This window comes from Ctenopharyngodon idella, chromosome 20 (assembly GCF_019924925.1).
Source record: "Ctenopharyngodon idella isolate HZGC_01 chromosome 20, HZGC01, whole genome shotgun sequence".
NCBI lineage: Eukaryota > Metazoa > Chordata > Actinopteri > Cypriniformes > Xenocyprididae > Ctenopharyngodon > Ctenopharyngodon idella.
The window spans coordinates 24,334,914-24,407,002 of NC_067239.1; positions in this window are offsets into that span (position 1 = coordinate 24,334,914).

Consider the following 72,089-nt stretch of genomic DNA (forward strand, 5'->3'; position numbering starts at 1 on the left):
AGTTGTTGTAACTCAGGCATACAATGTCCGATCTGCTCCAAACTTCACATGTTTGATAATAGTCCTGGCCTTAAGACATCTACATGGCAATATTCAGTAAGAGTCAAAGCGCCACCTGTTGGGAGCAGGAAGTGTGGCACTTTGAAATGACTTTGCCATAATTTCCTGTATTTACTCGCTTACATGCATGTCGCCCACTACTCACTGTTTTCCTAAGGCCAATGGCTGGTGGTGGCCCCGGGTGCAAGGGCCCTTTCATCGCTGCTTGCAGCTTTAATTTAAAATTAAATGTATTCCTGTGATTCAGAGCTGAATATTCAGCATCATTACTCCAGTATTCAGTGTAACATGATCCTACAGAAATCATTCTAAAATGCTGATTTGGTGCTCAGGTAAAATTTCTTCTTATTATAAACAGGTGTGCTCCTTAATATTTTTGTGGAAACCATGATACATTTTTTCAGGATCCTTTGATGAATAAAAAGATAACAGCATCAATTTAAAATGTAAATCTTTTGTTACATTTTAAATGCTTTCACTCTCAGTTTTGATCAATTGAATGCATCCTTACAGAATAAAAAAATAAATCTTACTGACCTCAAACTTTTGAACAGTAGTCTATATATGCAGAAAAGTTTTTTGCATGTTTTTTATTTGGTTTCAGATGGTTCTACTTTTTTTTTTTTTTTTTTCCCCAAAATTATTTAAAAAAAAAAAAAAAAAATTTAAGTACTAACATTCACACAAAGGTTGTAAAAGCGTGTGTATCACAGTAAATGAAACCCATTGTCCTTTGTATAGAGAAATGCTGGGAACAAATCAATTTCATGTCATGAATCAGGAACTGATGTTGTGTGGTGTGTTTTGGACATGTGTGCCATATGTTGTTTATTAAATCTGTCATGAACAATGTAGGAAAAACACTTGGATACACTGCAATATATGAGCTATTCAGCATTAAATATGCATGTGTGAGACTGGAGAGAGATAATTACTGTCTTCATGCGACAGAAGTGATAGACAGCGGCAGTCTTGCTGTTTTTCCTCTGATGTGCAGATTTGCACCCATTTGTTAGTTTAATCATTACCGTGTGCACAAATGCTTTGCTAAAATGAAAACAGCAATAAGTGACACTTACCAGAACACGTCATCAAATAACATGAACATTCGTTGTCATTACTACATATAGTAGGCTATAACTTTTATCAATTGAAGTGAAAATGATCTCAGAGGACTAATTACTGTAATAGCGTTGCAGTCTTGTTGCTAGTGCGATTGTATTGTATACATTATAATGCACTATTTTGTTTCTTAGCTCTAAGATAATATACCTGTACAGCTAAAATAATAATTTCAACTCAAATCAATATTTCATGTCCACATATTTATTTAATTGGCGAGTAGCCATGAAATAACATAAATATTGTGGTAATGACCTACTGGCTGTACATTATGCTTTACATAATGACTTGCTGACTGTACATTTAGCTCTTGCATATTGTATATCAATTACATTCAGTCCTGAGCTCCATCACATTGAGATGTGTGAAAGGCAGCCTTTCACTTCTCCCTGTAATTTAATGTGACAACACATTATCTGTTCAGTCTTCGGTACTTTACACTGATAAATGACTTTGGTCACCAGACATACGCAGCTGAATGGGAAATGAGACTAGTGGAGAACATTCTTAAGGGCTCTGCTGGAGACATTCATTGATTGCCACTCATAATTTGCATATTTGCGGCTGCATATTTCTGTAGCGTAATTGATCCCTCAAAATTAAGACTCGTGGGATGATGTAATGTGAAGTGTTTAACAAGTGGTCCAGGTCTGCGACTGCATGCTTTAAATGGCAACTTGAATTCTTTATGAATGTGATTCACTTTTTTTATGCATTTGGAAAACCCAAATAATGTTTGTGAGATTTGTAGTTATATAGTTCATTTAAAAATTAAACTTCTGTCATTATTATATTCTAGTTCTCCTGAAGCCATATAGCTATTATGAGGAACAATATTTACTAATAATCTTTACTTACAGTGGGATGTTAACTACTAAAACTGTATCTTGAGAACTAGATCAGTAAAATGTGTGAATTAATCATTCTACTATAATTTAATTATATTAAGTGTGCATTCAATGGACACTACACTATCCCATGAGGTCACAGGAGAGGATTTGTGAATGGACGCAACTGATGCCGTAGGTCACATGACAATGACAACATGGCAGATGTAGTACGTCCGAATTTCATTCATACTACACACATTCATGCTATATAGAACATACTTTATTAACAGTTGAGAAGTAAGTTTCAAATCGAATGTAGTATCTACTGTACTATACAGTATTTTTACTGTTATACGGTAGGGGGCGGTACAGTATCCCTGGCAGGATCCCAAGACAAGCAAAGAAGAAGCAGAAACAAGCGAAAGAAGATTGCTCACACACATGTAGTAGGCTAACGCGTTCATCAAACATTAAACGGCATATAAATCAAATGCCGAATGAAATGTTGAACCCACAAAGAGATAAATGACTTTGCAAGCTCTGGGGGTGCTGTTGAACTCGATCTACTCGATATATGTTTGATTATCATTCTGAATCCAATCCAAATTAAATTCTTTAACAAAAATCTGAGAAAATTGCGTCTTTGTCAAAGGCACAATAATTTTTAGATTAAAATATCCAAAAACCACTAGAATAGTGTTATATATTTTGTTGACTTGTGTACTTACATTATCCCAAATGTTTCCAAGAATGTTTAAATCCAGAGAAATAAGCAGTTTCGACCAGAACACGGACCGTGATATCAATGACATCACACCTGCGTTACCCTCGGTTTCAGGTTTTATTTTTATTATTATGTTATATATTATAGAAACCATGGAAACACCAAAGATGCTTTAATATATTATGTGTTTTATTAGACAAGTGAGCAACTGTTTGGATACATTCATCGACAGAAAACTAATCATTTAGTTATATAGCTCAACAAAGTAAGTCCTATTGTTTAAATCTCGTTTTCTTGATTTACATTGAGTACCATGTTTTACCATGCCTAATATCGATCTAGCTTACTGCAGTGTGCAAGTGTCTCAAATAGCCGCCAAGCGAACACACAGAGTAGCATTATAACAACTTTCAACACACAAATGTATCTAATATGATTAAACAGCACTGCTTTACTCCGCATACTCATGACCGGAAGAAGCGGAAGCGGCGACTGCGGCATAATAAAAGTTCCGCTCGAGACGTGTGTCTCGCTCGTCTCTCATTAGGAATCGCTCCAGCTGCCTCGTTTCTGCTCGCACAGCACACGGTCCTGCTCTGCTTCATACTACAGTAACGTTAATAATCTCATCCATGAGCATGATTTCTGTCCTGTCTCGATTCTTTTCCACTGGCCGTAGACGTGAAGATAACACCTCCCATGATTCTGCGAAACCAAGGCGTCATCAAGCTATGCCTTTGTTTTGAATAAGCGGCTTCTAGTGGCGAAAATGTACTTATTGTGACTTTAAAATGATGCTTTTTATGAAACTTTAATCATACAAAAATATTCTGGGGGTCATGAAATTTTTGTGAAAATCACCAAAAATGCTGGCGCTGGCAGCTCTTTAAAAAAACACTGGACGGGGAAAGAGTTAAATTTTGGTCTGTTTCTCACACGATCACTATCGTATTGTTTTAGAAGTCTTCAAATATAGCGCATGAGTCATATAGTCCACTTTTATGATTTTTTTTTTCTGACTATTTTGGAGCTTGACAGCATCAGGTCTACAGCGAGAGTATGATTTTGAGCACATGTTGTTTCTGTTTTCATAATAGGCTCACTCTCTGGTGTCAAAGAGAAGGCATACTGCTTGCCGAATTATGTAAAAACCAAATTATAGTCGTGCTCTTACCCCCTATTACGGAGGTCATCTTTTAGTTAGAATAAAATCATGGCTTATTAAAATGATAAAGGTAAGCAAATTAGTTTGAAATAGCCAATTTAATAAGACATCAAGAGCTGGAGATTAAAATAAGAGATAAACAACAATGAACACAGAACCAAGTCTTCAGTTGCGTATGTCTAAGAAATCTAATTGAATTACATTTTAAGGCCATACCTAATATCGTTGGCATACATATGCCATAGTATCCATGCATTTTGTACATTCAGTCATTAGTCATTCGTTGCAAGAAAAGAAGCAGAATGCTGTCAATATATGCAGGGCAGTTTTACGGGTTGCTCCCTCCCCCAAACCAGACGTGTAAGAAATACCATAGTGCAGTGTTTATGTCTTAAGTACCTTCACAGCTCCATCAGTGTGATTCAAGTTCCCTTTCATCGCCCAAACCTGAAACGTGTTCTCTTAGTACTTGTTCTTGTATAATCTTTATTCATGTTGTTTAAAGTGGCATTTTTATAATTAATCATGTTTAAACAAACACAATTTCTACTTGGGATAAAGAACAGATTCAGTGATTTCTTTTCCTTTAATGAGTTTGTCAAGTTTTTTGTCAAGAAACATTCTCAGAGACAGATCTAGCAGTGAATTTATGTATAAACCAGATGTGACATTTAAGAAAAATATTCATTTGCAGTCTTGCATTGTGGAATCTATGTGCCATCAAAGCTTAACAATTATATAACATCACCTATAAATGAAATACACTGCCATTTGTTAATGAGGATATATATAGAAACATATCTTTAAAGATATGCGCTGCTGCAAGTGTAATCCATGCAAATTGCCAATACAAACTTAAGGGAATTTCTGCTAAACCTTCCCACCGAAAGTATGTGAAGTGCTACATCTCTTTTACAGTTTCACATGGAAGTAGACAATGACAATTTGGCATACATTATACACTTTCAGCATGGTGTGAATGATTGTAATGGGCTCCTTGACTTTCTCAAGGAGACATTTTCCCGGCCAGTTTTACATTTAAAGCAGTTTCATATGCATTGAAAAGTTTAAAGACTTCGTGCAAGAGAAACAAAGACCTGTAAGATATGGAACCTAAAACCTATAAGACAATTTAAAAACATTTATGGAATAATAATAATTATATATATATATATTTCTTACTGGACTAATCAAGTGAATCATCTTTGCAGTCTCGCGCTGAGAGTGTATTCTGTTTGAAAAATATTTTCATGTCAGCTTTCATAAATTAGTTAAGGAATCATACAAGAATCTGTTGGTTGTTGTGTATCTGTTAAAAGATTGCTTTAGGACATATCACTTTGTCTCTACCACTGTAAAATAAATGGCTTAGATTGAGGATGGCATACTGCAGGGGAGCCCTGTCTTTGTTGCTCAGAGGCATCTATCCCCATTCCCCAAGCTGACACCAAGTCTGAATTACTCCACCAGTAGCTGAATTCTCTAAGAACGACTCCCCTGTGATCAGCCCAGTTTTTTCCCTTTTCCCCAGTTCTCATCCTCTGTGATCAGTGGGTTGTCTGTGTTCAAATGGGTCTGACTCAGACAGAAATGTGCTGCAAATAATTCTGTGCAGCAGTGATATGTGATTTTTATCTTCATCTTGGATCCATGGGGCAATTTACAAACTGTATTTATATGTCAGCTCAGCATTACTTCACTGTTTGACACAAAAAGAGCATCACAAGTCATTCTGTAAGGAAAAAGCAGTAAAAAAAAGGGGGAAATCTTCAAACAGAACTTGTCTCTGTGTTCAAGTTAAGCCCTTTCAACAGCATTTGTGGCATAATGTTGATTACCATAGAAAATATGTTTGACTCAGTTTTTCACTCAATTTGATCATTTTCTGCAGTAAATAAATTTTTTTTTATTTTATTTACCACTACAAAGTTGTCAGTTGCAAGAAATGCATGAGTTGAGTAAAACCAAGGGACAAGTCAATATTATTACAGTGCCCTCCACTAATATTGGCAACCTTGGTAAATATGAGCAAAGGTGGCTGTGAAAATAAATCTGCATTGTTTATCATTTTGATCTTTCATTAAAAAAATCACAAAATTCGAACTATTCATTTAAGTAAAACAATTGAAAATGGGGGGAAAAGCTCATTATGAAATAAATGTCTTTCTCCAGTTCACGTTGGCCACAATTATTGGCACCCAATTATTGCAACTTCCTTTTGCCAAGATAACAGCTCTGAGTCTTCACCTATAATGCCTGATGAGTTTGGAGAACACCTGACAAGAGATCAGAGACCATTCCTTCTTGCAGAATCTCTCCAGATCCTTCAGATTCCCAGCTCCATGTTGGTGCTTCTTCTCTTCAGTTCACTCCGCTCATTTTCTTTATGGTTCAGGTCAGGGGACTGGGATGGCCATTGCAGAAGCTTAATTTTGTGCTCAGTGACACATTTTTGTGTTGATTTTGATGTTTGTTTTGGATCATTGTCCTCATGGAAGATCCAACCACGGCCCATTATATGACTTCTAGCAGGGACAGTCAGGTTTAGATTTTTTTTATCTGTTGGTATTTGACAGAATCTATGATACCATGTTTCTGAACAAGATGTCCAGGACCTCCAGCAGAAAAATAGGCCCACAACATTAAAGATCCAGCAGTATATTTAACCAAGGGCATGGGGTACTTTTTATCCCTGTTTGCACCAAACCCATCTAGTGGGTTTGCTGCCAAAAAGCACTTTTTTTAGTTTCATCTGATCATAGAAGCCGGTCCCGTTTGAATTTCCAGTCTTGTCTGACAAGTGAATATGCTGGAGATTTGTTTCTGGATGAGAGCAGAGGATTTTTTTTGAAACCCTCCCAAACGTAGGTGTGGGGATGTAGGTGCTGTTTGATCATTTTTTAGGCTTTCTGAGACTCAAGACTCAACTAATACCTGCAGTTCTCCAGCTGTGATCCTTGAAGAGTCTTTGACCACCAAACTCTCCTCCTCACCGCGCATTAGGATGATTTAGACACACGTCCTCTTCCAGGCAGATTTGTAACATCTTTAGTTGATTACAACTTCTTAATTATTGCCCTGATAGTGGAAATGGAGATTTTCAATGCTTTAGCTGTTTTCTTACAGCCACTTTCTATTTTGTGAAGCTCAACAATCTTTTGCTGCACATCAGAACTATATTCTTTTGTTTTACTCATTGTGATGAATGATTAAGGGAATTTGGCCTTTGTGTTTCCTCATGTTTATACTCCTGTGGAACAGGAAGTCATGGCTGGACAATTTCATGTTCATGATCACCCTGGTGTGCTAAAAAATGGAAATATGAATGGGAATATACTTCAGAGATATTTTACTGATAATAATTTCTAGGGGTGCCAATAATTGTGGCCCCCCACTTTCAATTCTTTTCCTTTAATGAAAGGTTAGATTTTTGTGAATTTTTTGTGAATATTTACTAAGGGTGCCAGTATTTGTGGAGGGCACTGTCTTTTCTGAAGTAAAGATTTTTTATTTTTTTTATTTTAAACCACTATATGGTTGTCAGTTGCAAGAAATGCCAGAATTAAGTAATACCAATACCAGAAGTCAATATTATTATTTTCTGCAGTAAAGATTTTATTTTATTTTATTTTGTTTTGTTTATTTAATTTCATTAACCATTACAAAGTTGTTTGTTGCAAGAAATGCATTACAAGTTAACAAAATGCATACCCTATCCTCCATTTCTGCATTTGTAGCTTTCATCCTATAATCATTCCAGTTTAAAGTCTTGTTCCTTACATCTCTAAAATCATTTCTGCAATGCCACAGACTTTACATAATAAAAAGGTCAGGTATCAAGTTCCTTATCACATCCAAACTGATAAAAATACATCCAAAATAAGAATATTCTTTGAGAAAGAAGCCAACTGAAGTGACATTAACAGAGTTTGTCAGAAACACGTGTTTTTGGTGCTGGCCTTTGCGGTTTCCTGAGCTGGACCATGCTGGCTGAGAATCCTTTCCATGACACCCAGTGTGTCCAGATTAACCAGCTGTCCTAACATATGGTGGTCACCCGTGGAAGAATAGGCTGACATTGGCATTGTGGAGCATCCCTGTTTGGAACTCATAAACAACAGATTTTCACCGGAAAAAGACAGTAAGGACTTTTGATTTCATAGGAGGTTTTAGAGGTTCCAACAGACGTCTAAACACATAAACGCTTATAGAATACCGAACACCTGCTTATGTTGATGTGATCATGACAACGGTTGCTATGGCAGGAGTGGTCAGTAACTTTTTAAGGCGGGGCTTATTAATAACATAAATATTATATTATATACGCTAGTCTATACGAGTTTAGTTTACAGTCAAATAAACATGGCACTGTGAGATCTTTTCTCTGCTCTCATTTTTTTTTTTTTTTATCTCAGTGCTGAATCTTGTCAGCTAATTACAATAGCAGCATTTACATACACTCCATCTGATTCTCACATTGTCTAATGCACCATTCACATGTGAGAGATGACAGAAGAATCTTTTGAGATAGTCGGTGCACATGAGTGATTGCTTAAATTGGAAACTGATATATTTGTTTAGCTTTTCCTGTGCCTGAGCTGCTCATCATCATATGTATTGCTGTAATATCACCAGGCAGAAGGTGCGCGTTTCCCAGAAATGTTTGCCTTTTGTGAATAAGCAGTGCTATTCCCATCTAAACCATCTGTTTCTGAAACATTCAAATGTTATAACTAGTAATCTATGAAACAATGAAAAATATTTGAAATGTTCAGTCATTGCAGCCACTCACAATTATCCAGAATTTCACATGAAGGAAAACAAACAAACATCCATTTGCTCTCATTCATTCAGTTGTATTGACCCTTTCATGCTCAGGGTCACAATTTACATGTTTCGTCCCCAACAATTGATCTTCCATCAAAAATCAAGATATTTCTAATTCTCAACTGTAACATTTTTAATTATGGTAATCTGAATCTGCATGGTCATGATCATATGCACAGCACAACACAACTACAAGCTAAGTATACTCAGAATACTTTATAATTATACTTTTAAGTATATCTCAATCAAAAGATTGAGTACAAGTTTAGGCCAAATATACTTAGACTTTTCTGTCAGTGTAAGTCAAGTATACTTAAGTGTAATTTTAAGTATATTTCTGAGAAGTACATAAAAAGTAAACAAAGTATACTTTCTTATTTTTTAGTTTAAAACATATACCAATAACACACTTGAATAAACTTCTTTTTTGTAAGGGGAAGTATGCTATTTCAGATGCATCTATTGGCGCTGATGTCAATTTAATGATGTTTTGAGACTGTATTCTATCATGTCTCTCATTGGGGGAAGAACACCATGCAGTTTAAAGGGTTCACCCAAAAATTAAAATTCTGTCATTTATTACTAATCCTCATGTCATTGCACACCTGTAAGACCTTCGTTCATCTCTTCAGAACACAAATTAAGATATTTTTGATGAAATCCGATGCTCAGTGAGGCCTCTATTGCCAGCAAGATAATTAACACTTTCAGATGCCCAGAAAGCTACTAAAGTTGTGTTTATAACAGTTCATGTGACTACAGTGGTTCAACCTTAATATTATAAAGCGACGAGAATACTTTTTGTGCGGCAAAATAACGACTTTTCAACAATATCTAGAGATGGCCGATTTCAAAACACTGCTTCAAAGTTTTACGAATCTTTTGTTTGAATCAGTGGTTCGTGTGCGCCAAAGTCACGTGATTTCAGTAAACGAGGCTTTGTTGCGTCATAAGTGTTTAGAAATTTCAATAGTTCACGTGACTTTGGCAGTTTGATACGCCATCCTAACTACTGATTCGAAACAAAAGATTCATAAAGCTTCAAAGCAGTGTTTTAAAAATCGGCCATCACTAGATATTGTTGAAAAGTCGTTATTTTGTTTTTTTGGCGCACAAAAAGTATTCTCATCGCTTTATAATATTAAGGTAAAACATACTGTAGTCACATGAACTGTTTTAAATATGTTTTTAATACCTTTCTGGGCATCTGAAAGTGTTAATTATCTTGCTGGCAATGGCGGCCTCACTGAGCCGTTGGATTTCATCAAAAATATCTTAATTTGTGTTCTGAAGATGAACGAAGGTCTTACGGGTGTGGAACGACATGAGGGTGAATAATAAATGACAGAATTTTCATTTATGGGTGAACAAACCCTTTAAGTTTTGACATGATTATCTCTGTTTCAGAAGCCTCTTCCTAATGAGGATTGAGGATTATTAGGATCAGTAATATTTTCAGTTTCAGAGTCCTCCTGTACTTCATATTTATCAGCACTGTCAGGCAAAAACATCATGCTCATTTTGAAATCTAGTGAAGAGGGTCCTGGGCAAGACCCTAAGTATTACCACCATGTGAGAATACTTTAAAAAGTTGACATTAGGTTGCAGTACATCTATGTTAAAGTCTAAAAACTTTTAAAATGTCCTGCACAGAAGGGTTAATATAGAAATCCATAACTCTGCAGTGTTAACAGCTCTTGTATAATGCCAATTGATGGTTATGCAATATGCAAAAGAGGATAGACTGTTGGAACAGACAGGGTGTGATGATGGCAGGGGTTCTAAGTCAATTTTTCGACATGCCATGTTCCTGGAAAGTAGAATAATAAACACTCTAATAGTCATTTATCATGTTGCGGCTGCAGTGCTCATGGACCTGGGCTCCTGGAGATAGAGGAGTCAGGGAGGGGATTCTGCCATACTGTTCTCTCAGAAAAAAAGCATGAAAAGACAGGAATAAACAGCAAAGTAGGTCAGTCCAGAAAACAGCTCTGTCAGAACACTGTATTATGGAATGAAGTCATTTTTTCTCAAAGTTATTGTTCACAAAGAACAGCAAGTCTGTATAGAGGTACAAATCATTGTATTGCTTTGTGTTCCCATCATGCTGTTGACTTAAAAAGTGGCTGGACAATAGTTTTACCTTGTTATGTCTTCTAACTGTATTGTTCTTGAAATATATTGATTTTCTTAAAATAGTTTACTCAAAAAATGAACAATCCTGTGTCTTTTATCCTAGGAACACAAAAAAGAGAGAGATTTTCAAGTTTCAAAAAAAAATGCTATGACTTCTTGGACCACAGACAGATTTAAGTTATAATTCATTGATAAGTTTCTATTTAAGTGGGCTAATATAAACCAAGTCAGTGAGGTGAACTCAAGAAGAAAAGCTATTGTATCACACAAAAATACAAATCTATGAAATATGAAACACTTTTAATGTTACTTTTATTGTGCTTTAATATCATTTTAGAGTTTTACAGCCCCTTCACTTCATTATGTTATATAAGGTGGCCATAATTCTTAAAAATTCACCATTTGTATCTCATATAATAATGAAATTCATTCTTTCTTCTTTCAGTTTTAAATGACATGAGGTAAATAATAACTTTCAGAATTTTAATATCAAATAAAACTGAACTTAAAGTGGCAAAGTCTAATCCAGGGGTTTTCAAACTGGAATAAGAATCCTATATTTATATAAAATAAATTGATATAAATAAATAATAAATTATTAAATTTAAATAAAATACATTAATTAATTAAAATAAATAAAATTTAATTTAAATAAAAAATAACTACATAAAACATTTAATTAATATAAATACAAAATATTAAAATTAAATTCAATTTAACTAAATAAAATAAATGAAAGTAATTTGATAAAAATAAATGAATAATTTACATCTAACATCAAACAGTACAGTACTACAGTGAGTAGAAAAAAAATGAATTATGAATTATGTCATGTAATAGAAACTAAATATTTTACACATTTATAATACTATTTCTTTTTCACAGTATTACATGAAAATATATAGCTGCTCACCCTCGCATGAGGATAATCATAGTTGTGGAATATTTAGTTTAATATTTAATAATCCATGTTATCTAAAAGATCGAAAAGCCCATAAATAATTTTCTATATTGATGAGTAAAATTATTATTCTTTATTATTATGATGAGATATTTTGACACTACAGCAAGGCAACAATAGTTACATCATCAAATGGGTTTATTTAGCATAAAAATCCTGCTAGTTTATCAACCATTTTTTTGTGTTCACCACAATATACATGATCGCTAAAAGCAGATCATGAATCAAAAGCTTTCTGATATCTTAAAGACAAATAACTGTGCATTATGTAAAGAACAAAAGCACACTAAGTGTGCAGTCAGACATCAAAGCTGACTGTGTGCCAGCACCTTCATTAATAACAGTTAGAGCGGCATCAGGAAGGCTCAGTGATGAGCTCTTGTTTTAGCAGCCCGTCGATGGAGAAACAGCTGTAGAGTAGCGAGGGCAGGCAGGCAGGGGGTGGGTCTCAGCGGCTGGGCCAGATTCAGCCCTGATGGCTAATTAAAGGTTTGTGGCCATCAAAAGCGGTCCTACTTCCCTCTTCCTGGGAGCAGCCATGCATGGCGTGTGTGCCGTGCCAGCGGAGCAGTGAGGCAGGGGTCATCTCTGCCTCACAGCTGTGCGAGGCTGCCTCACAAGCTCGACGGGCACCCTGTCCGTATACCCGCTCTCCCGCTTCCCCCGTCTGCTGCCGGGAAACGGCTGTCTTCAACTGTCTAATCATATATTAATTACTCATGATCAGTCGGCTTTGATTCAATTTCGGGATGTGTGGCAGGCCCGGCTAATGTAATAAAAACTGATATCCGGGCGCTTTGAATGTTTTGCTGGATAGTAGTTGTGTGTTTCTCCATCTTTGCATTTTGGTAATGGTCATTTTTTGGCAGTACAACCACTCAAAAATGCTGAATAAACTAGAAAAGGATGAAGTCTTTATGTGTTGAATAAGCAATGTTGGATGTTGGTATTGGTCCAGAGCTGGAGTCCTGAGTCCTCAAAGTAATTAATTTGGAAAGCTATTCGCTTTTCAACACATTCTGTTTACACAGCATTTTAACAGAACAGTCTGTAAACTGAGTGGACAATACTTTAAGACGGATTCTAAGAGAAGAGGATTGTGAGGAGCGAATGCTGTTTAGAGTTCATTTAAGATACAGTACAGGCACAGTATCTCTGGCTGATTCAGTTTAAACAGAAAATACACTATATTGCCAAAAGTTTTGGGACGCCTGCCTTACGTGCACATGAACTTTAACGACATCCCATTCTTAATCCGTGGGGTTTAATATGGAGTTGGCCCACCCTTTGCAGCTATTACAGCTTCAACTCTTCTGGGAAGGCTTTCCACAAGGTTTAGGAGTGTGTTTATGTGAATTTTTGACCATTCTTCTAGAAGCGCATTTGTGAGGTCAGGCACTGATGTTGGACAAGAAGGCCTGGCTCGCAGTCTCCGCTCTAATTCATCCCAAAGGTGTTCTTTCGGGTTGAGGTCAGGACTCTGTGCAGGCCAGTCAAGTTCCTCCACACCAAACTCACTCCTCCATGTCTTTATGGACCTTGCTTTGTGCACTGGTGCGCAGTCATGTTGGAACAGGAAGGGGCCATCCCCAAACTGTTCCCACAAAGTTGGGAGCATGAAATTGTCCAAAATGTCTTGGTATGCTGAAGCATTAAGAGTTCCTTTCACTGGAACTAAGGGGCCAAGCCCAACCCCTGAAAAACAACCCCACACCATAATCCCCCCTCCACCAAACTTTACACTTGGCACAGTGCAGTCAGGCAAGTACCGCTCTCCTGGCAACTGCCAAACCCAGACTCGTCCATCGGATTGCCAGACAGAGAAGCGTGATTTGTTACTCCAGAGAACACGTCTCCACTGCATCCGACGCTTTGCATTGCTCTTGGTGATGTAAGGCTTGGATGCAGCTGCTCGGCCATGGAAACCCATTCCATGAAGCTCTCTACGCACTGTTCTTGAGCTAATCTGAGGGCCACACGAAGTTTGGAGGTCTGTAGCTATTGACTCTGCAGAAAGTTGGCAACTTCTGTGCACTGTGCGCCTCAGCATGCGCTGACCCCGCTCTGTGGCCACTTCGTGGCTGAGTTGCTGTTGTTCCCAATTGCTTCCACTTTCTTATGATACCACTAACAGTTGACCGTGGAATATTTAGTAGTGAGGAAATTTCACGAATGGACTTATTGCACAGGTGGCAACCTATCACGGTACCACGCTTGAATTCACTGAGCTCCTGAGAGCGACCCATTCTTTCACAAATGTTTGTAGAAGCAGTCTGCATGCCTAGGTGCTTGATTTTACACACTTGTGGCCATGGAAGTGACTGGAACACCTGAATTCAGTGATTTGGAGGGGTGTCCCAATGCCTTTGGCAATATAGTGTATGTAGGGGAGAACAGGATTTTCAGGGAAAATGTTAAGCCTAAATTACCTGTGTCAATTAAATTTATAACTTAATCAAGTTGGATACAGTTAGGCTAGAAGCACACAAAAGCCAATGTTACATTCATTAATACTCATTATTTGTGTTATTGAATGTATAATTGTAATGATAAATGTGTGTGGGTCTCTGTATATGCACACATTTTACTTTAAACTGGTTCGATTTTATGCTTTGTTCCATTTACCTCTGAAAAGCTAAGATGGACGCGTCCAGGCAAACCTTTTGAAATACAAACACATAAAAAGTGGTATTTTGCACACACAATGCCAAAGTATCATGTCCATAAATAGAGTTTGAACCGCAGGGGCGTAAATTTCATCTAACAGTTGGGGGGACAATAAACATAAAATTTCTCAAGAGCAATTTTTGCAGGGGAGACAAATGATACAGCCAAAATTGTACTTGTAAGGATATGTGAAACACAAAGCGATAATTGTTTAAATATGAGTTAGGTCACCACACGGTCATATTATAATTATTAAATTATCTCGCATCCTCCACATAGTATATTAGGTTTCGTCTGAGACAGAGGACGTCTCTTTAATAATGACTCAGCATCATCTGCATTAAAGAGAAAAGAATCACTTCATCCGATGTTTAAAGTGAATAAAATAGCCTTGACAGCCTACTGTACTTACTGGAGTTCCACAACTACTGAAGAACTTTGTTCTTTCCCACCGGACTTGTGTGTGTAGGTGAGGTACACACCTACACATTTGCATTTGTATTGTTTTACTACTTGCACAGTTATGTTAAGTATATATTTTTATATTATTTACAATGCACAGCGTGGTTTTTAATTATATTTTTAGGGAGGGACAACCCTCAGATGGGGTATGTCCTGACTCCTCGCTATTTCCGCCTATGTGTGCACTACTATGTTTATTGATGCACAGACAAACAGAGCAACAATACTGTTTCACTACGGTTGATGTGCTGAGCAGCCATATTGGATTCTGAAGTGGGGGTTGTTGCAGTTCCCCTGATTTTCCCAGTCACAACTCCGACTTGAGGGGGCATTTCAGTTAAAAGTTCCTACCTGGATGTAGGAATTCCCCATTTCCAAAGACAAATGGAACACACCAATATTGAATGTTTAACCATTTGCTTTCCTCTTTTGATTGTTGATTGTTTCTGTTTTGGATCTGTACGACCCCAGAAAGAACTTTAAAAAACAATAAACAATACAAAGTTTTCATATGAAAAATTAATTGCATTCATTCATATTAATATTTTTGTTTTTTGCTGCCTATTTTTACCAGGACTCCCTGGTAGAAGAGATATTGTATCTCAATGGGACCTTCCTGGTTAAAAAAAAAAAAAAAGAAATATTATTTATACTAATTCATATTTGACACCCCAAACATTTACTAATTATCATAAAATTAGTAAATGTCACTAATGTTTTTTGCACTTATAAAAGAGGCTTGGCTCTCTTAATGTAACATGAGGATAAACTTTACTAACAAATTCAGTGTGTTAAATAAACTTAATTCAAGATATATTCTGTGAAAACAAGTCTTATAATCTTGCTTCTCAGGTAAATATATTTTATTTTAAGTAAGATTACATATTTTACCATAAAATAGCATACAAAACCCTGATTTTGCATTGATTTTGCAAATTTGCATTGAAGCTGGTGCAAAGTGCAATTGGGTAATATGGATGTGACGGGTGACTGTGATCTCTGAATGTACATACTATGACCCGACTAATTTCATGTTTGCAGTGGGATTAAAAATGCGAACAGCTGGCATTATTCCAGTTGAAAATGTCTGACACTAACAGAGGGTGCTTGGGGCAGTCAGACGGTGCCAATCAGTTCTCTGAAATGGGCCAGTCTTCGTGTGAGCTGAGTGACAGGTGATGGAACTGTCAGAGAAGGGAAACAACAAACTGAATTCACCCTCTCAATATGTTTGTGAACTAATGTATTATTCATCTGAAAGACTGACAGTCAGAAGTTAGGTGATGGTTGAAAGCTGGGCTTAATTCATTAAAAAATAAATTCTGCCTTATTTACTCATCCTCAATTTTGATTTAAATGATTAGATTTTTTTTTTCTATGGAAATTTTTAAAGAATCATGTTTTTTAAAATATTCTTCTTTGGCATTCCATGGTCTAATAACAGTATACAGGTTTGAAATGACATGAGGGTGAGTAAATAATGACTTTTTATTTTTGTGTGAACTGTCCCTTTAATGCTTGTTGACCTGCTGACCTGGGCCCATCTCTTCTGAGCTCATTATAAAGTCTTTTTCTGCCCAAATGAATGACTAATGCATTGATAACATGCGGGCTAATGCTTGAATGTGGCAGGCGTGCTGTCACTGCAACTCGTCAGAGGACGTAATTGGACTTTCATAAACAGTGAAAGCTTTTGGGAGAGAGATGGCAGCGGGCAGCACTCTCTGATCACTGATCAGTTTGCTCTTTTTGTCCATCTGATGGATGGCTTCTTTACTTCAGCTCAGGCTGTAATGGGGCATTTGTGTCTCTTAAGACCTAATGGACTATTATGGGATTAACTGCTGGTAGATCCTTTTTTTTCTATCAGTATCTCTGTTAGCCTCACTCTTTCTATTGAAGCTTCTGTATGTGGTTTTCGGATGTTAAAGGAATAGTATACTTTTTCACATTTTTTTTAATGCTTTAATAGTTCTCGTGTATTTTTTAGAGCTTCCAAGCTTTATTCTCCATTGAAGGCCATTCAAAATAATCTGATTCACTGTGTAAATATCTAATCATCCAATCACATGGCAGCAACTGCATTTAGACATGTAGACATGGTTAAGATGATCTGCTGAAGTTCAAACTGAGCATCAGAATAAGGAAGAAAGGTGATTTAAAGGATTAGTTCACTTTCAAATAAAAATTTCCTGATAATTTACTCACCCCCATGTCATCCAAGATGTCCATGTCCTTCTTTCTTCAGTTGAAAATAAATAAAGGGTTTTGATGAAAACATTCCAGGATTATTCTCCTTATAGTAGACTTCAATTGGCCCCAAACGGTTGAAGGTCAAAATTACAGTTTCAATGCAGCTTCAAAGGGCTTTAAACGATACCAGACGAGGAATAAGGGTCTTGTCTAGCGAAATGTTCGGTCATTTTCTAAAAAAATAAAAATGTATATGCTTTATAAACACACATGATCGCCTCGCAAGTGCTTCCGCCAGACTGCCTTACGCATTCTTCAAAAAGCTTACGATGTATGTCCTACACCTTCCCTATTTAACTTAAGGAACGAACGCGGCGCCAGTTCCATTTTTTCAGTAAGTTGAATAGGGAAGGTGTAAGACATACAGCGTAAGCTTTTTGAAGAATGCGGAAGGCGGAAGACCACACTGGGTGACACTCCTGTTAGCTAAGAACAGGAAACTGAGGCTACAATTCGCATGGGCTCACCAAAATTAGACAATAGAAGACAATAGTCTGATGAGTCTCGATTTATGACCAGAGAGAACCCATCTTCTGATGGCTACTTCCAGCAGGATAACGCGCCATGTCACAAAGCTCAAATCATCTCAAACTGGTTCACTTCTCAAATGGCCTCCACAGTCACCAGATCTCAATCCAATAGAGCACCTCAAACAAAGTCCAATAGTATAGAGTGCCTCTCTGGGAAAAATATAAAGTCCAGGTGCTCTGTGGTCTAGGGTTTGTAATAGTCCATCAGAGAAAACTTTAGGATGACCATGGCACTCTTTCAGGTTAAAAAACCTTTATTAACAGATGGCTACATACACAAAATCTAAAAACTCTCCAATGCGTTTCGGCACATGCCTTCCTCAGGGAGAGTAATACAATCAACTCTGCCAAAGTGTTACTCTCCCTGAGGAAGGCATGGGCCAAAACACGTTGGAGAGTTTTTAGATTTTGTGTATGTAGCCATCTGTCACTTTTTAACCTGAAAGAGTGCCATGGTCATCCTAAAGTTTTCCCCAATAGAGCACCTCTTGGATTTGGTGGAATGGGAGATTCGCATCATAGATGTGCAGCAGACAAATCTGCAGCAACTGCGTGATTTCATTTTAGGCAGATAACAGTTGTTATTTTTGGCAGCTCCTCTGGTCACCACTAGAGGCACAGAAATGTACAATACACAATACAAGACAACATTCATGATGCTGCTTTTGGAATTTGACCTCCAAAAAGACACATAATAGGCAGTTTTTGTCTTGACTGATATTGACCAATTGTTCTAATGTACTGAAGAAAGCCACACATGAATCCAAGTTTAGCTCCTCTGTTCTTCAGTTCAACTGTACACCAGCGCTTACGGCCTTGTTACTTGTTCATTTGTGAATACAGTGCTTGTGTGATTTGCTGAATAGGGACATTACATTTGTGTCACAGATCAGCAGACTGAACAATGAGATCACTCTTATGTCTGAAAGTTCAATCATGTGCCTTTGAGTACAGATGAAAAAGAGAGCGAATTGAGGGAATGAGCTTTCAATCTGCCCAAAATGAAATTTTGCCATGTTTACAGCCTTTGCGATTGAGTCAATGCGCTCTTATACTAGATTGCGACCGGTGTAGCACTCCTACCTTGAAAGTCTACCCAGAGCAGTGCTACAAATAACTTTCTTTGAGGCCAGGTGTGTAAATTCCTTCCACATGACAGGCTGTAAGGGGGCAGCTTTAAAGAAGAGGTGTTTGGTTACCGTAGAACAATGCAAACTCATGAAGGCTTTCTCCAACACTTCTACTGTGACACCAACTATAGAAAGTGCTAAGAAAGAATGTAAATATGAGTGTGCTGAATGGCTTGTCAGGAAGAAAACCTTGAGATCAGTGTGCTCAGGGTGTCTTCAAAGGAACTGGCTTCAAATACTCCAAAGGTCACACCAAAGAGAAGCGAAGAAGGACCGGCACAGAAACATATGAATGGTTCAAGTACCAGTGTCAGAGGTAAAGAACGCAGAGCACCTCAAGACAGAAGAAAGCCCACAGTGTTTCTTCCTCTACTTGACTCAGATCTCAGCTTTCCATTGGCCCTAAACAGTGATACTCCATCATGGTGTATGTGAGCATGAAGTGAGTCAGTAAGTCTACGTGTGACTGAATAGCTGATCTTATTATCAACACTGCAAATGTGATTTTCTTACTTAATTTTGTCTTGTTTTCCAGTACAAAGATACTTTCTTAAATCAAGATACATTAACTTGAACAAAATGACAAGATATTAAAGGGATAGTTCACCCAAAAATGTTTATCTGCTTACCCACAGGGCATCCAAGATGTAGGTGACTTTGTTTCTTCAGTAGAACACGAATGATGATTTTTAACTCCAACCGTTGCAGTCTGTCACTCGTATAATGCATGTCAATGGGAACACCATCTATAAGAGTCAAAAAAAACATGCACAGACAAATCCAAATTGAACCCTGCGGCTTGTGACGACACATTGAGACACGAAACGATCGGTTTGTGCGCGAAACCAAACAGTATTTCTATAATTTTTTACCTCTAGCATCAGGTTGGTGAGGTCTGAAAACGCGCTCTGATGCCGGAAGTGATCTCTCGTGCGTATACGTCAATGAGTGCGTGAGATCACTTCCGGCGTCAGAGTGCATTCAGACCTCACACACTGGATGCTCAAGGCAGTTGGACATAGTGGTGTATTAGAGGTAAAAAATTGTTTAATTTGGATTTGTCTGTGCATGTTTTTTTGACTCTCATATATGGAGTTCCTATTGACATGCATTATACGAGTGACAGACTGCAACGGTTGGAGTTAAAAATCATCATTTGTGTTCAACTGAAGAAACAAAGTCACCTACATCTTAGATGCCCTGAGGGTAAGCAGATAATCATCAAATTTAAATTTTTGGGTGAACTATCCCTTTAAGTCTGCAAAATGTATCAAAATTTTGTGAGTTCAAGCTTAAAACAAGAAAAAACTTGTTTTTCCTTTACATTAGGTTTATTTTTCATACTCCATTCACAGATATTTTTATTTTTTAAGCTTAAACTCACTTATTTTTGATAAATGTTTCAGAAAACAAGACTTAATATCTTATGCAATTTTGTTTGTTAAATGTTTAGATATTTATAGTGTGTGTATATAAAGTATAGTGTATTTATAAGTGAACATGTACATGATTAATGCTTTAAAAATGTTATTGTTCATGACATCTAACGTTAACAAATTTAGCTTTATTGTCTTGTTTTGTGTTGACTTATTTAGAATTAGAATTAATTTATTTTTGTATGGTTTGTTTTATTTTTTATTTTGTGTTTTTTTATATTTTTATAAATAGTTTCTTGGCTTTGCTTTTTTATTATTTTATTTCTTTTTGTGTTATTTTATCTTTTTTCTATTTTTAAAATGTATTATTGTTTTGTTTTATTGTTTTTATTTTTTATTTTATTTTATCTCATTTATTTTGTTTTATTTTATTTTTAATTTATTTTATTTTGTCTTATTTTGTTTTATTTTTTGTTTTTTTATTTTTTATTTAATTTAATTTTATTTATTTTGTTTTATTTATTTTTTTTTATTTATTTTATTTTGTTTTGTTTTGTTTTTCCAGTTGGCATTACCATATGTTCTGAAATTAAAAATGACTTTAAGACCTACAGTAAACGAATTGCATGCCTCATGGAGGCAATTTGTGACACAAGTCCTCACTGCTCTACTCCATGGTGAACAGAATGTCCAAGTCCACAGTACGGCCAAGTGCCTTTGTTCTCTTCTCACTATGCTGTGCCTGCATTCCAGCTCCTTGAGAGCTTATAGTCTGGAGATTTGCTTGTTGGGTCCTGGTGAGCTGGGGCCATGATCAAAGTTGGGCCTTAATTTCCTCCAACAGCTTAATGAAGAGGCCTCACTGTTACAAGCACACCGCACCGAGCCTGCTGGAAGGTTCACTGCGCTCTCAGTGGTCTGCCATCTGCATTAAAATGCTGACTTGGCTTCAAGCAAAGCATGGCCACACGGGGAGAGCCGTTACTGTATTGTGTCCAGGGCTGCAGAGACGATCCCTCACACAGCTGGGGTCTGTTTGGATCCTGTGGCCAGAGGCACGTGTTAGAAACAGACCTGCTCTGGCTTTCACAGTATTACATCCCATAGAGAGGAGCGGGCAGCCAGCAGAGAGATCTGCCACATTCGCCCCGTGAATCATCTGGACCCTGGTGACTAACTAGCACCAGCAGCCAGAATATATGCAGACATATGTCAGCCATCTCACATTGTTCTGCAAATGAGATTGCTGATGTGAATCATCTCGTCATCTATTTACAGTAGAACTGAAAGCGCGCCGTGAGACTTGAACTTTGTAATGTAAGCAAGATGGAATATTGTTTTTGGAGGTCTCTGCGTTTTGATGGGGTCATTGTGTAATTACTTGCTTGCTTTTGGACAGAAATAGGCTATTGATGTCAGTCTTAATATGATTATTGGGAACATTCACTGGAAACTGTCATGTTACCTGCTGGCTTTGTAGATTGTCTGTACCAAACCCCAATGGAGATGGGCTTTTTTTTTCTGTGCCAATTTTGGGCGAAAACCTACATAATGGATTTAAATGAGGTAAAGTGTGTTAAACAGAAAACCATAATCAAATTAGATAAAATATTTAATAATTCTGTCATCATTTACTTACGGATAGGGTCGGGACATGATATATATACATACATATACGCTGTTTGGGGTCAGTAGTCAGTAGGTCAGTTTTTTTTTTTTTTTTTTTTTTTTTTTTTTTTTTTTTTTTAGAAATTAAATCGATCAAAAGTGATAGTAAAGACATTTATAATGTTAAAAAAGATTTTTATTTCAAATAAATGCTGTTCTTTTGAACTTTCTGTTCATCAAAGAAATCGGAAAAAATGTCAGTTTACTTAAAAATACTGTTTTTAACATTGATGATAATAACAAATGTTTCTTGAGCAGCAAATCAGCATATTAGAATGATTTCTGAAGGATCATGTGACACTGAAGACTGGAGTAATGATGCTGACAATTCAGCTTTGCCATCACAGGAAAAAAAAAAAAAATTAAAATAAATAAATAAATAAATATATATATATATATATATATATATATATATATATATATATAATATTAAAATAGAGAACAGTTATATTAAATTGTAATATGTCAATATCACTGTTTTTTCTGTATTTTGATTACATTAATGCACTGCAGTCTTGGTGAGAATAAAAGACTATATATATAATTTATTTATTTTTCTTTGTTCTACAGTAGTAAGTTATACAGGTTTGAAACAGCATGAGAGTGTATAAATAATGACAGAATTTTCATTTTTGGGTGAACTATCCCTTTAAGGGTATGGAGATTTGTGAAACTCTGTAAATGAGACTGTTCTGATTCTACAGAATTTTCACATATAACAAACACAAACACATATGCACAGAGAGATCGCATTCATAGACAATAATTGAAAAAATGTGTATTGGCTAATGGTGTTTTAAAAAAAAAGCCAATGCAGCACTTGGACTAGATTTCTCTTGCTAAAGCAATTATGAAATGTCATGAAAACATGACAGGAACTGATGGAAGAGTATATCGGTTTTCCGAAATCATTAGCACCTAATCCCATGAGAAATGACTCACTAATGACGCCTGATAGAGGGGCTGGTGGTGAAATTGAATTGAAAGTGCCACAAAGGATGATCTTGTATCGGAGAGCAATGCTTCACGGCTGATACGCGCAGGCTAAATGAATCAGACTCGAAGTGTCCAGGTGTACTATCAAGCAGAAGTGTGTGCTTCAACCTGGCAGGGTGGAAGAAAGCGGCGGGTTCTGATCATAGCTGCATGGATGCTCTTTCTCTCAGAACACACACAGCGCACATCTCATCTCAAACAAGTCTGAAGGGCAAACGCCTTTGGCTTTCCCTTTGAGCTGAGTGTGGCCACAACAACTGTGACAGCTAAATTTGCCAAATCAAACCTGAGTTTTGTACAAGTAATAAACATTTATACATGTTTATTGTCAATCTTAATGGCCATATTGATGCTAGTTTATATTCCCTTGGGTCTGTTTGTCAGTCTCTGTTATGTGATTTCAGAATAAGAAAATAAGATGAAAGATCATGCTTGTAGCCAAGCATAATAATTTGATGTAATAATAAGAAACATTCAAATAGTATAAAATAACATTATATATATATAATAAATAAATAAATTGGTGCTGTCAGACCGATGAATAAATAATTTAGTGTAATAAGAAACATTCAAATAGTATAAACCCAGCTAACAAATTTTGGTTCCCAGAACGTTTTTTTTATGGTTTGTTTTTGGTTTGCCAGGAAAGTTTTCTGAACGTTCTCAGAACGTTAGTTTTTGGTTCCCAGAACTTTATTCTAACATTAATCTAACGTTCCCAGAACATTAGTTTTTGGTTTGTATAACGTTATTCTAACGTTCCCATAACATTGATAATGTTTCCAGAACATTAGTTTTAGGTTTCCAGAATGTTATTTTAACATTAATCTAACGTTTCTAGAACGTTAGTTTTTGGTTCCCAGAATGTTATTCTAACGTTAATCTAAAGTTCCCAGAACGTCAGTTTTTGGTTTGTATAATGTTACTCTAACGTTCCCAAAATGTTGTTATAACATTTCCAGAATTTTAGTTTTAGGTTCCCAGAACGTTAATCTAACGTTCCCAGAACGTTAGTTTTTGGTTCCCAGAACGTTATTCTAAAGTTAATCTAACGTTCCCAGAATGTTAGTTTTTGGTTTGTATAACGTTACTCTAACGTTCCCAAAATGTTATTATAACATTTCCAGAACGTTAGTTTTAGGTTCCCAAATGTTATTCTAATGTTAATCTAACGTTCCCAGAACGTTAGTTTTTGGTTCCCAGAACGTTATTCTAACATTAATCTAACCTTCCCAGAATGTTCATTTTTGGTTATTCTAACGTTAATCTAATGTTCCCAGAACGTTATTCTAACATTAATCTAACGTTCCCAGAACGTTCGTTTTTGGTTCCCAGAACGCTATTCTAACGTTAATCTAACGTTCCCAGAACGTTATTTTAACGTTACCTGAATGTTAGATTTTGGTTCCCAGAACGTTATTGTAATGTTAATCTAACGTTCCCAGAACAATAGTTTTTGGTTTGTATAACGTTATTCTAACGTTCTGATAATGTTATTATAACATTTCCAGAACTTTAGTTTTTGGTTCCCAGAATGTTTTTCTAACGTTATTATAAAGTTAATCTAATGTTCCCAGAATGTTTGTTTTTTTTTTGTTCCCAGAACATTATTCTAACATTTCCAGAACGTTATTCTAACATTAATCTAACCTTCCCAGAATGTTCATTTTTGGTTATTCTAACGTTAATCTAATGTTCCCAGAGCGTTAGTTTTTGGTTCCCAGAACGTTATTCTAACATTAATCTAACGTTCCCAGAACTTTAGTTTTTGGTTCCCAGAATGTTATTCTAACGTTAATCTAACCTTCCCAGAATGTTAGTTTTTGGTTATTTCAACGTTAATCTAATGTTCCCAGAAAGTTAGTTTTAGGTTCCCAGAACGTTATTCTAACATTTAATCTAACGTTCCCAGAACGTTAGTTTTTGGTTCACAGAACGCTATTCTAACGTTAATCTAACGTTCCCAGAACGTTATTCTAACGTTACCCGAATGTTAGTTTTTGGTTCCCAGAACGTTATTGTAATGTTAATCTAACGTTCCCAGAACATTAGTTTTTGGTTTGTATAACGTTATTCTAACGTTCTGATAACGTTATTATAACATTTCCAGAACTTTAGTTTTTGGTTCCCAGAATGTTTTTCTAACGTTATTATAAAGTTAATCTAATGTTCCCAGAATGTTTGTTTTTTTTTTTGTTCCCAGAGCATTATTCTAACATTTCCAGAACGTTAGTTTTTGGTTCCCAGAACGTTACTTTTAATGGTTTGTTTTTGGTTAGCCAGGAAAGTTTTCTTAACATTCCCAGAACATTAGTTTTTGGTTCCCAGAACGTTATTCTAACGTTAATCAGCTCTCTGTAGAAGACAGGTGCTGCGCGTGCACATCAGAGGTATGCCATAAATGAAGATAGAGACAAACCTACAAATTTATGATTTCTCTTATCACTCTACACTTAACTACGCTTAATATTATAATTTAAAATTAAATTATAATTAAATTTTTTGATTTATCGAATTTCTTTATTTTAGTAAATGTCTGCAACGTTTTAATTGGAAAGATAGTTTACATGGTTATAAAAATAAATTTAGGGAACGTTCTCTGTAGGTTATTTTTAGGTTATTTTAAAACATGCTGTATAAGTAATTTTTAGGGTATTTTAAAAATAACCGCCCTGCAACTTTCTGGGAACGTTATTTTATGGTTGCAAAATAATAGCCATTAGGGAACGTTCTGTATAAGTTATTTTTAGCTTATTTAAAAAAATAACCACCCTGCAACGTTCTGGGAACATTTTTTATGGTTGCAAAATAATAACCTAAAAATAACCATCAGGGAAAGTTGAAGAATGTGAAAATGCATAATTACCGTAATTTATGTCACGCAGTTAAATGATCTTAGAAGTTGGAGTTTATAAATAAGCATCTACAGTGGCACAAGTACCTGTAACCCTGGTAGGCGGAAATGTCTATTCTAACCCTTTAACCCGATTCCGCTTCTCTGTTTGCGATCAGATCCTTTTAAGCCGCTAAACTCCTGGAAAGTTTTTAGTCTAATGATCCAGTAAGCGAATGCATTCAATCAGTCCAAACAGTGCTCATGTAAAGAAAACCAGGCTTATTTTGTCAGATATGGCAGAGAAAACAGACTCATGGCCAGTTTTCAGTGAATTATTCATTCCAGTGTGTGTTTAGCTTAAAAACACAAGCTCTGTCTTCATTGTTTCTGAAGAGCGCAAGCCTTTACGCATCGTGCTGTGTGAAATACAGACTGAACGGAACGTCAAAACATCCCATCGTTGTATAGCCAGATGATACGCAAACTACATTTCTTGACTGGATAAAGCAAACCATCTTCTCGCTAGTAAAGTTTTGATAGATGCGAATCAGTGACATACAGGAGTCGTACAGTATAAGCACACTTGAGTCCGTTGTTATTATTTTGATGCGCAAACAAACCGTGTATGCGTTCTCGATGCACATTGTATTTATGCACAGACCTATTGTAGTACATTCACATTGTTGCAACACACATTCAGGATAATGTTTTTATCTGTCATGGATGTTGCTGTGTTTAGTAATTCTGAATGGATCCGTGTACCGCATATAATGCAGTCAGGTCAAGGTGGCTGGTTTAGGTTTTTTTTTTTTTTTTTTTTTTTTTTTTTTTTTTTTGCATCTCTATGTGGTCCTGTTCAGTATAGCAACTTGACATATAAAACGTAAAAAAGCTCTAAAAAGCTCCAAACAGCTCTTTGCTGTTGCACTGTACACATACTGTACACTGAATTCTGAAAAGTTTTGTTCTGTAATGTTTTTTGTGTGTGTGCGTGTGTGTGTGTGTGTGCGTGCTTTGGTGTGCATAAATTTATGAACTATTTGGACTCCTTATATCATTTGATTATTAGGTGTCTTTTTGGAGTCTCCAAGTGTCATTTTTTGGAAAGAAAGTTTTGTGAGAATTGAATTAATTGATTAACCGCTCATAAGGGTGTGATTAATCGTGATTAAAAAATGTGAATATATATGAATTCATGTATTTATTTCAAAATTAAAATAATAATTAATAGAAAATATAATTTATGTGGTAACATGGTCCAAATGAATGTTTTGGTGCAAAACTGTTCATAAATCTACATGTTTAATGAAGCAAAATGGTTTATGGTTGTTAACATATTGTTATGACTGAAGTTATTTTGCTTTGATTTTAAAAAGGCATATCGTTAACTAAAGCTTGAATGTTTAGACTGAGTCTTCATGGCTTTTTTTGACATGTGCCAATGTGAACACCTGCTTCAAACGCACTGTTGTTGTTACCATGGTACCACTTCTCACATCACCTAGTTGTAATGGTTTAAACAACAAGATCAAGGCTGTCTCAGCTGTTACTGTCACTGTTGCTAGGCAACTTTGGAATCAGAGTTCAAGGATACAAAAGAATAAAGCTTGTTGATGTCCCCTGCTCAGTCTCCATACACACTCAGATCACTCTCAGGTCAGTGAAAAGTGATGAGAATTATATAGATACACTTCATTGACATGACTCATATCTTAATATTTTTGTTTAAAAGCCCCTTTTTACTGCTTAGGGTATTTGATAATCATTCTGACATGATATGTTCAAATGTGAGGTTGTTCTAAGATATGGTTGTTACAGAAATGTAAATAAATATGTCAATATATCTGTGTGTCAAAATAAGTTTCTTGTAGAATTTTTTATAATGTTGTTTGTTTTCAGGCTAGGTGTAGATTTGTTAAGAACCAGTGAAGTTTAGATGTATTTTCCCCCCTGAAATCTAAAACACACTCATATTCACCAGTTTATTTAGCAGTCACCATCCCCCATCTATGCAGTTCATCACAGAAAACTATTTTGGAGTTTAATGAGACTTCTGGAGTGCTTAAATAATGGATGTTTCAACAGTGCCCCCTAGCGGAATGAAATATGTATTGAAGACAAGATCTGCCCAATTAATACTCCATTTAACAATGAGACGTGGCATTATTCAATAACAGTTGCTATGCATTGTGTAGAATTTGCATAGACGTTCTCACATATATATATATATATTTCATCAAGCATTTAGTTCTTCTAATTACCTTGATAATGCATATTGACATGTTCCTGTGATGCATTCATTCTTATGGTAAAGTTTTGTAAACATCAATGGGTGTCATTTTAACTATGAACCAGCACATTTGTCCTAATCCCTCATTTTTTTTAATACTAACCTCAACAAAGCACATAAAGATGTTGATATGTCAAAAAAATATTGTTGCATTCTTCAGATGTGCCATTTGATGTCAGCAGAGACCTCTAAGGACTGACTGTTTCTTTTGACTGTGTAGCTGCAGCGTCTCCGGCAGAGGTGAGCAAAAGACTGTCTGTTAACCTGGTGCGCTTCACAACTTATCCTAACAAGAACTAAAATATGGTGAGTAAATACAGTAACTATGACAGTATTTCAGTCTCATAGGGAGCTGATTGGGTTTTTTCCTGGATTTACCGTTTATAAGAACTTCTGAAACCATAGAAAAAATATGATTATTGTTGATTTATAGTCAGAATAAACAGTTTTGACATGCCCAAATATCATGACCCTGAGCAAGAAAAGGCCATCAATTGCAAAAAGGCCATGATGCAAAAAGGTTGTGCCTCACAGAAACTTTCTTTTAATGTATAGTGACACCAATTCCTGACATTACCCTTGTATTATATTTGAATTCTGGATATTACTTCTATGTTGTGGGTCAAATTGACCCTAATTGGATTTAATACAACTCACGAAAAATCACACCATGAAAAAAAAAATTAGGTGAAAACAGTTATAATACTTAACACACATAGCAAAAAAAAAAAAAAAATGGGGAATCGTTAACCCTGAAATGAAAATAAATGGGAGCTGGCATCTTTCACCTTCAAAAAGGTTGCAAAAGTGCCATAAAAGCAATCCATGTGACTTGTGCACTTTATTCCAAGCCTTCTGAAGCTACTGTATATGATGATGCAGTGAGCTGTTTGTATGGATGCCTTTTATGATACTTTTATGGTGCTTTTGTGTGTCTTTTTTGTAGCTTGAAATCTCCAGTCCACATACCTTGTAATTGCATTGAGAAGTGTTACCATCCACTTACTTAATTCTCATTTTGTGTCCAACAGAAGAAAGAAGGTCAAACAGGTTTTGGAGCAACATGAGGGTGAGTAACATTTGTCATGTTTGGTGGAACTATCCCTATAAAAATGTTCTTGCATCAAAAAGATACAAATGCAAGCAAACAACATATAGAATTCTTCCATATAATCTGATCATCCTTTTTGGGTAACACTTTATTTCGATGGTCATAACTTTAAGTAGCTTTGCAACAACAAGTCAACTAACTCTCAATAGATTATTAGTAGTCCACTTATTATCTGCTAACACTTTATTTTGATGGTCCCCCAACAGACATTCTACTGACTATAAGTTATACTTTGCAACTATGTCATCTTATTCTACTAACCCGAATTCCAACCGAACAGTCTGCTAAAACTCTAATGAGAGTTAATTGACATGTAGTTGCAAAGTTACTCATAGTTAGTAGAATGTCTAAAGTGGAACATTGAAATAAAGTGTAACCCATTATGAATTCTCTCTATATGTCTTCACTTTCTCCTTCCCATCTGGAACCGATCTCATTTTCATGGCACAGGATGGATCCTCAAAGCTGACTTTCAAGTAACCCTTTCATACTTTTGACAGCTTTTCTTCTTTTATATATAATGGATCTTGAAGTTGTATCTCAATAACCATCCATATCTTCATAGTAGGAAGGTCTGTCCACCAGACCTAAAAGTTTTGGACTTTTTTAAAAGTAGGAACAGTCCTGACACTTGTACAGAACAGCAAGCCGCATTGATAAGTCTTCTGGCTCACAGTTTTGCTACATCAAACCTTAATGAATCTGGCATCTTCGCTGCTTTATTTTATAGATATATGCTGGATTCAGTGATTCTGGGATGTTAAATCAGCCAGAAAAAGATGCTTAATAGCTAATTTACTTTTACAGCCTGACATTGTGCAACAGTCTAAAATGAGATCAAAAGCCTCTAGAGTGAAGTTTAGCTTCATGATCTAGTTATTAAATGTGTGGATATGAAACTGTGAAATAAAATAGCTTTCTCTAAAACTTGTGGGTACATGGGTTTTCTTTTTCCAATTCTCTGTGTATTCAGAATTAATTAGAGCATCTTTAAAACACACTGACTGAATGTAAGAATGCAACATAAAACACATGCAATGTGGTGGGTGCTTTAAAAGATTAACTAAATTAATTAATGAATGAATCTGGAATGTTTTGCACTGAAAGAAAGTGAATTCCTCCGAGGAAAGAAGCAGGTGTTTACATGAGGATGCATGATCACTTGGGTGGCTTAACATAGCTCCATGAAGGACAAATGAGTACTCTGTGAGGAAAAAAGCAATTACAAAGCCCTGAAGGGCACTCCGCTGGGATGCGGCGAGTGCACTAGCATTCTATTCAAGGACTGACTGATGTGTTCCACCATCTCGCGTACCAAACGCACAGAAAGACGCTGCAATTGGGGTTACTGCCATGCCAAGATATGATGACCTTCACAAACCCCATTATTGATGCTGCCACTACGGCTGTAACAGGAGGAAATGTGGAAATATGGAAACATGTTTTTGATGGACACTTGAGCTGTAATGGGAGTCCTTCAACTACAACTGTTCATAAAAGGGGTTTCATGTCTTCATTGAGTTCACAATGTACTGTGGACTGTCAAACAATACTTTTTTGAAGTCAATAGAGATTTCTATGCGTTTATCATATTTTAAGTGAAATGATGCTTTGAAGTTTTTATTCAAAGTTTTTAGAAAATTGAGCAATTAGAATAGTCTATTCCAGCTCAGAATTCCAAGGAAAATTGTGAGATTTAGGCCACGTTCACACTGTCAGTTTTTGGGATTGACAACCGCCTTTACTTACAAGTGTGAGTCTCGAAATGTCCCGTTCACACAGCAACTTACAATAGCGTCTGAAACACATGCAACGAGAGTCAAGCCCGTATTCTCTTACTAGTAACCATAACGACAGTGACCAACGTAATATTAAAGATGGCGACGTCCATAAAACTGAAAAGTCTCATCACTTTTGACATGACAAGAGACCAACTGAACCGCGAGTTCATCCATTCAAACTTCATTAACCAACAGCAGCATCAATGTAAAACGCGCTAGCCGGAATCTTTAACTGATGCACTCGCGTGTCACGTCCTTTGCTACGTCTCGCGCATGACACGATATTTGAATTCCGAAAAGAAACACAAAACTGACGGGAGCCGCTCCGGTGGAGAAGTGACTGGATCTAACACCTTAAGATGACGCACAGCTCTGTCGCTGTAAGTTACCGAAAGCGAAACCACACACAAAACACATTAGAAGAGCGGCTCTCTCGCACCGTATGACGTGACAGACAACTAGTTGTCCAGTCCTGTTCCGTTCACACAATTTCTGAGAATGCGGTTGTGAGTGCTGAAAATTTACGGGTGTGAGTTCTGTTATAAAATGTGGTTGAACGTAACCGTATTAAGGACTCAAATACAGGACTGACAACCATATTCTGCTGCTGTGTGAACGTGGCCTTAAATTCACAATTCTGAAAATAAAGTAAGAATTGTGAGGGGAAAAAGTAGCCTATCTTACCTTTTTGCCAATACTTCATTACTATATAATAATGCATATTTTACCAGTGCCCAAAATGTTTTTGAAGGCATCTTAGAAGTGTGTAACAGACCTTTAAATCTCAGGATAATCACTAGTAAAGGATTGGTTCAGCCCATCTGAATTGATATGATATCCTGTTCCAGAATGATTAGTTACATGGCATTTTTGTTCAAAACAGCCAGGCAGCAGAACCGAGCACTCATGGGCAAAGATGACAGATTTAAAATTGAGGTAGTTCTGTCAGGTCCTGCGGAAGCCATGCAACTGCATTTCAGATGAATGTGAATGCTAGTTTTCTCCAGACCTACTTGATTTCCTCTGCTCATGTGACCTTTAACCCCCTATGGTTACATGGATTGTTACGGTACATAGCTGTCATAGCACCAGTGAGAGCTGTTATCAAATATGGCAGTTCCACAAACATGGTGAGTTCCAGAGGCAAACACATTTTCGAGGGGTCTTCATTTCTCCACCAACTAAAATCACTTGTTCTTTTGTGGACCCTGACAGTATTCATAAACTCATGTCCAGAGTGGGCAGAGGAATCATTTTGGTGTCAGGTAGATTGACATCTTCAGAAACTGAAGCCTTTGTATTTTTTTCCCAGTGCCTTCCCAGGTGTAGAGGTCGTCATCTCAGCTGCGAAGAGATGATAAACAGATTTGACAGTGTTTACACATCATGTGGCACACTATGATAGTGTTTTTCATTATTTTATCATATTTGCAAGTAGCTGAGGAGAATTCTTTACACCCTTAAAGCCGCATGGGAAAAACTTTATTTCTTGCCGTTTTTAATGTCCACAAAACTCTTGAGTGAGAATGAAATGAAAGTCTGAAGTACAAATGGGTAATAAAAAAGTTCCCCCAGAGTGGCGCTGGCGTTCCTTAAGAAGAGGAATACAATTTAAACCACTGCACTATGGAAATAGTGTTTCTGTTCATTGCATGTATGTATGACTGTGTTTAATTTGCGACTATTATCATCTAACTGTACAGTCTTAAGAAAAATGGTTTTAAACAGTACCAGATTAGGGTTCTTTGGCTTGAACCCTTTTTGATACTAAATAGAATGGTTCCATAAAGAACCATGCTTATAAAGTGCTATATAGAACCTTAATGGTGTTATAAAGATGCTTTTTAATAATATCTTATTTTTATTAATATTATTATGTTTTATATTAATGATTAATATTATGCTTGTCACCCCTCTGTCTGTCTGGTCTTATGATACCTTGTAGGTTTTTACAGTTTTTAAGTTGTGTCAATTAGGTACTTTTATTTTTTGACATGGGAAATTGTAGCAAGAAAGTCTTTGCTAAAACAACAGTTATTACCTAAATACATTAGCAAATGGTAATTGACATTGAAAATGAATAGATACATAAAGTGTGTGTCGGGTTAGAAATACATACAGTAAATGAGTTTAGAATTGCAGTAAATCTCTTTAATTTGTTAAAGTACAGCAATTAAAGGGATAGTTCACCCAAAAATGAAAATTCTATCATTTACTCACCTTCAAGTTGTTCCAAACCTGTATGAATTTCTTTCATCTGCTGAACACAAAAGAAGATATTTTGAAGAATATGGGTAACCAAATACTTGATGGGCCTCACTGACTTCCATAGTATGGAAAAAAATACTATGGAAGTCAGTGGGGCACTTCAACTGTTTGGTTACTGACATTTTTCAAATATCTTCTTTTGTGTTCAGCAGAAGAAAGAAATTCATACAGTTTGAGGGTGAGTAAATGATGACATAATTTTCATTTTTGGGTGAACTATCCCTTTAAGTTAATGAAGGCCAAAAGTAGCCACTGTGAACAGTATATATGGGAGCCCTTAACAATGTTAAAAGGAAAGTCATGGGTTAGCTTTAATGTTTTTGTGACTGGGCATGTTTATGCATAAATCCAAGTAATAATTAAAAGTAAAAATTCAATATCTCTGTCACTTACTTGCTTTGTGGAAAAGAGGAGAGAAGTATCTTTGGCTGAACAGAGCTGGTGACACCTACGTGTTCTGTTAAAACACTGGGAAAAATTACAAATTGAAAGTTAATTTATAGAAGCTTTAAGGAGAATATAAAGTCCATGTTGAGATTGTGTTGAGAGTCTGCGTAGTTGGATGGTTGAGCGCCAGAAAATCAGTAATAAAGTGGCTTTGAAAGCATGTTTTGACAGTTACAGATTTCAAAAACAAATAGGCGTGAATAAAGAACCCTACACTCGAACACAAAGATTCTTCAGGATGATATGGTTCTAAATAGAACTGTTACTGAGCTTCCGCTAAGAAGCTAAAAATAATAGTCCATTACAATTAACTAGTGCTGTCAATCGATTAAATTTTTTTTTTCTTTGATCAATCGCGATTAATCACAATTACAAACATTTTAAGTTTTTAATATATTTTCACAGTTAAGCTTCAAATTAAAGTAGAAACAACATAAAGACAGTTAATAGTTATTTTTAGCATACTTGTTTAATGGCGTCTTTTTATGAATGAAGGCCAGTATCACTGATACTAATACTGCTACTGATGTCTCGATGAAATTGATTTTTTCCCCCCCAATTTTAAACATGAATAATAGCCATTCAACATTACAGTGTAATTGAAAGCTAAAGTGAACATAAGACAATCCTTACATAAACCCATAATAAATGTCATATTTACCTGTGCCCTTCCTACCTGTCTAACAGATTAACTGCACTGCATAAGTTATAGCCTTAATTAAATATAGATTAATCATTAATAAAGCTACAAAATTTCTTTAGTCAAGAACAGTGAGACATTTTCTCTGTTACCTTTGTTCTTTGGTTATCTTCAATGACATTGGTTGCTGTCACTTTAAAATCTGCCGCTGCTGCACATAACGTGGATCTTACACGCATCCCACTTTCTCACAACTCTTTACTTTCGTTTAAGACTTTATTTAACTCATTCAAGGCTGCTCTAATGAGGATACTCGACAAAACAAATTTTTGGCATTATTGTGTGTGTTATTATTCGTTCAAGCGTGACAGAGAGCTCGATTCTGGCGAGCCGTCCATGCGCACGATATTGGCGCGCGTCTTTCTCTGTGCTTCGTGTGTGTGACAGGACATTCACAGACAGCGCCTTCTCTTTTTCTCTTTTGGCGCTCTTAAATGGTTTAAAAGCATTTGCGTGAATAAGAGCGTGATCCTATATTGTAAAGCTACCAAAGGATGACAGAAAAAAATGGATGCTATGTTAATTGCGTTAAATATTTTTATTATTTTTTAACGTTGACAGCACTACAGTTAAAAAAACAATCAGCCTAGCAACAAGACATACTTGTAATTATAGTATTATTAATACTGAAAATCTCAGAGGTAATTTTCACTAAAATTGATGACTGATGTTCAAGATGGTGCCAGTTGCATTTTAAATAGGCTATTTTTTATTCTGGAAGGGTGCTTGTCAAAATGTTGTTGTGAAATAAAAACTACACTGAGAATGCCGACTTGATTGAATTTACCATGATTCATACTGTACCTGGGGGAATGAATAAAGTTTACAAAGTGAAAAATGATCTTATCTCAAAAATGCTTACGGGTTGTTTTAACAATGCATCTATTTTAAGACTATTGTTTATGTCTTCTTCATTTTCCAATGCTGTAAAAAAGCAACAACAGGCAGATTTTACCTGATCTGACCCTTAAAAATGACTGCTGGTGTAACCTCATGCAGTCTGTAGTTGATGCAGTCATATTAATATTTACAGTGCAAATTCTAGCTTTATTTATATTCAAAAGCTCTTGTATGCAAATTGATGTTCTTTCAGATGTTGGATGTTGAACACTACAATTATTTTTCCATGCAAATCTTTACAGTGTTGCAATGCAATGCATCTAAATCAAAATGCAATGCATCTAAATCTTCTGCAAACACCTTTGCACTTCAATTCCATCTCTAAAACACAGCATTAATGAAAATTGAAAACCAAATGATTTAGAATGGCTATAAATAATAATGAATAATGACATTCAGTTCATGAGATGATGGTGATAAATGTAAAATCATCAGAGGCATGTCCAATTTTTACAGTGCTTTTCTTGATAAGGAGAGGTAGAATTTAGTCTAAGCCATTTATCAACTAATAATACCGAATTTCAATCGATTCTTCTGAATTTGATGAATAAATCATCCGTGTCACAGGTCTAAGAGAGTGTCTCTGTTCATCATTAAGAGCCTCATATAAAGCCTGAATCCTGTGAGAACCCCATTTTATTTCAATGCAGTGTTGCATCGCTGTGGGTTTTTAATTTGTGTCTGCAGTTCAGAGATAAAAAAAGGCAAGTGGGAGATTCAAGAGTTCCAGCGTATCCTTAGGAGACAGCATCACTTAATATTTGTCTTATGCCAATTATGTAAATTAATTTTTCATTTTTAGTTTGTGTGGCGTAATCTCTAGGTGAGAAAATCGAGACCGCCAAGGACTGCTGAACCCTGGGTGGTGCCAAACTTTATATTCATGTGAAATTAAAAATTGATCCCAAATTATTCAGCATCCTGTCTCATCTGAATTTGAGATGGTTGTTAAGATTACAAGGTCACTTTTCTTCAGTTTAACTGTTTTGCATTATAATTTGAGACAATCTTTCTTAAAGTTTTTGTTCCTGTAATAAAATGTCTGTACCTACCATATTTGTGTATATACTTTATGTATGGCAAAGATTTGTGGAACATCCCTGTGTATAAACAGCTTGGTAACATCTGGTAACATACACTCTTGAAGTCAAGAGCTGACTTCTGAAACTCAAATCGTGCCACTGGATGATATGTTTCAACTCAGCATTACGTTTCATTACAGGGAGGCATATTGCGAGCTGTTTGGAGCCTGTACATCCTGTGATGAGAATGATCTTGAAGGCCTTCGTGTATGACATGATCAGCTTTCAGTGGAGATTCGGATTGCTTCCTGGCCTGGGAACGACACCTTAATGGTCTTGAGGGATGAAGTTGGATTCATGTCATTTCCTGAGTGCGTATGGCAAACACGGTATTTGCTGATGAACAGATGCATCGAGATTGAGAATAAAATGGAAAAAGTTATTGAATATTTAGTAGTAGATGAAGCTGTTGTGTCCAAGGAACTGTAATATTATTAGGCAGCATTTAGCACCAATTCATGATGTCCTTATTATTCTGAAGGTCTCAAAGTGCAAAGAACAGAAATGAGATCCAAAATTGTTTCATATTCACTTCCATGAATGTATATGTTCTTTTGGGGGCTTATCATTCCAAAATTACAGTCCACTAAATTACTTTTAACATCTCACCAACATCAAGAAGTCAAAGAGCTCAACCGGTCATGATATGAGCCAAAATAAATTGCACATACAGTTTATACATTCAGTGGCATTTAAATAAAAGTTATTTTGTTTAATACAAAATGTTCTGTACTCTGCTTACTGAAAAAGTGTAACTGACGTGACGCCAGTTTGCACTTTCTTCGTAAGTTGAATACAGAACATTTTGTAGATGAATACTGAACTATTATATTGCCATATAACCAGGGCTTGACGTTAACTTTTTTGCTCACCAGCCACTGGCAAGTGGTTTCCCAAAATTACTCAGCATTTTCACTAGCCACAATTTTGACATTGATACAATGAGGAAAAACTGCCATCTATATATTTTTTTTATATTATCTATATAATTTGGCAGCAGGTATATTAGGCTGCTGTCACTTTAAGACCTGACGCACAGATCCATTATACTGTTACACATGCGTTTTCTTTCTCAACTGTTTACGTAAGCAATAAGGTACGAGAGGCTGTGCTGTATCGTGAAAAAGTCATGGCTGAAAGGCGTTGTTATGCAGCCATGACTTATTCACGATTACAGCACTAGCCTCGAGTACCTTATTGCTTTTATAAAACGGTTACCACACAATACAAATATTAAAGCCAAAAATATGTATCAATGCAACTTTCATGAAGTAAACTTTAACTAAAAGCCTTCCTTCTGCCGGAAAAAATAGTCCCTGACCGTGAACAGCAACAGAAGTTACATTATTACACCATTAGATGGCGGCAAAGACTGTCTTTGTGTGTGTGTCAGTCAGTAGCGAAGACTTTTATATTGAAAAGACTGAATTGTTGTGAACACGGAACAAGAAGCAACTGACAAATGCTTTGACTAGCGCTGTCAGTCACGGGAAAACCCCTTAACTGTTAAAAGGACAAGATAATACATCAGACATTTAAACAGATTTTTGCTAAATCAGGTAATAAATGCAGGTAATAAACTCGCTCACTCAATCTCTTTCTCACAACACTCTTCTACATAATACATTAAGCTTCAATGAACAATATCAATTAAGAACATACAGTTTACGTTGCTAAGAGTGGTTGCTAAGGGTGTTGTGTAGTGATACACAGAACCGTTGGGTGAAGCGGTCATGGTCGTGTTTTATCGCGAATAAAACACAGCTATTGACCAATCAGAATCAAGGACAGGAACTAATACATTTATAATTAATAGGAATTTATAAATTCACTTAAAGCATAACTGACTGTGTTTACGTGAATACTCACCAAGACCAGCATTTTGACATTATTTTGCTTGTATTTGACTGTTTAAGTGCAATAAGCAGCGAAAAAGTACTCAATTTAGATCTGAGAAGTGGCTTTATGTGCAGGGGAGGCGGGTTTGTTTGTCAACTCGCTGTCGGAGAGATGAGAGAGTGAGAATGCGCAGCTGGTATCGTTTATCTATTCTGAAGAAAATAAGTATTGGAAGCGTTTCAGATATTTCAGTATCAATATGTTTTGAAAAATCTATATTTCTGACAACACTACATTTCACTTATTATTTCAGATGCCTTTTTAAAAGACAACGATTGAAAAATATATATATATATATATATATATATATAAAATTCAACCCGCTAGAGTGACTGCATTGCACGCCACTGCTGAAATCCACCCGCATTTGGCGGGTGTTAATGTCAAGCCCTGCATATAACCATGGCATTTTCATTTTAAATTACAGTACAAACATCATATTTTCTTGCTTTATGGAGTTTAAAAGGTATTGCATTTGCAGCTAATGACCTTGCTGTTAGAAAACACCTTTTTCAGATTTTTTGATGTTTATATTTCTCTGTAATTTGAATTTCATGTGGTATTTGTAAATTATTTTCTTTTAAAAGGTTCTTTGTAAATGGATTATATGAATCCAAATTTGTCTAAATTGCACAGACAATATGTTTTCAGTGTAGACTCTTGGTTTCTTATCCTTCCATTCCATAACCAACATCTCTCTACAAAATTTTCTTGAAATTTCTAGTAAAAGTGGCAGCGCTTGAAAAATGCACATATATTTGGGCAATGAACTCATTTCGATGAGGGTAATTCAACCGATATATGAGGCCTGTAGATTATTCCATTCATTGAAATTGCTTTTAGTCTTCTGTAATAGAGCAGAATAATTTACTCAATGGAAGGTTTTATGAAAACACCCATATATTTAAAACCATTAGGGCTACATTTCATTCTGTCAGCAGTCATTTGATCTCAATAAGAGAAAATGTTTGCTAAATGCAAACACAATAGAACAGAATATTCCAGATGTACTATAGAGATGCTGAAATGTCAGACTGCTTGATGGGGGAGCACTTGATAGAAGTCTACAGCTCTCAACTATAAAAAGGCTGTGAAATTAATAATATCTTGCTCATTCTTTATAAAAGAGTTGTGTATGTATGTGCGCACATTCTTTTCTTTTTAAATGCCATTGCCCATTGCTAATATTAATTTGTACACAGTATATGTACAGTACACACAAAACAATTTGGACTGTCATACAATGACTCACTCCAAGTTACATTCCCTTCATTCTTATAGAAAGAATGTGATGAATCTAAATGGTTGTTAGTCACTGAATGACGTATGAAGCTATTTCAATCGTCCATCTGCTTTCACTGCTGCTGCACGTTTCATACTACCTTGTGCAGATACCCTTTGTTGATTAATGTAACCCAGAGAAATCTACAGCCATCTACACCAAATAGATGGTTGAAAATTGCTGATCGGGGATGGGTCCAAGATATCATCAGCTGTGACCCTTGATTATTCCTTGGGAACATTAGTCTACAATACGGGACTTGCAATCACCACAGACTAGGATGGTGTGCAAGACCAATGAAGATGTAGAAGTAGCTGATTTGATGGGAGCTTAAGAATGAGGTCTTGGCATCTGTCAAGGACAAAACTTGTGCCCTGGAGTTTTAATTAAGCATGTCAAAATGAACTGGAATGCTAAAATATTAACAGTAGAATAGAACTGGTGCAATAATGCATGATGGCAGAATAGTCAGGGTTCCCACTCTTTTTCAGAGCTCGTTTTCCAGGACTTTTCAAATTTCATTATTACAGGAATAAAAGACATGGAATAAAGTAATATATTCCTCTTTCCAGAAGCCATAAAAATGCTGTATCTTATGTAATCATTTTGTTTTGATGACTAAATATTGACAGTATTCAGTCATACTTCGTTGTCTTTTCTTTTTTGGAAAGCACTTTCTGTATTCTTTTTTTTTTTTTTTTTTTTTTTTGGAAAGCACACTTTCTATATTCATTTTAAATTGTTATAGTGTAGCTAATTAATAAAATGATACAATCATGAGTAATAATGTAGTTTATTAATATAATATCAACAAACAAGATATCACAATTGCATAAATAATGATTTTTTGAAGTTGTAAATAAAACAGAGATTATTAGAGTAGAGTAGATTAATATAGAGTTTTTACCCTCTACCCTTGGTAATTATATGTCAAATTTACTAGCAAGTTCTGAGTGAAAATGTTTCTACACCAACTTTTTTTTATTTATTTTTTTTGTATATTCACTAATTCATTGATACTTATACAACCTTCTAGCATCATAGGGCTGGAGCCTATCCCAGTTTCTCAAATAACTGAATAAATGGGTAACAAACCATTGTTTGGTGCAATAAATACTAATTAAAACAACAACTCTTAAGTTAAAGGGTTAGTTCACCCCAAAATGAAAATACTGTCATTTCTGTCATTACTCACCCTCATGTCGTTCCACACCTGTAAGACTTCTGTTCATCTTCAGAACACAAATGAAGATCTTTTTGATGACGGAATGCTGTCAGGTTTCCTTCCATTGACTGCCTTTGTAACTTCGACTTTGATGCTTCCAAAACTTCATAAAGAGATCGGAAAACTAATCCATATGAATCGGGCAGTTTAGTACAAATTTTCTGAAGAGAATCAATCGCTTTTTATGATGAAAAGATTTAATTTTCTTTTACTCGCATGAAAACATTGATCAGCGAACATAAGCAGAAGCTCTGAGCGGTTACAAAGGCGGTCAATGGAAGGAAATCTGACAGCATTCAGTCATCAAAAAGATCTTCATTTGTGTTCTGAAGGTGAAAGAAAGTCTTACGGGTGTGAAACGGCATGAGGGTGAGTAATTAATGACAGTTTTTACATTTTGGGGTGAACTAACCCTTTAATATGAACTGGGAGTTCAAGCTTCAGGAAACCAAAGATCCTTAAATGAAATCCATATAACAGTTGCAGTATATTCCAAGTATTGTAAGACTATACACCAGTTTTGAATGGGATGACTTTTTTTAGTTTTAATGCAGACAAATAAAAGAATTAATAATTATGTCCACAAAAAAAAAAAAAAAAAAAAAGTAATTCAGCAGAACATGACTTCATTACAGAGAGACTACCAGAGCTAAGGAAATGATGCAGAAAGCATGGAAACAAAGAAACAAATGAACTAATCAAGTAGGTATTATCACTGAAGTGAAGCCTAACACATGATGAGTAGTGCAGAGACAGAGACCTCTGTTGGTGAATTACTGTATGGATGTTTTAATGAATACTGTCTGACTCAAACTTAAATTATTACATCTAATTGGTGTCTTGATTTTAGTGAGGGAAAAAAAAAGAAATAAAGAAATACAAAATGCTAAGTATGCCTTACTTTTTAAACTCACCCAATGTATCACTTTATAATTCTGGCCTGATATCTATTATATTTAATTCAGTTGCCTTTAATCATTACTCATTGATTTAGCTCAAGTTTTTACACATTTAGCTTCATTTCTTTTTGAGAGCAATCTTGCTTTCTTTCTTTCTTGAATACCTGATTAATGTGAACAGTGTCGACATGAAATGAAGAACAAAATGTGAGTGTCAGGGGGAAATGAAAATATATTAAAAGACATTACTTTTTCCATGTGAATATATGCATATAATAATAATTAAAATTATAAATAATAATTGTCAAAAGTAAATACAGTATATAGATCTATATCTACACACACAAATACAAACTGTGTGTTTAATATGTATATATTTGCATCCCTTCCCATCTTTCTTTTATAGAATTAACAACTGTAACATTCTAGCATCTTCTGTGAGTTCATTCAGAGGGATTAACATGGACCAGCTGTTGTCGAACCACTTCACTCCGATTCATTATAAGAGGTTTAAAGACAGTTGTTGTCCTCCTTGAAATAAGTATATTGCCAAACAATTCTGTTTAAGAATTGTACCGTGACTCTATGGCATGGATTTTTTTTACCCTCTGACTCGCTTCAGTAAGACTTTGTTAACAGAATGGATGTGTAGGAAACTGTGAATAGACTTTTTCTCACTTGGTTAACCATGAACTATACAAGCACATCTCAGCATTTGTGGAATAATGGCCTGGTTTAAGCACCTAAATTTACATTTCCTTGCCAGACACTTTTTCAATAAAACACAGTTTTGTGAGCAAAATTGAGAATTTAGTTGAAGTGCTGGCATACACATTCTTATATAGCCTATAAGTGATCGTTTCTATAAACATACCTGCAAACTAGTCGCTTTTTGGCGAAATTTGACATTTTTAATCAAAATATGTATATATTTAGTACAAGTTTTTAAAATATTACAACATTTTCCATGTTTTATATTTTTCAAATAGTTAAGAAAGAGTTAGTTATTTTGCTTCACAACCATGTGGTCCTTTGCAGGTGTCTGAATTATGTCACATCCTGTTACATGATATCGACAGCATGACTTGATCCAAAATGGACCCTTTATATTGGTTACTCCGAAGGACATCAATTAAATTCATTTTTCCGGACATTATTTCTCATAACAAAGCAACGACTTCTACACATAATTTTAATACCATTTTAAACTATTATGATACATGTTAAAAAATCATGCCAGAAAAACAAACAAACAACAAAAAAAAAACATTTATGTAATTTTAAGATATTTTAATCACAAATGAAATGGCTGTATTGACCTTTGGACGGTTAAACCGAATTACCTTTTGACACTTCAAAATACCTTTATAGTATGTAGCAAAATATAATTAAAACCTTTTGGATTCAATAAAATAGATCTAGTTGTACTACCTTACATACTTTGGATGTCATATCTTTGTTTTTTAATATTATTAAGGCCTTTGGACAAAAAAATGACCCGTCACGTCACTGACATAGACTTCCATTTACTTTAGTGCACTCGTACACTCATTTGATTTCCAGTGGGTTTGGGCTTTATTTTTAGTTCGGGCTTCACTTTACTTAAAGCATACAGTATGTGGCATTCTGCCACAGTGACATTTAGAGACACTATTTGTACAGTAATTGAGATGTTTAAATTGAATTAGAAACTCTGTGATGACTTGTTATGTGAGTTCGCAATCTAATAAATTCCTATATGAATGATGGATGCTGTCACTATAGGCATCTCATTTTGCTCAACGTCAAATAAATACAATTACCTTGCTCTTAGGTATGTACTCTGTCCTTGTGTATTACCTCATCAGTTTGAATTTTGGCATGAAGATGGGGCTGTCAGTGTCAGAGCTATGGGCAGCTCAGTATAGTCACTTTCTATCACACAGGGCAAGGAGTCTGCTGCTGGAGACATTGCTCACCTGACTGGGATGCTCCTTTTGTATTCTTTCATATGAATGACTCAATAGTGGCAGGTGTTGTTGGCGATTATTCCACCCTGCATGTGCACTACATTTTGTAAGCATCGTTGCCCAGGGTGATGCTGACAGGTGCATAAAGGGTTTGCCCTCACAGCCTTCAGACCATCCACATTTCTCATTATAGTCAGCTGTTGCACAATAATTCCCATTGTGACACATCATTTTTCATCATTTCAGGATAACATTATCATTTTTAGCCAATTTTACATCAATTTCAATAGATTAAAATCTCAAATCTTTTTAATTTAATGAATATATGGATAAAACACTGTCGGAATGAACTGTGTGTGTGTTCAGTAGCTTCAAAACAAAACAATGCTGTGATGAATTCTTAATATCATGAAAAAAATTCTGAAGCATGTTCCTGCTGTTAAACACCATCCATTTTACCCCATGTACAATTTCTTAAGGAAAAACAATTGTTTCCCTTGTTTCCCTGATGAAGTGCTCATATGGTTTTGGGTCATTGGGCATAGAATGCATCAACAAATCCCCCCCTGTGCATTTTTGTTTTGTAATGTTTGTGCAATTTCTTATTACAGTCAGTCCACTGGGTAAGGGATTCACACCATAATAAAAGTATAATATGTTTGAAATAGCCGGCTGGCTGATTTTTGGAGTGAGGGATCGCTTATGTTGATGTATTACTGCGTTGTCCCTTATTAAACTCATGGTCATGATTTGAGAAATCACATTTTTCCTGATCTTTTGACATATAAGAGGTCATCGTACTATAAAAAATATCCTGTACACTGTAAAAAAAAGAATTGAGTAAGTTGCCTTAAAATTTAAGTTCATTGAAATTAAAAATTTGAGTTAATACAATGAAGGCGATTGATTTAATCAACAGAAACTCAAAATATTTTGTTATTTGAACCACATTATTTATCTAAGTTGATTTGGAGACAGAAAAAAATGTTGTGATAACAAATCATGAAAATAATTTTTTACAGTGTAAGTTTCAGAACTCCAATCTTCCTTGTTTGTCCAAAAACAGCTTTTATTGAAATTAAGCTTCCCAAACGACTTGTTTTGGATGATGTAATAGTGTGACAAAAAAGCGCCTCTGCATAAGAAAGTCAATGTTACATCGTCTCTTTAGCCCCGCCCACCGATTCATGCATGTCATGTAGTAGTAAATTCGAGAAAGATGCAAACACCGGATTTACTCCTGCAACAAAACTCATGATTGCAATAAGTTTTGCAGTGCTGAAATGTGGAAAAACAGTCTTTGCATTGCCATCCTTGTGATCCTAAAATTAAGAAAGTATGGATGAACTTTATTTTTGAAGTTCCAGATTGCATCAGTAAGACACTGCTCTTTGTTATCCAATGTTAGCTTCACTTCTTGTCTCCTGAGATACCATCTGATAGACTTTTGAAGGCAGCATACTGTAGATGTATCCCTCACTGCCTTTGATATCCCACAATCCTATGCATTCCATTCAGTGACAGCTAAGCTAGAAAAAGAAAGATGCCATCTGATAGTTGCAGTTTCTGGTCAGTTTGTGTGCAAATGTATGTTTTTGACCAACGTTTTCCACTTCTTCCACTTTTAGTGAGAAATTACTAAATAATTGTTTAGTTCTCACCAAATCTCACTCTATTTTGCTGTAGATCATTAAACTGTTAGACTGCCTCAGAAGTCTGTCCGAAATCAGTTTCGTGAGGTAGCCTAACTTCGTGTGCAAACATAGCCTGCAGAGTCATTGCCTATAAGGCAACAAGTCAGCTGCCCAAGTTTTTGGATGCAGCCATTGTTTTGATCTAAGTCATTTGCTGTAAATCTGAATGAAAGCTTAAGTGAGCGAGATCTTCTGTTTTGTCATCAGTAAGACATTATAACATGCATTATTATTTAAAACACAACACTGAAAATGAATTAAGTTTTTCACTTTATCGAAAAAGATGAACGATGAATAGCCTATAAGAACGACAGTGCGACAAACAATGGTACATTCATTCATAATTCTGTTTACATGAAACACCATAAGTTATCATTTGTCAATTAGCCTATAACTGTTATAACCAAGTACTTAAAGGGTTAGTTCACCCAAAAATGAAAATAATGTCATTTATTACTCACTGTCATGTCGTTCTACACCCGTAAGACTCCACACGTGTAATGGCGGGGACATTGAAAAATATTTTATTATGCAAAACTGTTACCCAATCATAGCAGTGGGTGTTTACTTCCAAGTCTCGAATGCAGCATGCCCATCAAAACAGAACGTTTGAAAAATCTTGATAACATTATAAGTGGGCCTCAGAACATTATTAAAAAAAAAAAAAAATAGTTCATGACCTCTTAAAAACCATGTGGACAATGTAAGTTTCGCTTTGCTTTTTTCAAGGAAAAGCTCCCAATTATCAGAACAACGGAGCTATAATTATCATGTCCATTTGTAGGTTTCCTGACCTGCATGTTTTCTGGGCTCCAAATGGACATGAAAGGTTTTAAGAGAAGTGTGTACTGAAAACAAAAATGTAATGAGTGTATTAGCAGTAATACTGCCCTCCGGCCCTCTGCCCTTCTCAGTGCTGCTAATTGAATAGTAAGAGTTCCTTAAAGTGAGTGGTGCATGTGTTTATAAAGTAAAAAAAAAATACACTGGAATAACTAAAAATATCTAAGCCATCCTGTGATTTAAGAAAAAGAAGGAACGCCTGTGGAGCAGCGGTAAACAGCCTTACATGAAATCATTCATACATACATTGTTGCATTGGTTTGAAGATTGGTTTAAACGATTTGCACAGAATGAATTGTTTTCTCATGGATGTCATTTTTGAGATTGACAGTATTTGAACTCTAGCATAGTTTTGTTATGTATTTTTTTATTTTATTATTTCTTTACTGCTGTAAGGTGGTGGTGATAGTGGACTGCATGGCGGACATCAGAAGACAAGTGAAAATGGTCTTTGAGCAGTGCTGGCTTGTCAATCAGAGCAAGCATGCATTATCATGACACTGGGACTGAATTTAACCCTCCTGACCTCATCTCTGTACCTCTCTGCTGTTGCTTTGTGGGATTGCTGAGGGTGAGGCCGAGGCCATCATGTCTCCGGACACAAATGAAGGTTTTGCAAGGTACAGTAAGTGTGTGAATGTGGCTGTACACTTAGATTTCTTTCTATCATACTTTATGTAGTCTCTAGAGAGACCTTACATGAAAAGGTTAATCCCTCAGCCAGACAGGATATATTGCTTTCAAAAGCACATCATTATATATATATTCGAATTCCACTTATGAATCTAACATACTGCATAACGTTTTGAAAGTGCACTACACAGTATTCCTCTTTATATACAAACTAATGGAAGCACTTCAGGTAAAAGACATCTAACTTTGAAGTACTCACAATTATAATTGTTGAAGGTGAGTCACTTGGCACTTTATGTGCTTTGAAACATGTATTAGTTATTAATGTCCTCTCATTTTACAGCTGTGACAGTATAGATTATATATTGGCAAATTTGACAGAGAGAAAAAAAACTGCCTTAAAATTAACTGGATCAGAACCTCAGTGACTGAGTCTTAAAAAACAGCAACTACTGAATCATTCATAAAGCTGAACTTTATTGTTGGGCTGCCATTTTGTCAGCTCTTGTATCCAAGGCCAAACCACAATAATGCCCAACCAAGCAAAGAGCATATGGATTTCTAAGCAATAAAAGATTGTGGTGTGATGTGACAGACTATTCCCTATCACCAATCTAAAGCCCGTTGATTTTTAGGAGAGTGTTTTCAAACTTTTTGATACTATAAAGGTTTTTTTTTTTTCAGCTTTTTATCCCTAAAAGAGCTGGAAGCTGTACTTCAAGTGTGGTAATATCCCACTACACACAGTTCAAGATGTTTATGCTAGCAATCCAAAAAAAGACTTAAGTATTCCAAGAATGATGCAAAGGATGTATTTACTGGGTTCTTTCAACAAAATATTCCTCTGTGTTTTTGTTACTTAAGTAACAAAGACAAGAATTATTGTACGTGTACCACTTTTTATGGTGTTCTGTTGAAGAAATATAAAGAAATGGGGATTTTTAAAGGGTTAGTTCACCCAAAAATGAAAATTCTGTCATTAATTACTCACCCTCCTGCTGTTTTACACCCGTAAGACTTTCGTGGATCTTCAGAACACAAATTAAGATATTTTTGTTTAAATCCAATGGCTCAGTGAGGTCTGCATAGCCAGCAATGACATTTCCTCTGTCAAGATCCATTAATGTACTAAAAACATATTTAAATCAGTTCATGTGAGTACAGTGGTTCAACATTAATATTATAAAGCGACGAGAATATTTTTGGTGCGCGAAAAAACAAAATAACGACTTGTTTAGTGATGGCCGATTTCAAAACACTGCTTCAGGAAGATTCGGAGCATAATGAATCAGCGTGTCGAATCATGATTCGGATTGCGTGTCAAACCGCCAAACTGCTGAAATCACGTGACTTTGGCGCTCCGAACTGCAGATTCGACACGCTGATTCATAACGCTCCGAAGCTTCCTGAAGCAGTGTTTTGAAATCGGCCATCACTATATAAGTCGTTATTTTGGTTTTTTTGGCGCACCAAAAATATTCTCGTCGCTTTATAATATTAATATTGAACCACTGTACTCACAAGAACTGATTTAAATATGTTTTTAGTACCTTTATGGATCTTGAGAGAGGAAATGTCATTGCTTCCTATGCAGGCCTCACGGAGCCATCGGATTTAAACAAAAATATCTCAATTTGCATTCCGAAGATTAACGAAGGTCTTACAGGTCTGGAACGGCATGAGCGTGAGTAATAAATGACAGAATTTTCATTTTTGGGTGAACTAACCCTTTAATGACTTTTACTGGAGGTTACACAGTTCTGGCAGTAGGAGGCACAAGTTAACATCTTTTTGGGGTATTATTGAATCGTTTACTCGATTCATTTAAAAAAGCTGATTCAGTCAAGAATGATGATTTGAGTTATTGAATCATTAGGTGTGTTTGACTTGAAGTGGCACTGCGCAGACCGATCGGTGTATGACATCAAAGTACGGTGAGTGTAGTTAAAGAGAAGAATACTCTAGCTTTCGAATCGCTCTCGCGGTTCTTTGATGTCACACACCGATTGGTCTGCGCTGCACCGCTTTAAGTTGAACACACCTATTCACTCAGTTGATTTGTTCAAAAAGACACCTCAAAATAAGAGCGATTAGAGAGCAGACAGCTCCGTATGCTTTTGAATCACTCTCATGGTAGTTTGATGTTCTACATTGATCGGTCTGCGGTTGAACACACCTTGAGTAAATGAATTTTTCACTCAAGTGACTCATTCAAAAGCACAGATTCATTCAGCAACAAAACAAATAACTTCATTGAATTGTTCGTTCAAGTGTGTTGTTCAAAAGCACTGATTAATTCAGGCAGGAACGTGCACAGACATTTTGGGGGGCAGGGGCTCAAGTGGAAAAAAGGGCATTTCTCATAATTAAAATAATAAACAACACATTAAATATTAACACAACTCTGACTTCCTTACCAATTTATTTTAATTCCCTCACACTTGCGCAATTGTTTCATACTCCACAGATTTCTACAAAATAATCAGTTCACACATGGTCTTCTTTAGTATTCACTAGGTTTATCACAACAGCAAAGGAAACTATGCCTAAATGTGCATGTTTTCTACACTACTATTTTCAAGTAGCTATATGTTTAAAATAAATGACTGCACCAAGGAGAAGGACATAGTTATTTTGCACAAATCAATAAATCGTTTTAATTCATTTGGTGTTATTGGAATACTTCTAGTCCTTTCATGTAGTGGACAATTTTAAGATTTTGGTCTGTTTTTGCTTACGTCGTCTTTTACTCTAATGGAAAGAAAACGTCCAAAATACACATTTAGATGGTGTTTGTTTTAAGCCTACTACCCTCCGTCTGTTTGCATCTGTAGATTTCTTCTAAATGAACCAAAACAAGCTAATCTGCATATTTAAACGCATCAAGAGTCTTTTCCCCTGAAATGTTGTGCATAATATGTATTATAACAAATGCCTGCAGAGGGCGCCAAAAGCCTTTTAATTGTTGTTATTACACAGCACGATCAAATCCTTGTTTTTGGCCAACCAGCATAATTAAAAAAATATAATATTAGGTAAATAATAAAAATAATATTCAGCCACTTCTTTATGATAGAAATGCTACAGCCACTGTAATAATATTTGTTGAAGTAATTTCTTCAACAATAATATGTGGACATCAAACATGCACGCTCAGAGCGAGGGTTTAAACTTTTATTATTGTATTCTCCTGTGTAGGGTAGGTTTAAGAATGATAGCATTATGCAATGCTGTATTATGATTTTTTTTAATGGTTTTAATAAATCGTGCATCCTTTGAAAACGTTCTAATAATCCGGTTCATGGATTCGCGTCCGTGGAATGCTCCACTTCCGGTATTGACAGCCCTACAGATATCTTTACCAGGGTTCAAAACGCAATGCATAGCACATTAAAATAATTGAAATTATAATATGACCCCTATCAAATTAGGTAAATGCGTTGCTGGTGGTCAAATTATTAACGCGTCGTTAAACGTATAAATAATCTCAGCCTCAAATAGCCAAAACATGCATAGGCTACCTGAAAGAGATGCACGGGATTCATCTAGGGCTTTTTTCTTTTTCGCTTCTTATTGCCAGACAGCTGTTGTCTTTTCCCGGGCATAGTTGTCACAAGTTGTCAGCCAACAGCAAACACGAGGTGAGGTGAGGTGGGGCGAGGTGGGGTGGGGCGTGGCGCGATGCGCGCGACAAAGCCGACCTGATATATAGTATTTTTTTATTCAGTAAATATAATGGAGCTGTGCGCAAACAGGAATATATATTCATTTATTTAAAAAAAAGCACCCCAGAAAAAAGGAGATGGTCCTCACTGCAGAACACAAGATCCAGGGGGTGGATCTAAACCCTAAACCTACCCGTCTCCGCCCCGTGGATCTAAACCTACCCATCTTCACCCCCTGGATCTGGATCCAACTCCTCCCACTTTACATATCCCTTAACCTACCCGACTCCGCCCCCTGGATCTCGAGGGGCTACTGGAAAAAAGGGCACTTTCTCTCGAGCGCCAGATGAGCAGAATAACAATATAACGGAGAAATGTTTCGATAAATTTAGGTAATTTGACTCATAAGTGCAGAATTGTGATGAATGTTGATCTAGAGTGACGTAAAAGTTGCATGAATTCTGTTCAGAGTGCTATATTCTTTTTTATTAAACTGTTGTATCAGTATCATACTTGCAATCACAATGGTGCTGTTGGTCTGAATGTCAACACAGCTCTCTCTTGCTTGTGTGCTATTGCTTATATAGGCTATATTTTGTATGCATTTGTCTTGGTACATGTATTTACTTAATGACTTTTCTACCAAGCAAGTCAATCCATCAAATGAAAATGAACATTAGTTACACAGTTACATGTACATGAATGAATCATCAAGCAAACACACACAAAGCAAAGACACTGCATACATATCTCATAAAGTAAATTCTTCTTGTATTTGTTTTTGTTTTGTTTCTTGAGAAGTTTTGAGACTGTAGACTTTTGAAGTGCTGCTGGCATGTGCCCACCTTCACACAAAAGGTCAGATATCTCTCACAGCCATGTATACAGACATCTCTCATCTTGGTTTGTGCCATTTACTTGAGTTTGCTCTTTCGGTATAGATATGATATTACAGGTTTCGGTCTGATTATACAATTATCAGAGGTGCTCTGATGAATACTAATGGAAAAGAAGTGTCAAATAAGCTATATATTTTTGCTCGAGTTGTCCACGTTGCAAATGTCACTATCTAAAATATTTAGATGACTATATTTACTAAAAAAATGTTGCTAGAGTACATGGGAAGCCTTTCTAGAGAACCCCTGCTGTAAACAGAGACTGAAATGCCTTTTCACTGGGGTAAACAACTGCAATCAATTGAAGTACACCAAGCAGTTCTTGGCAGAACACAGTGGCAGGAAAATGCACATATTGTGTACAAGTAATTACTGGAGCAGTTATCTAAGAATGCAAGCTAAATACTGAGTTTATACCTCAAATGCCAGACAACTCCAGAGCACAAAACACTGCAAGTTCTGATACTGTTGCGTTGTATATACAGATCACGTCTACCGACATAACATAATAATAATAATAATAATAATAATAATATGCAGTAAATTGCAGTGCTGGTTATAGTGGGAAAAGTAGAGTGTTTTTTACTTAATTAATTAGGCATGTTTAGAAATTAGCATTTTTATTACAAGACGACATATCATTCCTAGAGAAGAATCTTAACCTATTTAAATGTCTTGCACAACATTTGCTTGCTTCCCAGAAAAAAATAAGCATCCTTAAAACCTTTTAAAAAGGGCTTATTTTTATAATATTGCAAGCTAATTATAATCATATATATATATATATATGTGTATGTATGTATGTATGTGTGTGTGTGTGTGTGTGTGTGTGTAAGCAATAAGGTACAACGCGAAGCGGAGTGCCTGCAACCCCTTCAGCTGTGACTTAATCACGATACAGCACTAGCCTCGAGTACCTTATTGCTTTTATAAAACGGTTACCACACAATACAAATATTAAAGACAGAAATATGTATCAATGCAATTTTCACGAAGTAAACGTTTTCTAAAAGCCTTCCTTCTATCGGAAAAAATAGTTCCTGACTGTGAACAGCAACAGAAGTTACATTTTCACGGCATTAGATGGCAGCAAAGACTGTCTTTATGAGTGTGTCAGTCAGTAGCAAAGACTTTTATATTGAAAAGACTGAATTGTTTTGAAAACGGAACAAGACGTAACTGACAAATGCTTTGACTAGCACTGTCAGTCACGGGAAAACCCCTTAAATGTTAAAAGGACAAGATAATACATCGGACATTTAAACAGATTTTTTATTATGAACATAGGACTGACCTGAAGGAAAATGCTAAATCTGAATGAGGTAATAAACTCGCTCAATCGATTTTTTTTTTCACAACACTCATCTACATAATACAGTAACTTCAATGAACAATATCAATTGAGAACATACAGTTTACATTGCTAAGAGTGGTTGCTAAGAGTGTTGTGTAGTGATACACAGAACCGTAGGGTGAAGCCGGTGTTTTATCGTGAATAAAACATATATATATATATAATCTTATTAGTTTGTGGAAAAATTGCACTTGGGAAACAGCACTAGCTGTTTAGCACTAGCACTAGGAGATAAGTAACTGCAAATGTATTCACACGCTTAATTATCTGTCTGAATGACAAAGGGCTCCATTCTCCCATTTAAAACAAGAAAGCGTTTTCTATATTGTCATCCAATGGCCTTAGCAGAACATCTCATGAAAATGCAGGGCCCGTCGGCAACCTTCAGAGTAACAAGTTTGGTCATGTGTTTTGACACTAACTGTGTAAGATGGATGCTGAAAATCCCCCAACTTCAGCAAACAAGCGAGCAGCTAAGTAGGGTTTAATAAGGATTATATTGTAATGCCTCATCTAGCAAATATTAAAATAACCTTTTCCAAATTTGAGACCATACACAGTAAATAAGATTCTTCATGTTCATCTCAAGCAATTTGCTCTATTCGGTAGGCTATATTGTGACACTTGAAATTAGAGATGGAAAAGGAAACGCTCGAATATTGCATTCTTTTTTGCAGCAAATTGAATTAGATTCCAGGCTGAATGAGGGGGAAGGAATTGAGATTGTGGCAAAGTTTTGTTTTTCTGTGTTAAATGCAGTAGTGTGATGGTGATTGCAGCCGTCTGAGAGAATCACCCAGATACTTGCAAGCAACTTAAGTATCACAATCATTTTCACAGATGTGTTCAGTGCTTTGTGAAGGGTCAGACTACTGAACCAATCAGCAGTCTTCATACTGCATTTATTTCTCTGAGCACTTTGACAGTTTGTGTGATTACCTTGTCAAAATGAGAAAATCTGGCCTGGTGCCATCTGTCATGATGGTTAATGAGGTCTGATAAAGCATCATAGGATATTTGGCATATATTATCTTCTTTGAAGGCTTGAAACAATCCCAATATTCATGTCCACCAGCAGTGATTAGCAAAACCGCTTTTACAAATATTACTGCGGGGGAAAAGCTGAAGCATAGAAAATTGATTTTTCCCTTATGTCCTTTACACTGTTTGAGCTCAGAAAGAAAGTACCTGGTTTTAATGCGATCGGAGAGAGCAGAAAGCCTACCTTGGAAGTGTCTGTATTTTTGAAAAAAGTACACTTTTCTATCAGATCATTAGCTAAACTACAACAGATCAGTATCTTTAGAAGTATACCACCTTTTATTTCATCTCACACAAAAGTAATGTTGTAAACTAAAATTATTTGTCCTTAGATGTGATTTAAAGGGTCACTTATTATTAAAGGAATAGTACTACTTGTCATAAACCATCTGTATCAAACTAGCAAACCAGTTTTCAAATACATTTAGCTTATTTTTTTTGACCGCTCTCCACTGCATGAAGCATGTTTCTTCTCCTTATGTAATCTGTACTTGTGTAGATAGTTACATGCATATCATTTTTCCATTTCTAGCATTTTTTTCCCCCAAAATGCCACTGCTTGACCATATTTAGCCTACAGAGAGTCCTCCACATACCATGCCATGTCTGACCCCCCATTACCTGCACTGCATTATCAAACCACACACCCCAGACCCGCTGCCATCGCCAGCTGTCTAATTCATTTGTGTCACCACATGAGACAGGCCTGCCTATATAGATAATAAATTTTGTCCATCCTCTCACTTCAGTTGTGGAACATGCTTCCAACTGATTTCAGAAAGGACTTACAATATAGTGACATTTTGACTGGGACACCTTTCCTGAAAGTTATCACTGTCCATTCTACCTAAATAGCAATGTGAATTTTTTAGCACTTTTCTTTAGCACTGTGGATTATTTTATGTACAGCACAGGTTGCAAGATTAGGTCTTAAACTTAAAAAAGATATACTGTACATTCACAGTTCCCAAAATCTTTGTAGATTATTGTTATTATCAGTCGCTCTTATTTTACATAAATTGTTCTTTTGAAAGTTTACTGTGCTTTGGAATCATTCAGAAAGAGACAAAGTTCTAAGGTCATTTAAAATCTTTAGATTTAAAATTCTGCTTGATATCTGTGTCATATTGAGAACAAGTGAAGTAGATCCAGAGCAGTCAAGGCATAAAATTGGTTTTGCCAGTCTGTATTTTTCAGCGGTTTTCAAACTCTGGGTTACAGAGTGGAAATAAGTGGGTCACGCAACGTTTGAGAATGGTGGAGAGTTCATACTGCACTGTCTCAGAAATATGAAAATATAAGTTCTCGAGTTCGAAAACTACCTTTCATGTAGTGTGTAACATAGCTCTAAGTGAATGAAAACATCCTGCAAAGTTTTAAATCTGAAAGTGCACCGTATATAAAGTTATTGTCTCTCAAAAGTAAGAGTTGACTCTGAGTCAATTAAACGAGTCATTTGTAAAATGAATCCCAAGCCGTTTCATTGTGACGTCAAGACGCAACATTAGCATATTGCCCGCCGACTTATTGCGCACGCAGACACCAAGGAAAACTTGAAACTCCTCAAACACACAAGAATCAGTGGTTAAAGTTAATCTTTACAACGATACCACAGCAGTATAGCCCGAACCTTGTGCTGTGTTTCCGTCATTTTACTGATGACTGCTTCTTCAACCTAAATGCGTTCAGCAAACTCAGATAGCCGGTTGTTATTGAAGGATGGTTCATTTGGACCAGCTTCTTCCCCCTCCGAATCACAACCTGTAAGTATGATTCATAATTGTTGCTGTTATGTTCTCTGTAGCATGCACAATTCGTATTTAGTTGTGTACGCTCCGCGCAGCTTTAACCTTAGGTCTCCGGCTAACCAGCTAACAGCAATATGTGTTCGCTCGCAAGTGTCTAGAGATGTTTCAAATGTTTGTTGTTGTTATTACTTAGAGTTATGATAAACAATAAAGCAATACGTTGGTGTACAACTGCAATGCTTTATCAATACGTTTGGGCTAAAGCATATACCCTGACTGTTTGGGTGTTTACCTCCGAGCTGTGGGCTAGGTTCGCTAACATAAACATAAAACAACTTATTTCCTCTCTCTTTAGTTTTAGAACTGATGCGAGCACTGTATACTGTACTCCGTGTTAACCAGCAGAAGTCATCTGACCAATCACCACAGATTAGCGTCACGCAAACGAGGGTTTTGGAAAAATGAGTCGAATCGTTTGGGAGTCTATGAACAAATAAGGTAAAACTAAATGCATATTATAAGACAAAAAAAGTGTTTTTTGACCTTGCATGCTTGTAAACCTGTTGTTGGGGACCCCCAAAACAAAAATAGGAACCTTTCAAATGCCATAATAGGGGTACTTTAACTTGTATAAGCATAACTTGTACGACACTCCACAAGTGTATCACAGATCACAGCATTGTTTCCTGCACCACGCAATGCACTCAAAAACAAATGTGTAGTCTAATTCGCAAACAGAATTGCTTATGTTAATAAATCGCTCAAATAAGCCGGTTCTTTAAATGAATTGTTCAAAAGACTCACACACTCATACATATTTGAATTGAATCAGTTGAATCTGGCTACTAATCCTACATACGACTTGCTTACTGAAGGCAAGTTCGATGTCAATGCATCATTGCTCCAATAAAGGATTTGGTTGCTGTATTCTAATATTTTCTTTTTTACTGCTCATTTTATAGAATAAAGTAACAAGACTGATAAGCAGGCATACACAATGTAATAATATGACAAGGAATATTAAAAAATGTCAACTAAAAGAATGAAACATACCGTTTCACTAATGGTTCTCGACTGTTGTGTTTGAAAAAGCATAATAGGGGCACTTGAAGTTTAAAGTGACCTATTATGCTTTTTCAAACACATCAGACTGGGCCAGTTGACCAATCAGGTGATGTGCAATGTGTATTATGAGACAAAGTGTTTTTTGACCTTGGATGCATGTAAACCTATTGTAGGAGACCTCCAAAATAAAAGTAGGAACATTGTATATTGGATGAATCTGTGAATATTGCAAATCGATAGAGTAATCAACTCAGAGGCAGTATTGGGATGTTGTTTAGTCTGTTTGAAGATCTCTATGTAAATAATGGAAGTTGACTGCAAGTGAAGTGAACCGCAGTGAATGAGATTTAATCTTCACTTCAGATGAAGGCTTGTGTCCTTTTTTATGAGAGCTGTGACCTTTCCTAAGTATATAGCTAATGACATTGAGGCTCCTGTTGCAGTATTGGCATGTCAATTCGCCCCCGTCTGATTTCTTCCGCATAACCGTAGAAGCCTCATCAGACTAACAGGCAGAGCGGCTGGAATAATCACTATTCAAGTATTCAAGTCGTAGACTACACCAGAATATCTAATGGCATTTGAGGAGGACGGTATAGATATTAGCTTATGCCTTCAGCCATAACAACTGCCTCAAATATAGAGACAAAGTTAGAAGTATTGGATTTGTAGGATGAAATAAATTAATAACAGAGTTAGAGTTCTGTAGCCTACAAGTCATCATTGCACTTCGAAGCCCTAAGGTTGTTTGTTTAATTATTGTAAACACATTCATTAGCGTTTTGTCGGAACTGAGCTGAATTGCATAATGAGTTTGGATGTGTCATTTGGCCACTGTATAGCATGTGTCCCACATACAGTATAATGTGTCAGTGAGTCTGAGGAAAACACCCCAGGAAGTCTTCCTGGAGTCTTTGTGTGTGTGTGTGTGTTTTTGTAAACGGAAAATGTATGAAGCACTCCATCGCTCCAAACACCCTCTGAAGTGTAATCACTTTATGTCATGATCCACTGTGAAGTTAATTTCCTTTCAAATTTGTGTCTGAATTTCCTTCCAATTGACTGTGTCAAAGCTTTTCATATTTATGACAGCCAATAAAGATGTTAGATGCATCTCACTCCATCCAATTCTAAATGGTTTGATCGAATGTAACAGTTTTGGTCTGCATTACTTTTTGCATTAATGCTTTTTAAATCAGATCTTTACAAAGCGGACACTGATTTATGTATTTCAGTGTTTGGGAATATCAAAAACAGCAGTAAGGACTGATTTTTCTGGGATGTGTTGGATCTGTCAAGTTTTCTAGGATCTCCTTCCCTTAAGATCCACTTTCCTGCAGAGTGTTTCTCCAACCCTAATCAAGCACACCTGAACAAGCTAAACAAGGTCTTCAGGATTACTAGGCTGCATCCGAAAGCTGAAAAATACTGCCTTCGGAGGATGCATTCCAACGTATGAAGGCATCGAGGCACGTCCAAATCCCATGTTAGCTTCTCTTCCTGTCTCCTGAGATACCTAATTGATTTTTGAAGGCAGCATAGATGTACTGTATCCTTCGCTGCCTGTGCGTTCCATTCCGTGAAAGTTGAGGCAAAATATAAAGAAGTTGCGGTTGGTGTTCAGTTTCTGTGTAAATGTAAATTTTTGACCAACATTTTTGATGTTATTTCTAGCAATAAATTACTATAGTAATGAAATATTCTCTTAGTTATCACTTAAGCTCGCCCTAAAACATTATGCTGCTTCAGAAGCCTTTCCAAAATCAGTTTCGTTAGGTACATTTTTGGGCCTGCGAAGTCTGCGGCCTGTGTGGCCTGCGAAGCCTGTGCTTTCCATTCCGTGAAAGTTGAGGCAAAATATAAAGAAGTTGCGGTTGGTGTTCAGTTTCTGTGTAAATGTAAATTTTTGACCAACATTTTTGATGTTATTTCTAGCAAGAAATTACTATAGTAATGAAATATTCTCTTAGTTATCACTTAAGCTCACCCTATTTTATTTTATTTTTTATTGCTGTAGATCATTAAAACATTATGCTGCTTCAGAAGATAATTTTCGTTAGGTACATTTTTGGGCCTGCGAAGTCTGCGGCCTGCGTCCTGCGGAGTCTGCGGCCTGCGTCCTGCGGAGTCTGCGGCCTGCGTCCTGCGGAGTCTGCGGCCTGCGTCCTGCGGAGTCTGCGGCCTGCGTCCTGCGGAGTCTGCGGCCTGCGTCCTGCGGAGTCTGCGGCCTGCGTCCTGCGGAGTCTGCGTCCTGCGGAGTCTGCGGCCTGCGTCCTGCGAAGTCTGCTGCCTGCGTCCTGCGGAGTCTGCGGAGTCTGCGGAGTCTGCGGAGTCCGCGTCCTGCGGAGCCTGCGTCCTGCGGCCTGCGGAGCCTGCGGAGCCTGCGGCCTGCATCCTGCGGAGTCTGCGGGGCCTGCGGGGCCTGCGGAGCCTGCGTCCAGCGGGTCCTGCGGAGCCTGCGGAGCCTGCGTCCTGCAAAGTCCGCGGCCTGCAGAGCCTGCGGCCTGCGGAGCCTGTGGCCTGCGGAGCCTGCGGAGCCTGCGGCCTGCGGAGCCTGCGGAGCCTGCGGAGTCTGCGGCCTGCATCCTGCGGAGTCTGCGGGGCCTGCGGGGCCTGCGGAGCCTGCGTCCAGCGGGTCCTGCGGAGCCTGCGGAGCCTGCGTCCTGCAAAGTCTGCGGCCTGCGAAGCCTGTGCGTTCCATTCCGTGAAAGTTGAGGCAAAATATAAAGAAGTTGCGGTTGGTGTTCAGTTTCTGTGTAAATGTAAATTTTTGACCAACATTTTTGATGTTATTTCTAGCAAGAAATTACTATAGTAATGAAATATTCTCTTAGTTATCACTTAAGCTTGCCCTATTTTATTTTTTATTGCTGTAGATCATTAAAACATTATGCTGCTTCAGAAGCCTTTTCAAAATCAGTTTTGTTAGGTACATTTTTGTACCTAACGAGGTCCGCAGGCCTACGAAGTCTGCGTCCTACGAAGTCTGTGTCCTACGAAGTCTGCATCCTGCGAAGTCTGCGTCCTGCGAAGTCTGCGGCCTACCAAGTCTGCGGCCTACCAAGTCTGCATCCTGCGAAGTCTGCGGCCTACCAAGTCTGCGTCCTACCAAGTCTGCGGCCTACGAAGTCTGCGTCCTACCAAGTCTGCGTCCTACCAAGTCTGCGGCCTACCAAGTCTGCGGCCTACGAAGTCTGCGTCCTACCAAGTCTGCGTCCTACCAAGTCTGCGTCCTACCAAGTCTGCGTCCTACCAAGTCTGCGGCCTACGAAGTCTGCGTCCTACCAAGTCTGCGTCCTACCAAGTCTGCGGCCTACCAAGTCTGCATCCTGCGAAGTCTGCATCCTGCGAAGTCTGCGGCCTACGAAGTCTGCGGCCTACCAAGTCTGCGTCCTACCAAGTCTGCGGCCTACGAAGTCTGCGTCCTACCAAGTCTGCGTCCTACCAAGTCTGCGTCCTACCAAGTCTGCGTCCTACCAAGTCTGCGTCCTACCAAGTCTGCGGCCTACGAAGTCTGCGGCCTACGAAGTCTGCGGCCTACGAAGTCTGCGGCCTACCAAGTCTGCGTCCTACCAAGTCTGCGGCCTACGAAGTCTGCGGCCTACGAAGTCTGCGGCCTACCAAGTCTGCGGCCTACCAAGTCTGCATCCTACGAAGTCTGCGGCCTGCGTCCTGCGAAGTCTGCGGCCTGCAAAGTCTGCGGCCTACGAAGTCTGCGTCCTACGAAGTCTGCGGCCTACCAAGTCTGCATCCTACGAAGTCTGCGGCCTGCGTCCTGCGAAGTCTGCGGCCTGCAAAGTCTGCGTCCTACGAAGTCTGCGGCCTGCAAAGTCTGCGGCCTACGAAGTCTGCGGCCTACGAAGTCTGCGTCCTACCAAGTCTGCGTCCTACCAAGTCTGCGTCCTACCAAGTCTGCGTCCTACCAAGTCTGCATCCTACGAAGTCTGCGGCCTGCATCCTGCAAAGTCTGCGTCCTGCGAAGTCTGCGGCTTGCGAAGTCTGCGGACCTACGAAGTCTGCGTCCTGCGAAGTCTGCGGCCTGCGGCCTGCGAAGCCTGTGCGTTCCATTCCGTGAAAGTTGAGGCAAATTTTTGACCAACGTTTTTGTAATGAAATATTCTCTTAGTTATCACTTAAGCTCGCCCTATTTTATTTTATTTTTTATTGCTGTAGATCATTAAAACATTATGCTGCTTCAGAACCCTTTCCAAAATCAGTTTCGTTAGGTACATTTTTGGGCCTGCGAAGTCTGCGTTTTCGGACGCAGCCCTAAAAATATACAGGCAGTTGAGTTTGATCAGGGTTGGAGCTAAACTCTGCAGGAAAGTGGATCTTGCCTTAATGGAATACCATTAATAAGATTAAACATTTAGGTTGAATTAATTTCAACCCAATGAATTGGGTCAGTGAGCCTCAGTGAGCTTTACATAGCATATTCTTCTTTCATTTTTGGATAAGTTTTTGCACAAATATGCTTAATGTTCCATTCCGTCTCTGTCATTATTAAACAAGCAGAGTTTAAAAACAATAAACCCAATAGCTTGATTTTAATATTAAAACTAACCTCACTGCTTTACATTATTTTTGTTAAAATGACAGAGGCAAAGATTCCCTCTCTGCTTAGAGAGTTTAAAATCATCACCTGCTGAAGATATCTTGAGCACACTGTAAAACTCAATAAGTTCAGAAAACTCAAAACATTTAAGTAAACTAACTTTTTTTTTTCTTTTTTTTGTGACAAGTGGGGCGGGGCTGAGAGCCATGGAAGTGGAGTTAGGCCAGTGTGGTGCACAGGTGTCTTTCATTTAGGGCTGGGCGATATGGCTGAAAACTGTATCACGATATCAGTGTTTCATAACGGTCGATATCGATAATTATTGATATTTTTTCTGACCCATTTAAAATAAGGACCAGGAGAAAAATACATTACATTTAAACATTTTTATTTTAAACTTAACCTTCCTCTGATCATAATCCCCTCAGTTATTAAGACAGAAATGTCAACAACCATGGAAAACTCAAATAATTAAAATGTTGTGCGGTGTTGCAGCTGTTGTTGGTTGAATACGGCTGTGCTCCAAAGGGTGAGCGTGGCTAAGGTGGTACATCAAGTTTGTGGTATTACCAGTCTTGGCGGGGACGACGGTCTTGCATAATTTGCAGACGACATTGGTCTGACTACGGTCAGATTTATAATATCCAAAAAACTGCCATACTGGCGAGCTGACTTTTCCTTTTATTTACAATTTCCTCGCTCGCAGCGGCACTCATTTTCTGCTTATTAGTCGCCGGATGTCTTAATTTGTGTTCCGAAGATGAACGAAGGACTTACGGGTGTGGAACGACATGAGGGTGAGTAATAATTGACATTATTTTAATTTTTGGGTGAACTAACCCTTTAATGTATTTTGAAATGTAATTTATTACTGTGATGGCAAAGCTGAATTTTCAGCCACATGATCACATGATCCTTCAGAAATCATTCTAATATACAGCATTATTTGGTGCTCAAGAAACTTTTAATTATCGATATTAAAAGCAGCTTAATATTTTTGTGGAGACTGACACATTTTTTTCAGAATTTGATAAATAGAAAGTTCAAAAGAACTAGTTCAATGCTAGTCCTGGAAGTTTAATGCTAGATTTTTGTGTGTTACCTTTACTTTTGGTGAATATTTTTTTGGGAAACCAGGATATGATCAGTACATCAGAACTAGAAAAATTGGTTCTAGCAACAGTGTCAACATGAGTCGTTTCCTGTTGTAGATTTTGGTGTGCAGATGGGATTGCCTTAGGGCTCATGCTTAATGTATACAGGTTGTTCTTTTTCACAGAAAACTAGAAATGACCTTACAAGATGTCAGTTGTGTTGCATATTAAAGTGCATGAGTGAATCCACTAATCCCTACCTGTGTACACTGTTCTGAAAAGTGCCTCTGTATATCCCAGGTTTCAATATGTAGTGGAGACCCATATGGTCTGACCCATAGATCTAGAGTATATAGGCAAAAAAGGTCAATTGAGTTTAAAAGCCTATTCACATCAAATGTGAAATAAAATGTGAAACGAATGGCAGAAAGGTTTATTCAAACCAAGACTGAAACAAATTGGGTGAGCTTTTTGGACTGCCACAAACAACTAACTGTGTGCAACCTTTAAACATCATATCTGTTTTCTTCATACATATATATATATATATATATATATATATATAGAAATGTTAAATTTCAGTCTGTCGGTTGATTGGTTGGTTGTTGAATGTGCCAAACTTTCATGATGTTGTTAATTGCAATTATAAAAGACCAAGAAGTTGTGGTTGCAGTAGATATTAACTACCATTGGAAGAAGTCATTTAAAATTGTGTTTACTGTAAATTTACACCTTACAACTTGATCACATTTGGAAATTAATATGAAGACCACTAAAGGATATTGTTTATATGTAACCTGTACCAACAGAAAGTTTAACAACTGAGACTCTTTTGTTGTTTTCTAGTTCTCTGTAAAGGAGATTCACCTTAACCACCACACTGTTATGTCATCATATCTCATGCAAAACATAAATTTGCCATGATATCAGCATATTTATCTCATGTACTTTTGCAAATAAATAGACGAAATATGGTTTGATTCTTGCCAACACTTATATTTAGCAGAATGTGAAAATAAAATTAAATGTTTAAGCTTAGAGATATTCATATTTACATTTTTGCATACATAACAGGATAAGATTTGCATTTTAATATGCAACAGAAGCTGCAGTCAAAGCTTAATTAACATTAGTTTAATTACCGGTTAGTGAAATATGCTTCCCAATTTGTGTTTGAACATTGCATTTTGAACTTTTTTTGTCCCATTACCATTTAGGTCACGAAAGAGTGATTGTCAAACTGTGTGTGTGTGTGTGTGTGTGTGTGTGTGCCAATAGGTCGCTGTCTGTTAACTGAGATAAGACCGGGCAATGTATTCTTTTTTTGATCTCTTTACTTCCAGAAACTCTGAGATGAAAATAGTTATTAGTGCAAGCAGAAGGTGTAAAGCATTGTTTAAGAGTCAGTAGCATTCAAAAAAATGTCTGTGTTCAGTGTGCATATGCTAAAATTTTGATGAATCATATTGAAAATGTGGCATATATTGAATTCACATACTGAAAAAGTGAAAATGTTAAATACCTGACGTCTTGAAAACAGATGTCATGGAGCTCTGCTATGTTTCATATTCATCATTTTATATTCTAAAGACTTCACGGTATTGGAATGCAAATTAAGCAAAACTGATTGCATCGATTCAGAAATCTTATTAGAATTTGGTTAAGCTTGAAAACGGTGTTTTAGTAATTCCTCAATAATTTACAAAGTATTAATATATAAAGCTAGATTTCAAATGTGGCACAGATTAGAATTATTCTTTGACATTACATTAAAGTGGTATAATGCACACTGCCATTCATAAGATTGGGGTCGGTAAGAATTTTTTAAAGATGGTTTTGAAAGAAGTCTCTTATTCTCACCAAGCTGCCGCATGTACAGTACTTGAGCAAAAACACAATAAAAACAGTAATATTGTGAAATATTACTACAATTGAAAGCATCTGTTTTCTATTTTAAAGGGTTAGTTCATCCAAAAATTAAAATAATGTCATTAATTACTCACCCTCATGCCGTTCCACACCCGTAAGACCTTCATTAATCTTCAAAACGCAAATGAAAATTTTTTTGTTGAAGCTTCTGAGCGTTATGAATCAGTGTGTCGAATCAGCAGTTCGGAGCACCAAAGTCACGTGATTTCAGCAGTTTGGCAGTTTGACACGTGATCCGAATCATGATCCAACACGCCGATTCATAACGCTCTGAAGCTTCATGAAGCAGTGTTTTGAAATCGGCCATCACTATATAAGTCGTTATTTTGTTTTTTTCGCGCACCAAAAATATTCTCGTCGCTTTATAATATTAATATTGAACCACTGTACTCACATGAACTGATTTAAATATGTTTTTAGTACATTAATGGATCTTGAGAGAGGAAATGTCATTGCTCCCTATGTAGGCCTCACTGAGCCATCGGATTTCAACAAAAATATCCTAATTTGTGTTCCCGAAGATGAACGAAGGTCTTACGGGTGTGGAACGACATGAGGGTGAGTAATAATTGACATTATTTTCATTTTTGGGTGAACTAACCCTTTAATGTATTTTGAAATGTAATTTATTCCTGTGATGGCAAAGCTGAATTTTCAGGCACATGATCACATGATCCTTCAGAAATCATTCTAATATACAGCATTATTTGGTGCTCAAGAAACTTTTAATTATCGATATTAAAAGCAGCTTAATATTTTTGTGGAGACTGACACATTTTTTTCAGGATTCTTTGATAAATAGAAAGTTCAAAAGAACTAGTTCACGTGAACAAACAATACTTAATACATGTGCATTTAAAGAGATGAAAAAGAAAATTCTGTCTTAAATCATTTCTTTGCATCATTTACAAAACCAGTGTGACCTGGTATTTTTCACACACAGCTACCAAACGGTTTCAGATTATATACTGCATAAGTTTTATGGAAAAGAGCAGCATGAACATTCTTTAAAACATCTCCTTTTGTATTCCACAGAAACAAGAAAGTCATTCAGGAACGTCATAAGGGTGAGTAAATGATGACAGATTTTTTTTTTGATAGCTAGTAACCAAAGTGAATTATGCAGTTAAGTGCTTATGATGTTGATAGATTAAAAACTAGCACAGTATAGTATAGTATTAAAGACTAGTACAAAATAGTACTGTATAGTATTAGACATGTGTAATAACAAAAGAGAAGCAAAATTTAAAAGTAACATTGGATTTGTGGATAACACTTTTTATGTAATTACCTAGGATTTGAAAAGATGTTCAAATGCCCTTTCTGGTCTCTGTAGCAACTACAGCAATAATACATTATAGGAAACACACTGATCAGGGAATTTAAGTGTTATTAGGTATTCCGTAAAGGCTGGAGGAGGACAGATGTATTGATGCATTGAAATGGTGCATAAGCACCACTCAGTAATACTCACAATTATGTCCATAGAGAAGTGGCAGTGGCAGGAAAATGTCTGCCTAATATTAATGGAAATATTTGTTATACTGTGCATTTGTTATAATTCATTACAGCCTATGATGTTTGTCCAAGGTATTATGCATGATTTTGCTGAAAGGTTTCCCTTAATGATTTGTAGATTTATTCCCCTTGGCAAGGTTTTTGATGTCATTGGCCGAACTGCATAAGGACTCTGCGTTCAAAACATGACATTTACTTAAATCTGAGTTTTTATAATCAATTTAACTGTCTGAAGTAGAGAAGGTAATCACATAATCATTAACACAGATGGTATTTTTGGTGTATGGATGTATAGGCCCTGGAGTGAAGAAAAAACATAGATTTTTTGCCACAGTACCTAACACATTTACTGCTTTAAATGCGTTAATGGACCATTTTCAACACGTTTATGACTAAACGAGACAATTACAATCCTTGAAAATGTCGACATTTTCCATACTGTAACTCAAAAAGGCTTGACAGTAGTGATGACATCTTACTGTGCCTGCTAATTCCCAGTAGTCTCTGAGGATGTTTTAAAGTTGGATGGATCGATATTGTGAAGAAAGCCTTGGGTAAATCCTGTTAGAAACCTCAACCTTACCATTGATCCGAGTAAGGATTGAATTCTGTTCAAAGCTCCTCCCCACCGAGCAGACTTCTGAGGCTGATTCAACACTACACACAGGTATAGAAGCTGCAGAGACATTCAGGAGGCTAATCTTCAGAGCTTTCAAAACATCCATCAACGTCATGCTTGCCCAGATGCCACACCACATGCTATATACAAGGCTTAGGGGAGGAGATGCATATTTATCAGTGAGCTAGCAAAAAGGGAGGATTTGATGTATGTACATAAAGCAGTCTGTCAGTGAGTTGAAGATGCAGTATGCAGTATGTTAGCAGTGCATTACATTCATATTGATCTATTACAGACACCAAGCCCAGGAAAGTGAAGACAGAGCATGCTAAGGACAGTAATTTGTTATTGCTAGTAATTTTGTCAGTGATAGTTGTCACTCTCTGCATATTACTTCTTTTACTACATGTTACTTCTTTCATTACCGTCCCCCATTCACATTACCCTCTTTGAACTGGAGCCTGTGTTGTTTCCCTGTCCCGAACACTCTTATAATTTATATTATGACTTTAAATTGCACGCACAGTAGTTTACAAAGTTTAGCACTGTTATCATTTTCCATACAACAACAATGTTGTTTCATTTTCCAGTCCGGTGGTGGTGAGATTATCAGAATGTGCTTTGATGCAGCTTTTTTCGTTAAAAAAGAAAGCAATTTATATCATGCGTCACAAATGAATGTTTTCAGTAGTCTGTTTCATTATTTCTGAACAGTAGTTACAGGTAGCAAACTATGTCTTTAAAAAACAATCAATAAAACCTTTCCCTAAACATATCAATCAACAAATTAAAAATAATAAATAAATCTTCAGGGTGACTGTGTAAAATAGCTTGAATGCGTATGTGTTGAATTTCCTTTGGTTTTGCTTGCAGCTTTGAAGCTTCCCGTCACCATGGGAACAGCCGAAATGACCTGGAGGATACCCTATGGAAAATGAATAGGGTATCCAAGCATAGACAGGGAGTTTAATTTGGCATCTTATGGGTGCACCAACAACAGCTATCCTTTTCATTCTACAGCAACAGCTAATAGAATAATAGCAACCATTCGCTTATCTGCAGCCCTTCACAACAACTATAATTGACCCTTAGGAAGCAGCTCCTGTCCAATCAGACCTTAGCAAACACTCTTAACCAATATATCCTTTATTAAGCTTTCAGTGCTTTTCCACCAGCAGCTTTTGATACTTGAGGAGACAACCCTAATTACATTTTCTCTGGCAGGTAAAAGAACTTGAACTCTTGTTAGCAGTCATTTTACAGCTGGTTTTGAAATACGGACAAAACCAGCTCAATGCTCTCTTTTAATGGACAACTGTGCCTCAAGGAGTTTAAGATTATTGCTGCATCTGAAACTGAATACTTCCCTACTATATAATACGCCAAAAGTGTTGCATGTCTGCACACATAGTATTCAAAAAAACAGTAGGCAAAAAGTCCCCGGATGACCCACTACTTCCGCAGAGATTCTTAAGTGCGCATTCGATGGACACTTTACCATGAGTCCACGGGAGAGCATTTATGAATGGCAGTGAAGTGACACAACTGATGCTGGTAGGTCACATGACAGTGACAACATGACGAATATAGTATGTCCGAATTTCATTCATAATACCCACATACTAGAACTTACTTTTTAATGGTTGCGAAGTAAGTTCAAATTCAATTATAGTACCTTTCAGATGCAGCGCTTATCTGTGTCCCAAATGACGCACTATGCACTTATAGACGTTGTACTTATGCACTATGTACTCAACCGTTTAGTGAATGAACTTTATAAGGTTATTTTGTCATTCAACATCAGAGTCTAAAATTCCCTTCTCCCTCCGCTATGTAATTAAAGCTGCGAAAGTTGAGTGCATAAAATGTACAACATTCCACACTTAGGCTTAGTTTTTTTTGGTTAAGTAAGTGCATCATCCGGGTATTTAAAGTGCACTTTTTCTTTTTGTAACTTTCAGTGTGAACACACTACTCGCACTATTTATTAGGGCTAGGACAATACATTGATTCGCGATAGAATGAGTCTGGATCCATTCTGATATTTTCTCTCTCTAATTGATTCTGAGCTTAGTTTTAAGGCTCCGTGTCCACCAAAGCATTTTTTCCAGCGGCTAGCATACTTTTACAATTGTTTTCAATGGGAGCGCCACATTTTTTAAATGCCAGGAGTGTAACGAGGCGCTAAGTGTCTTTTTCACGCTCAAGCGCTGAGAGCTCGCCGTTTTTTACCGGTTGCCTTGAGTTGAAAATTGTTAAACTTTGAGTAAACGCTGCGCTCATCACTGTCACTTAATAGCCAGCCGTCCAATCAGAATGGAGGAGGGGCGGGAAAAATACAGATAGGCGTTTTCAGCAGAGCGTCTAGCGTTTTCAGCTGGCTAAAAACGCTTTGGTGGACATGCGGCCAAACAGCAGATGGCGCTGTAGGCTAGTTTTTAACTGCACACTCAAATGCTCACGAAGAAGAGTGCTAGACAGCGATTGTGTGTTCGGTTGAGTGTAAGTGGTTAAATATACTTGCACCTCGGCTCAGAATGCATTTATGACACAAGATTAATGTAAACAGCCCACTGCGAACACCCTTGTAATTCACTTCAAACTTTTTCGAACTTTACGAATGATTATTTTAGGTTTAAGCGGTGTGTGTAAAGGAACTGGAAGCAAGCAGAGTACGGGTGTTTCTAAAGCACGTAATGCCATCTGCTGTTAAAAACTAAGCTCAGAATCGATTCGAGAGAGAATCGCGATACATCGGAAATTATCAGAATCGCTCCAGATACTTTGTATCGCAAATTGAGAATCAATGTATTGTCCCAGCCCTACTAGCATAGAATAGTGCATAAGTACATGAATTGGGACGCACCTATATTGTTCTTCATCCACAAATCACCTCACTACAGCTCAGTTGGTGGCAGTAGCGCACCATTAAGTCTGTCTGCCAACCACTAAATAAAGAAGTGAGGCGAGCTTCTGACTACTGTTTACCATCGCAGTTAATGGGGTCACAATTTGCTTGGTTAGCTTGGCCTAATTAGCCCCTGCTGGCAGATTGACAGTCATTCAAAAGTAGCTGTGCATTCTAATGATTTTTATCTCTTTGTGTTATATGAAAGCTCAAGTGAAGAGCCTGGAAAAAAATGTGTGAATTTTCATGGTGCAGTCCATTTTCGGCGACTGCTGGTCACATGACATATATGGCTCAGGTAATTGGCCTTTTCCAGGTATTATTGATTTCTTTGATAGTAGTAGTGGTTTTTTTTTTTGTTTTTTTTCTTTACTTGACGATAACAGTTATTTTAGTAGTTTTTATATACATTTTTATATACATCTTTTGTATTTCTAAATTTTTAAATCCTTTCTTATTGTTATTTTCTTTTCTTTTTTTATTTCCTGTCTTTTATCTCTCTTTTGGGCAGTTAACCCCCTTGTGCTACAATTTAAAAAGTGAAAAAGATCATTAATGTTCCAGTTTTATGTCACTGCCATTGTTTGCCCTTTAGACAGTGGTGTAACGAGACATCAAAACAGTAATATTGCAATATTGTACTAATTAGCTAAAATGTTCTATATACTCCCATTCTGTACCATACCCAGTGTTTTCTACTTCTGCATGGTTGCCATATTCTTTATAAGAACCCTCTTTCATTTTGTTTTGCCAGCTTTGTTTGCACTAGCAACCGCAATGATCTTTTGTTTGATAACCTGTTCAGCACAGCACAGCACTATATTGCCAATATTGAGTCGTGAGTGGATGCTTTAGGACCACAATATAATGAAAACACACGTTGATTAAGGTTTAAGTTATTGGTCACTCCTCTATCTTGCCTCAACAAAGCACGCTCCCATTCAATTAAACAATACTCTGACCTTATCTTTCTCAAATCAATAACCATGATAAACAGTAGTGTCCAGTTTGACCAATCACAAAGGTCTCTGGGTGAACCAGATAGCAAAAGCACACAACTTGTTGAGACATATGAGGTCAGGAGTTGCTTTACTCACAATGGCTTCCATACATCAATGTCTGCGGGAATTGTGTAGTATTCTAGAGGTGAAGAAACAGCAACACATGGTTGAATGAAGTACAATCGATGTCTAAATGATTGTGTGAGTTGGAATCAATATATTTATTCAGTGCTGTGTGGACAATGAGACTTGATTGTATCGTCGGTTAAAATAAAACATTTAAAGGTGATGATTTTATGTTTAAATGTTTAATTTCTGTGTCACCAAATCAGAATGGCAAAAATAATGAGATTATAATATAATATAGTACATTTCAGTCTGCTTGACCATTTCCTGTACAGAATACAGACAATTTCAGTAAATTAATTTTTGCTAGAATAATTTCAAGGGTCTGGCACAAGTAAACAGCAGTTGATTCGTTTCATTCTGTTCTAGTAAGCTGCTTAATCACAAATTATTTCCTGCCTGCTTACGATCATAATTATGTATCAAATTACTGTAAATGGACTTTATCCCAATGGCTTTTTGTGTAGCGTCAGGCAAGGCCATTTAAATCTATTATTTCTGTCCCCAGGAATCCTAGTCGCTGTTGATTGAGGTGATTTGAATTGGAGGTAAAATAATATGCTTTGATGATAAAATCATCTATTCATACATGCATAGACTTCTATAGGAAGGCAACATGGACAGGCTATTGCCTTTTACATTAATTTGTATTATAAATAAGATTAAAGATCTCAAAACCACAAAGCATTTCATTTTTATTGTAAATTAGATTTGTTAATGATTTCAAAATCAAAGCAGTTCATTTTTGTTTATTCAGTTGCTCTTTCTTACAGTATGTCCTCTTTCTCTCCCATCATTTTTGTTTTGATATTTTCTAACAGTGATCATTTTTGAGAGATCGTTACCTTAAAATTTGGAAAACCTGATGAAACTGCCATCCAGCTGCTCCGCTTTGGTTTTTACCAGCCTCTATTTGTGTCAGGTTTGATGAAACAAAGAAGGAGGAAGATGAGAATGTGGAAGAGAATGCAAGTTGACTCATGTGAGTGTGTGAGAAGGAAGAAAAAGCAAACACACAGAGGGGATTTAAAACATTTGAAATGTCTTGCAGGTGCTTTAAGTGACATTTGGTGAATAAATCACCACAGGCCAATGCTAGCTTACACAAATGTCTCACTAGCGATTCCTTTTGGAACCTGCCTTGACTTATTTATAAAGATACAGAAATTTAATGAGAAAGGTTATGCATATAAAATCTCTGCCACACTATTTTAACATATCCAGGCAGGCTCATTAGAAAAATGTACCTGTGTCAACATTTTCCAAAACGCAAAATACGTTGCGTCGTGCACGTTTCGCGACAGTTTCAAAGTGAAATGTCCAGTTAGTGGCGCTAAAAGCGTGTTTAGTTTGTTTTGGGTTTTTTGGGGGGGTTTTCCGGAACAGAAGAACGTGAATATGACAACGTTTTATTACATTGGAGTTTGTACGCATAGACGTCTATGTTTGTACGTATCACCGCAGTTCTGAATGGAAATGTCCGGTAAGTGGCGCTAAAAGCCTAATGCTCCATCACCTTTAATATACACCTATAAATCTACCCGATAGTGTTAACAAAAGCAAATGTTACATAAAAACGCAATTGTAACATTTCTGAACTCTTTTACCGTGACTCGTCTTTCATGGGATTCGTACCCGAGGTCTTCGTATCACTACCGAACAAGCTTATTAGACTACGTCAGTAAAAGTGAACATATTTAGCTGGGTAAGTGATGCAAACTCCAAAATATATTCGTTTACAAATCATGCACTATGGTAAAAAGTGTTTTGAAGTCATAACATTATTGTGCAAGGAGCCACGTGAAAACAAGTCTTTATTAATCC